Source organism: Eupeodes corollae, chromosome 1, assembly GCF_945859685.1.
Source record: "Eupeodes corollae chromosome 1, idEupCoro1.1, whole genome shotgun sequence".
Classification (NCBI taxonomy): Eukaryota; Metazoa; Arthropoda; class Insecta; order Diptera; family Syrphidae; genus Eupeodes; species Eupeodes corollae.
Genome location: NC_079147.1, coordinates 48,570,733 through 48,642,547, shown reverse-complemented (window position 1 = coordinate 48,642,547; position 71,815 = coordinate 48,570,733). Strand labels below are relative to the sequence as shown.

The 71,815-nt window shown below is 32.5% G+C and overlaps 7 protein-coding genes across 12 annotated transcripts in view; 3 read left to right on the top strand and 4 right to left on the bottom strand.

The window, feature by feature from the left end:
• LOC129953982 (serine protease easter-like) overlaps positions 1–7,400 on the top strand; it is a 20,211-nt gene extending 12,811 nt beyond the window's left edge. The window contains exons 3-4 of the mRNA XM_056067552.1: positions 5,950–6,112; positions 6,223–7,400. Of these exons, the coding sequence (XP_055923527.1) occupies positions 5,950–6,112; positions 6,223–6,956 (897 nt within the window). The 3' untranslated portion in view covers positions 6,957–7,400. The remainder of the gene's footprint in view (positions 1–5,949; positions 6,113–6,222) is intronic.
• On the bottom strand, positions 7,131–9,538 carry LOC129953981 (poly(ADP-ribose) glycohydrolase). Its single transcript, XM_056067550.1, has one exon. The coding sequence runs from the start codon at positions 9,408–9,410 to the stop codon at positions 7,410–7,412; it is 2,001 nt and encodes a 666-aa protein (XP_055923525.1). The 5' UTR covers positions 9,411–9,538; the 3' UTR covers positions 7,131–7,409.
• Positions 9,539–12,523: 2,985 nt separating this feature from the next.
• LOC129939266 (serine protease easter-like) lies at positions 12,524–27,463 on the bottom strand. Of its 4 annotated transcripts, none has more exons than XM_056047229.1 (5): positions 27,305–27,463; positions 27,118–27,201; positions 13,631–13,833; positions 13,388–13,574; positions 12,524–13,324 (listed from the first exon to the last, which is right to left on the bottom strand). In XM_056047229.1, coding segments are annotated over exons 1-5 (1,203 nt in total). In that variant the 5' UTR covers positions 27,306–27,463; the 3' UTR covers positions 12,524–12,596. The 4 variants fall into 4 exon arrangements, with proteins under 4 accessions (XP_055903204.1, XP_055903206.1, XP_055903207.1 ...); XM_056047231.1 differs by having other exon boundaries at positions 13,631–13,803; XM_056047232.1 differs by lacking the exon at positions 27,305–27,463 and having other exon boundaries at positions 13,631–13,803; positions 27,118–27,298.
• Positions 27,464–34,544: 7,081 nt separating this feature from the next.
• On the bottom strand, positions 34,545–45,318 carry LOC129942877 (phenoloxidase-activating factor 3-like). Its single transcript, XM_056051995.1, has 6 exons — positions 44,557–45,318; positions 35,675–35,777; positions 35,416–35,597; positions 35,251–35,355; positions 34,981–35,166; positions 34,545–34,907 (listed from the first exon to the last, which is right to left on the bottom strand). The coding sequence occupies exons 1-6, from the start codon at positions 45,206–45,208 to the stop codon at positions 34,735–34,737; spliced, it is 1,401 nt and encodes a 466-aa protein (XP_055907970.1). The 5' UTR covers positions 45,209–45,318; the 3' UTR covers positions 34,545–34,734.
• On the top strand, positions 43,741–44,551 carry LOC129942878 (uncharacterized). 2 transcript variants are annotated; one of them, XM_056051996.1, is made up of 2 exons: positions 43,741–43,883; positions 43,947–44,551. In XM_056051996.1, exon 2 carries the CDS (start codon positions 43,971–43,973, stop codon positions 44,529–44,531), a length of 561 nt encoding a protein of 186 aa, XP_055907971.1. In that variant the 5' UTR covers positions 43,741–43,883; positions 43,947–43,970; the 3' UTR covers positions 44,532–44,551. The 2 variants fall into 2 exon arrangements, with proteins under 2 accessions (XP_055907971.1, XP_055907972.1); XM_056051997.1 differs by having other exon boundaries at positions 43,757–43,877.
• An 11,300-nt stretch (positions 45,319–56,618) lies between the features above and the next one.
• LOC129939828 (uncharacterized) lies at positions 56,619–57,429 on the top strand. Of its 2 annotated transcripts, none has more exons than XM_056047991.1 (2): positions 56,619–56,761; positions 56,825–57,429. In XM_056047991.1, exon 2 carries the CDS (start codon positions 56,849–56,851, stop codon positions 57,407–57,409), a length of 561 nt encoding a protein of 186 aa, XP_055903966.1. In that variant the 5' UTR covers positions 56,619–56,761; positions 56,825–56,848; the 3' UTR covers positions 57,410–57,429. The 2 variants fall into 2 exon arrangements, with proteins under 2 accessions (XP_055903966.1, XP_055903967.1); XM_056047992.1 differs by having other exon boundaries at positions 56,635–56,755.
• LOC129939827 (uncharacterized) lies at positions 57,412–69,204 on the bottom strand. Its single transcript, XM_056047990.1, has 2 exons — positions 68,874–69,204; positions 57,412–58,202 (listed from the first exon to the last, which is right to left on the bottom strand). The coding sequence occupies exons 1-2, from the start codon at positions 68,941–68,943 to the stop codon at positions 57,427–57,429; spliced, it is 846 nt and encodes a 281-aa protein (XP_055903965.1). The 5' UTR covers positions 68,944–69,204; the 3' UTR covers positions 57,412–57,426.
• Positions 69,205–71,815: the final 2,611 nt, after the last annotated feature.

Genomic DNA, 71,815 nt, shown 5'->3' with positions numbered 1-71,815 from the left:
AACACCAAATTTTAAAGGTTTGTCAAACTTGTTGGCTTTCAATGGAAATGGTCATAAACCGAATTATAGAGCAGTGGGATCCCTTGTTTCATTACGTTATTTTGCTCGCATTTAAAAAAAACTTCTTCTAAGGCTTTACAAATTTTTAAATTTTTAAAAAACAAACACAATTAGTACATTTAAATATTTTGTCAATAAATCTTAAAATTATAAACGAGTTAAATAAAACATTTCAATCTGAGAGCACAATAATACACTTGATATTCGAAAGTATGACTAGGGGAACCTGGGGACACGTAATCCCCTGGAAGACTTGATCTCTGGGCATTATCTCCATTATTTTAGTTATTTTTTAAAACTTCGAACTGACAATACTCTATTTTCCTCTGAATTCAAACTTTAGACGTAATTTTCCCCGTCCCAAACAATTATGCTAAAGTAGGCGTTGAGTTTTGTGTTTTCACTTGAAAAATTGTTTTTTTAAGAATATTTTATTAGTTTTTTGTGAGTGAACAGTGAAAGTCATCAGCAAATACATTTTTATACATTGGACTGTGTTAATTTTGGTAAGTCGTTGCTGTATACTTTGAATAAAATATCCAGGTTTTTCATAAAAACGAAAAAAAATTAATAAAAATAAACAAATGGGAGATTTGATCCCAATAAAGTAGGGCCTAGATTCTACAAGCCAAAGGAGGGCGTGAAAAAACGTGACCCGGTAGATCCTAACAAACTAAGGGATGTTGTGAAGAACGTCAAAGAAGGCAATTCGATAAAAGGAACCGCAAAACTGTTTAGTGTTCCAATTATGACATTAAAAAGATATTACAGGAAACGACAGCAAGTAAATGAGAGTGACATCAGTTATAAGCCAGATTATGCACAGTCTCGAGTCTTCTCGGCAGTTAAAGAAACATTGCTCGTTGCGTACCTAGGAAAGGCAAATAAACTAAATCATGTCTTATCTTCACATTCTGTGCGAAAACTAGCTTACGAATTTGCCGTGCAAAATAATAAACCTCCGCAGAAATACAGTAAGTGGCAAAATTAAACTACAAGCCACGATTGGTTCTATGGGTTTATGAGAAGAAACTACCAGTTATCACTGCGCCTACCTGAAGCCACTAGTTTGAGCAGATTGACCAGCTTTAATAAGCACAACATTTCCCAGTTTTTCGAAAATTTGCGGCAGAATCAATATGGAATATAGATGAGACAGGGTTAACTACGGTTCACAAGCCAAAAAAAGTTGTTGCTACTAAGGGCTTGAAGCAAGTAGGCAAAGTGACTTCTGGTGAGCGCGGTGAGCGCGGTGAACTGGTAACTGCATGCTGTGCCATAAATGCAATAGGGAATTATGTTCCTCCTTTTATGGTCTTCGCACGCAAAAATTGGCAGGACCGTATGGTGAAACGTGCACCTACAGACACAGAGGGTAGCACTTTCCCTTTAGATTGGATGACTGCAATTAACTTTATACATTTTTCAAAACACTTCAAAAAATTAAGCAAATGCTCTTTGGAATCTCAGTATTTGATAATAATGGACAATCATGACCAAGGGAAAAGGAATTCATCTTCTCACACTAAAAGCCTATAGTCTAAGAGCCGGCAGCAAATTTTGGGAGTGGAGTGATAACCAAAATATATATACATATATGTGTAGATATACGCAACATTATGCCAAATTCAACCGTCTGGCAGGTTTTTTTTTCAGCCGGGGGCGGGGGTGGGGGTTCGAAAATGGTCATTTTTCCGATTTTGGGGTCGAAGTGATAACCACTTAAATGCATACATAAACAATAGGGGGTGGTGCCCTGATGTCAAAAAAGTGTGTCCAAGACGTTTTACTTTCAGCCTTCCCCTTGCCAGACGGCCGCCAAAATGCGCGAAAATCAACTTTTTGGGTCGAAGTGATAACCACTTAAATTAATATATAATCAATAGTAGATGGTCCACTGATGTCAGAAAAGTGTGTCCAAGACGTTTTACTTTCAGCCTTCCCCTTGCCAGACGGCCGCCAAAATGCGCGAAAATCAACTTTTTGGGTCGAAATGATAACCACATGAATGATACATCAAAAAATCAGAAAAATTCCCCTGATTCTAAAAATGTGTGTCCAAGACGTTTTGTTTTCAGCCTTCCCCTTGCCAGACGCATTTTAACACTTTTTAACAACATTTTTCAACTTAAATCGTTAATAACTTTTTTTCTGTTATCCATAACCAAAAGAATCATACACCAAAACATCAGAAAAATTTTACTGATTCTTAAAAAGTATGTCCAAGACGTTTTGCTTTCAGCGTTCCCCTCGCCAGACGCATTTTAAAACTTTTTAACAGAATCAACTTAAATCCTTTAATAATTTGTTTCCTATTAACCATAACCAAAACAGTCATATACCAAAATATCAGAAGATTTCCAATACGTTTTCTTTTCAGTCTTATGCTTGCCAGAAAACCCCAAAGAAAGAATGCACAAAAACCACCGTTTTCCTTCAAAGCATAACAATTGTATTTTATTTAGACAAAAATTATTGAATTACATGACATAAAATTGAATGAAATTTTGAAATAAGAAATTATAAATTATAAAAAAAACTATTCTATTTGCGAACAATTGTCTTCTTCACTATCATTTTCATCACAGTTAATTAAATGTTCAATGGTTTCTGAGGCCGCGACTCCGTTGAACCATTTCAATTTGACTATGTCATCCTCCATGGTCCAGCCGCATTGAAATGGGGAAAGTAGTATTCCTGTATTTAATATTGCACTTTTCCAAATATGGCATATGTAGTTGCAACGGTTAATTTGTTGCAGTAAGACACTTCTGTTTGGTGGCAATAAACTACCTTCAAAACCTTCAGATAAAATGGTTAAGCATATAATTGCTTAAGGTTTTAAAGAAATATTTTAATTTTAACTTACTTTTAATGTTTTTGAAATTTTTTTTCGAAGTCGGTTTACAAGTTTTGTAAAATAGTTCATATCTGGCATCATCCACTTTGAGGGCGGTTGTTTTATAAATTTTGCAAACAAATTCCTCTATTGTTAGAATATCCTCTTCACTTATATAAGAAAATTGTCCGAATTTTGAAAAAGCAAAACGTCTTGGACATACTTTTTAAGAATCAGTAAAATTTTTCTGATGTTTTGGTGTATGATTCTTTTGGTTATGGATAACAGAAAAAAAGTTATTAAGGATTTAAGTTGAAAAATGTTGTTAAAAAGTGTTAAAATGCGTCTGGCAAGGGGAAGGCTGAAAGTAAAACGTCTTGGACACACTTTTTTGACATCAGGGCACCACCCCCTATTGTTTATATATGCATTTAAGTGGTTATCACTTCGACCCCAAAATCGGAAAAATGACCATTTTCGAACCCCCACCCCCGCCCCCGGCTGAAAAAAAAACCTGCCAGACGGTTGAATTTGGCATAATGTTGCGTATATCTACACATATATGTATATATATTTTGGTTATCACTCCACTCCCAAAATTTGCTGCCGGCTCTTGGTCTACTACTACAACACCGCTTGTGACAATTGGATGCTTCAAAATGCTGGTAAGCCCTTAACTATTTATGACATTTCAGAATGTTTTGGAAATGCATTTGTACGAGCATTCACGCCGCAAAATATTCCTAGTGGCTTTCGGGTTACAGGAATTTTCCCCTTTAACTGCAACATTTTTACTGACGATGATTACCTTTCATCGTATGTATCTGATCGACCAGAACAAGTAGTAGCGACTGAAAACATAGGCGAACAAACCTCAGAAGACCAACCAGTTGCAAAATTTTTGGCAGGCTCAGATTAATCCCGATTCAAATCGCTCTGAAACAAATATATTTCACCTATCCAGAACTTAATATTTCAAAATGACATAAATGCTAAAGAAACAAATCTAGTGGTGGTATTAACCACCCAACCCTCAACACCAACGTAGCCTTCAACTTCTAAAGCATGTCTCACAACTCCAGAAGAAATTCGACCATTTCCAAAAGCAGCTCCTCGGAAACTAACTGCAAAAGGACGTAAAAAAGGATCAACAAAGATTTTAACATATACACCCGAAAAAAATAGAATTGAATAGGAAATCAAAAAAAAAAAAAAAAAAGATAAAAAACAAAGCTATTAAGGCAAAACGCAATATGGAAGCATTTGTTTCATTATCATCAGAAAATGAAGACGAATTGCCACCATTTCCGGAATCAACGTTCAATGTTTCAGAAGATTCGTTTAATTCATCTAGCTGTGAGTCTGAAACCCAAAATGAACTGGGTAGTAGTGTATATACTTTCATTAAAGAAAACGTCATGCATCGTTATATTGCACAGACATCGTCTTTAACAGAACATGGTTATATAGTGCGTTTTGCAAAAAAAAAAATAACCACGGCATCAAATCGTAAAGAAAATCAATTCTCCAACTATCAAGGCCAACACTAAACGCGTCGTTTTATTTCAATTCAAGAAATCTTTGCTGAAATTTAATTTAGACTAAAATAACTTTGCAGAAGGGGAGAGTTGATTCCCCAACAACCAACCCTATACATGGATCAAGTCTCCCACAATAGGGGATACTTGGTTACTTTGGATTCTTTTTAAAAAACGTCAAAAAATGTATTTCATATTTCATAAATTCTATGTGTAACTTTGTAATATGATAAACAATAAAATGAATTACAAACCATAACAGTTTGAAAGCAAAATATCTTTTATTATTCGAAATAATCAAAAATTTCAAAAGTGGGGATCAAGTGTCCCCAGGTTCCCCTTCATTAAAATTTAATGAAAAATTTTGTAAAACCAGAAAATATTGATGTAAACACAAATATAAAAACAGTGAAAAATATTTACCATAATCTCAAATGTATTTTGGCCTTTACTTTGAAAGGTACTTACTTGAAAATGATATTGTTGAACAAGTTGTAAAGCAACTACGAAAAGTTATGTAGAGCTATTATATTGAATTATGTGTTCGAATTGGAGAAAGGTTTAACCTTTCAAACGATGAATTAAAATTTTTCAAATATTTAAACCCGAAAAACGTCATTGATGGAACAATGCCATCAACTATAATTAACTCAGAACTAGAGTTAATTAATAATGATTTAAGAAAATGAATTGTAAAAAATCAATTACTCCAAATTTTTAAAACTGATGACATTGTTTCATAATGGCTTTTAATACAAAACTTAAAAGACGGATTGGACAATTTAATGTTTGAAAAATATCTTCTTATATGTTGGAACTTTGTTGCTTACCGCATATAGCAGGGCTTCTGCTGAACGCAACTTTTCAGATTTAAAACATATACAATTTGAAAAAAGAAATAAATTAAAAACTACAACCGTTCACAACAATTTGGCTGCAAGGGAAATTTTATTAAATTTTCAGTATTTTAATCCTCCGGAAGCATTACTGAAATATGCTTCAAAATTTAAATTTTCCGGCGGTCTATATAGCAAAAAATATTTTTAAGTTTTTCTAACTAATTTAACTATTGTGAATTGTGATATTTGAAACTGAAAGAACTGAATTATTGTTTATTTAATTTTTTGTTTTTCTTAATAAGTTCTTAAATATAAGATTTACTACATAAAAATGGATTTTAATTTCTACCACTTTTCTACCACCTTTTTGACATCATTTCACTCTTTTACTTCTTGGAGGTCCCTGTTGGGACCTGTTGTTGCATGCATATTGCATTTGGCGCTCTAAATAGGCCTACATAATAAACAATGCACTAACAAATCAGAACTTCCACATTAAGCACAATGTCTCATTTTAATTCACATGCCAAAATTACTGTATTGTTATTCCTCCCTAGAAATTTAGTAACGAGGCGTACGGATTTTTTTTTTTTTTAAATTATACTTTACATTTGCATCCTAACACTTTAAAGATAAATCTTCCATAAATCAAATAAACGTTTTTGATCCTTAGGCATGCTGCCCTGACAATGTCCCAGCTCCAATAGTGTCTCCGAAATGGTCTCTTTTGCCAAAGCCCCGATTTTGTGGTAGTATGCAAGAGAATCGTCTCTATGGTGGGCCCCAAACAGAAATTGATTCTTATAGCTGGATGGCTTTACTAGAATATAATAAAGGTAAGAGGCATCTAGAGAATCATAAATCTCTTAAACTTTTCATTTTCCAAACCATACAATTTAATTGATACTAATTTTAAACTTATTTGTATCTCTTAAACAACTTTCAGGTGAAAATAAAGCCGAGTTCCACTGTGGCGGAGCCTTAATTAGTGACCGTTACATTGTTACCGCAGCCCACTGTGTTACAGACTTGCCTAAAAATTGGTCCCTTAAAGGTGTTCGGCTAGGTGAATGGGACATAACCTCCACCTTAGACTGCTCAACATTTAATGACTTCATAGATTGCTCAGATCCCCCAATAAATGTTACCATCGATGAAATAATCCCCCATAAGGATTATTCGCCAACATCCATCAACAAACTCCATGACATCGCTCTCCTTCGTTTATCAATGCCAGTAAACACAACCGACTTCATTCAACCAATCTGTCTACCACAACTCGATGAAGATAACTTACATGCGTTCGATGATCAAAGTTTAGACATGGTCGGCTGGGGAGCTACATTCGACGGAGCATTGTTTAATAATATCAAACAAAAAGCAACTGGTCAAGTTATACAATTGAATAAGTGCCGTAGTAAATATGCAGAGAATAATATAACTCTGGAGCAGTCGCAGTTTTGTGTTGAGGGACGATTGAAGAACGATACATGTCGCATTGACTCTGGTGGACCGGTGATAAGCTTTGATACATCCAATCGGGGAATTGGAAATTACTATTTAGCTGGAATTCAATCGTTTGGACTGTCTTCGTGTTGGACCGGTGGCGAAGGATTGCCTGTAGTCTATACTAGAGTTGGAGAGTATTTGGACTGGATTTTAGACAATATTCGAGCTTAACTTAATTAATTATTAATTTTAATTACATGAATAAACTTTTTTAAACCTTACCAATTTTTTCTCGAGAAACAGTTTTTGAAACTTTAAGATTTTAGTCTTACGCCAACCTTGAGTTTCTGACCTTCGATAAAGTAATTAACTTATTACTTATCCTTTAAATAAAAAAACATAAAATTCAATTTTGAAATATAACTAAAAAATTATGTTTGTTTTATTGTTCTAGCAACATTGATTAACAAATTAAAAGTAAAAACAATCACACAGAACTTCAACTTCTGGGTTGGTCTGTTTTGGTTGCATTAGAGAGAACCACAGAGAGTACAGTAAATAGCTTAGTAAGTGTTCCCAATAAGTAACTTACTAATTTTGTTTTTAAAACTATTATTGACCGAACACAAGTAACTAAGTGTTTTTTTAGCTTGTTTTTGTTTTGAAGTTTTTTTTTTTAATTAATTAAAAATTTTCCGCTTCTCCACGACGTCTTTTAAGAGGACTATCTCCGGTATAGCACCTGTCTAACATCTCCAACAGAGAAGTTTGTTTGAGTTTGGATTTCTTTTCGCTACTTTTTGGTAGCAACGTTTTGGGGGAGGCTGCTTCCTTAGCTTTGCTGCTGCTGTTTTTGCTGGTTTCTTCGTCTGAGTTTGTGTCAATTGCCACCAGTTCTGCTTCGAGTTTCTCTGCAACAGCCGCCAGCATATCGTCCTCACTGTGCTCGTCGAAGAGATCTGGAGACAATACTGACGGTGTACTGCCGCTACTACTAGCTGCATCTTTGTCCTTTGTACGTTGTTGATTCGATTTTGAGCTGGATACTGGTTCGGTTTGTTCTTTAGTTGGGGTTTTGACGAATGTGCCACGTTGTTTGCGGCTACTGCTCGGTCCTTGGTTGCTAGAGTGGCGATCTGTGTGACAGGTGCAGATGAAATCATACAGGGCACTCGGTGCCAATTTCTGCTCTTGGAACTTCTTCAAATACCGCCATAACTCTTTGACGGTTACATTGTTTTCGATGAAGAACGTATGAATTTGGTGGACTGAGTCTCGGAGCTTTTCGTCGCCGAATGTGAAGTATACCAGCGGTCTCTTGGCCACAGTGCAGGCCATCAATTGCAATAAAGCTTTGAGAGTCGCCTCTCCTCCAAATGCACCACAACCCCAGTTCCCAGACGCGACTCCGGGTGCAATTGTGTCAAGTGGGTGAATAAAGCCCACATAGGCTTTGTTCAGTTCTCTCAACATGAGATCCTCTCGATACTGGTGGGAGGTTTTTGCAAAGGGCAGGGCGTCGATTGCCACAATATGAATACTTTTTCGACGACTACTATCGAGAGGTGTGTCGTCTTCAAAGTCCCCATCCCACACAAACGAGTTGGAGTAGCCCTTGTAGTTGCTGTATCTCTCACAGCCGACCATTATCAACGCTTCTGTTGGCCTCAAGCACTCTGTGAATAGTTTGCTTATAAGCAGCTCTGGACAGATGCTAAAGCGGATCTCCTCCTGGACGCAACCATGGCCAAGAACTCCGCCCCCTAGAAATTTATTTGCAAAATCAACTTGCAACAAACCACGACCCTGATCTTCTATCGTTCCGCAGGACGTGATGTGTAGTGGGGTCACTGCCAAAGGGGCTTCGATGTAGGACCAGTTGGGTAGATCGGCGGTTGGAATGCTGCGTCTTATGAATGTCACCACTCCTGTGGGAGTACGATTGCAGACTCTCTTGAAATAGTGACATATGCATTTAATTTTCTCGATGACCGACTGTCCCCTCGACTGGAAGAGCCGGTTGAAGTTTATGTCAGGAAATGTGCTGTACTCCGACTTGCGTTTGGTTGTGTTCCGCCTGGGAAACGTGCACAAGAACGCGTTTGCCAGCAAACAGGCTACTTGCAGTTGGGTTAGCGATAGCGACCTATTTTGTCCCTGCTTGAGCAACGGTATCCCACAAGGAACAATCGAAGGCAGACGCAAAGCTAGACGAATAATCTTCGGCAGGATATTATCGAAAAACTCTTTCGATTCAGATTCATCGAGTTCTTCCTCGAAAAGTTGATGCAGAGATTGGAAGTTCCAAAGGTCACTGTACTTGGAGTTATACGATAAGACGGCATCTTCGAGTTCTTGGCTGGTTTTAATGGGTCGAAGTAAAGCCTGCTCTACCATCTTCCAGCGGCGTTCGATGGTAACATTGCCCTCATCGCCAACAATTGGATATTGACTTCGTGAAGAACATGGCAAGCGGACGTGATTTGCATCCCATTTATCTTGTCCTTTGAGAGGGCGTGGAGCTTCGGTGGTATCACAACGTATGGGGAAGTGATACAGAACTGAATCATGGTCGGAAGGGCGAACTGGTGGGACATGCTCCAGTTCGAATTCGTTGAGATAGCGATGGATTTCATCCATAGAACAGCCACGCCACGAAACGTTGTCATCGATAGAAGAGTCCATTATTTTTTGCAAAGCTCTCAATAATTTGAATGTTTTAATATTAAAATTGCGCAAATTCCTTAACAAATAAATTTTTCTTTTATGCCAGCTTTGTGTTTTGTGAAAATTTAAAGTACGGCTGTCAGCTGTCAGACGTCAGAGTAAACTTCAGCTGTTAATTTTTTTGGAACCTGACAATTAAAATTTTCTTATTGGTTAGCACAAAGATATGATAACAGATACAGCCAATACAATTTTTATAGGTCAATTTTCATTTATTGCACAATACTTTTTTTTGCTGGGAGATATATATAAATTATTTTTGAAATTTTAGACTCTCTCAAAAATCCTCTGATTACTTTTTGTCTAGACAATGTTTTTTTTTTTATACAAATACAATTAAAATTGAATCGAAAACCTCTTTAAGAAAATGCAAAGTTAGTGCAACTTGAAAATAAATGTGTTTAAGGGCCACTTAAAGCAATTAATCCAGAAAAATTAGTTTGATAAGACATCTTTAATGACAGAAATGTTCAATGATCGCTATAAGCAAACTTTAAAGAAAATTCCAATAATGAAAACCAATGATTACTCTAACTGGGCCCTTAATTTATAGCACGAAATAAGAATCAAAAGTCTTTGAAAAGATAAGATGTGAAAGGGTGTTTTTTAGAGCAATAGGTCACTATCATAACTTCTTTCTGAGGCCATGAAATTCTGATCAATCACCAGTTGAAGAAATATATGAAAGAAAGAAAACTACTTAGCATAGGTCCGGCGGAGATTTCATTGCTTATCAAACCCAACAGCTGCATAAATTTGTACACCGTCTTTGCAAAATTAAAAGCATTTGATAGAGTTTGACATAAATCACGCTTGAATAAGAAGTCTGGAGTTTAGAAAATTAATGCTGGTTTTCACCATAAACTCCATCATTATGTTCATAAACGATTTCTTTTCGACTTCTAATCCTCTGAAAAGTTTCGCATATGACATTACCCTTAGCTTTTCGTATTAATTTCTTAATTCACACTGTTTTCCTTCGGATGTGAGTAAATTCTGATATTTTTAATATTTGTATCACAGATCACTTCTTATGGGACGATCACATATATGACATGGTATTTTGAACGGAATTAAAAAAAAGAGCTATAAAAATGGAAGGCAGCAGAACTATGTGTAACCAAAAGTCTTAAAAACAAACTATAATAGACTTAACCGAAAGTAAGCTAATGTCAAAACCGAACGAAAAGTTATCAATGGTTATCGTCTAAATAAAAAGGGACCATAATGGATTTAAGTAACTTAAGCAAATTTTGTGTTGAAATGCGTTTCAAATTTGACATTTGGTTAAGCTCGAGCCATTTAAATGGCTCTTGCCTAATTGTCCGAAAGTTAGCGAAATACGAAACTGAGCAGAACGTCCATTATTGTTATTGACATATAAGGCTGTATATTGGTTCGTTCCCTTAAGCTGGCTTAAGCTCGGTTAAGTCTATTATAGTTGGGCCTTTAAGGAACATTTCCATGAGAGCGACCAATGACCGACATATGTATGAAAAATTGTGACTTTAACCAGAATGTATAAATCTAATTTTAAATTTAGGTTAATCTTCAAGTAGTAAAATTAGATTTTTAATTGCGAAATTGAGTGATGTTTAGGAAAACAAATTGTTCGAATTGCGAACTGATTGAACATTCAAACTCATTTTGCGTTCCACATACAATCCACATTTCAACAGATTAAATATTCGCACGCATCTTAACATACAAATTTCACTCTAGTCTTTGTTATGAAAGAGATGGCATTATGAACCAATATTCGTTCATTCGTTGGTCGCTATCATGTGAAAAGTTCTTTACATTGGTTCAAAACTGACGCAATGTTTCATGTTTTTCGTTGTGTTTACCATATTTTTATAAGCTTTTTTCTGTCGAAATAGCCAGTTGCATTCCACCTCTCAATAAAATCATGATACTCGAATTTCAAGGAATGTCCATCAGTTTTGCCCTGATCTTAATTTTGGATGTACTGTCAAGTAAAGGTATTCTTTTTTCTGCCTTACATCAGGAATGTGGAAAGCTTTAACCAACTCCATTTTTAGTTCATGTTTTGATATTAGGACGCTAGGACTGCTAAAGATCAATCTAAGAAAATTCTATTTAAATATCTTATTTTTTAAGTTAAGCTTTGATTCCAGCCATTTTCTGTATCTTTTGTTTTAACTACAATTCAAACTACCTTACCATTTGTTACAAAATAGCCACCTACTCCTCAAAATAAATACTTTTGTTCTGGAAATTACCCAGCAACACATCATTGTCTTTTTTTATAAAAGTTATAGTACTTTCATCGGGAGTATCTACGGAAGCGGCACCTAGTTTCTACAACGACATTAGCTTATGCATTTGATTTTGACTTAGTCTTTTTCATATGACTTCCAGCGCCACATTGCAATTACGGCGAACAAAAACTGCTTAGTAATAATACCATAGATTTTATCGCGAGTAGATTTTGGCGCCCCCTGGCGGCCATTTGATTTTGGTGACATCTGTCAAATCTTTTATTATTATTCAGTTGTTTATGCCAAATCATCATCGCAAGTACCAAGATTAAACAGCACGTTGAAATGATAAAACTTTATTATCACAATGAGTGGTCGTTAAAGCAAATGATGCGCGCATTTTACGGTAGACGTGGTGGCCTTTCACAGTGAACTCTTCAACGTTTGGGTCTTGGGCCTACACCCGTACAAGATTCAACTGACTCAAGAGCTTAAAGTTCATGACCATAGACAACTTTGTTTGTTCGCTGACTGGGCCTATAATCGTTAGGAAGAGGACCCCAATTTTGCCCCAAAAATCATCTAGACGATGTGGTTCCAGCAGGACGGTGCGGTGGCGCTACGTGCCACACAGTAAACGGCACGATTGACATTTTCATCACCTACTTGTCCCTTATTGAAGACTCCTATATTAAATAAATCAAGCCTATTTTACGTATTCCATTGTGCAAAAATATTGATTTATTTAATATATATTTTCAATAAAATTTGCCAATTAAAAATTCCAAACTGAATTCTGAATTTCTTAATTAAATTTAAAAACATAAATAAGTCATCAACCAAAACACATATTGGTATATCCAAAAATTTTATTTTATATTTTTTTCTCAAAAACATTTATCGTTGAGATTCCAAAACAAACTTAAGGTTCGATATTTTGCTGAATCCAATCAACATAATCACTGACTTTTGTATAAACGCCTGGCCAACCTTGCAAACCGCATGGAGTTGGTCCAAATGACACAACTCCAGCTAAGAAATAGTAAACTCTCATTTTGTTCGAGGAATCCAATCCAATAAGTGGTCCACCCGAATCTCCACGACACGAGTCGATACCTTGTTGGCCGCCAGCGCACATTTGTGAGCTTTGTAAATCAACGCTACGTTGGCTATAAACCCGTTGACAGTCATTCAAAGGCACAATTGGAACTTCAGCTTTCAGTTTGAGGTTACTTGATGTCCCTTGTTCAGTTTTACCCCAACCAGAAACATCCATAACGCTACCTTCGAAAGTAGAACGCTTGAGGATATCCTTAAGGGGCAGGCAAATAGGCTGAATGAATTCGGTGTATGGTATGCTACGTGATAATCGTATTAAGGCAATATCGTAAGGTTGACTTTTTGATGAAGACACGTATTTTTCGTGAGGAATCACTTTCTCGATCGTAACATCAACATGAGGATCAGCACAATCTTTGTAGCCACGAACATCTACCTCGCAATCGACGTCTGTCTGGGTATCCCATTCACCTAGACGAACTTGGTACGGCGTCCATGTTTCAGGTATGGCACTTATGCAATGAGCGGCTGTCAAAACGTAACGGTCATTGATCAAACTACCACCGCAATGATGTCCGTTTCCATTTTCACCTTCAAATGTTCAAAAAATCAAGTGTTAATTCAAGTTTTGATGGTTTCTGAGAAAATCGTTACCTTTTTTGTACTCAATCAGTGCCATCCATGGATATTCATCGATTTTCGTTACGTTACCACCGTAGATTCGATTTGAAATTACGTTACCACAAGTACCAGGTTCAGGGAGGCTTGCTCGAATTCGTGTGTCTGTAGAGTCTGGTTCTGCTGGCATTTGAGCTCCGATTTGTCGTTCGGGACAACAGATCTAAAAATAAATTTCATCAACTTTTGTCAATTTTAAATATTTGTCAATGACCTTACCAAAACTTTTCCATTATTGGAACCACATTGACTACGTTGCAAGAACATTTTATCAGCATCTAATAGTGGTTTTGTCAGGAGCTTGTTGTACAGGTATGTACATTGTTCCAAGTGTATGCATAAAGCACGCTCTGAATTGGGCGTCAGACATCGTCCATAGTTAACAACGTTCTCTGAGGGTTTATCGGGCGGATAGTAAATTTCTTTGATTTTTGATTTTCATAAATATGATGAAAAGCAAAATGCAAAATATGAAGCAAAAATATAAATTAATTAGTAATTGTAATTGAAGATTCTTAAAGTAAGACACAAGAGTACATTATCAACTAGCTTCACACCTCCGGGAGTTATTTACAAACATAAACTGAAATAAAGAATTGTTAAACCAATATAACAGCCAAAGATCGATGTAAGGAAGTCTGAAAATCCAAAAAAATTTTAGTTCGCATTTTTCGGCACTACCTCGAAAGCTTCTACAGAGGAAGTAACGTGGAATTAAAAAACTTGCCGTGATTGAATTGAGTTGATATTAAAGTTTGTTAACCTCAAAAAAGAAATCAATTTAAAACAAAAATGATCAATAATAACTCATAATATTTATTGGCCTTATTTTTGTTTGTCAATTTCCTCCTAAACAAATACACGAATGTAAAAATTACTCTTCCAATTTTATTTTTGTTTGTAAAAGTGAATATTTGCTTTAAAACAAGATCAAAATTCTCATAAGACTCGAGCTATTTTTTTAAAGTACGAGCTTTGGTATATGTACAGTCAGTCACAAAAGTCAACTTACAGCTATGAAAAATGGTATATCAATGGTTTTATCCAAAATTCAAATATATTTGTTTGACTAAATAATGGAGTGTTATTTAAAAGATATGAATTGAGACATTAACGGTATTTTGTTCATAATATTCCAAAGAGATCAGAAAACGGTTAAAATTGTAAGTCACGAAAGTGCACATATGTATAAAACTTTGTTCTGATACACTGTACATTCAATCTATTTTTTAATTAAAAAATTTGATTTTATCACCATTGGTGATCAGTTATCTTTCATAATCTTGTTTATTTCATGTGTGATATTTGAATAATATTGTTGAAAATGTAAAAAAGGAGTGAAACCTCAATTGAAATAAAAATTTTATTATAAAGCATAGAAACGAAGTGAAAAGTTATGGTGCTATTGGAAAAAACGTGGGTAAAAGTTCCTCAATTGTACAAACAATAATACAAAATTATAATGAAAGGGGACATTTAGCAAATAAGCCCCGTTCTGGTCGTCCTAAAAAATTAAGTACTAGCGATATCCGAAGCATTATTCGGAATGTTAACCACAATCCTCGAATAAGTGCAAATAAATTGGCGGAAGACATTGCAAATACGTCGGGAAAAGAAGTCCACCCAGAAGCCGTGCGAGTTTGAAGATGTGAAGGGTTTAATGGGAAAAAAACCATTAATCAGCAACACTAATCGAGAAAACGCCTAGAGTTCAAGAACCGGTACATTTCGGAGGACCACGGTTTTTGGAAAAGGGTACTGATAAAAGTAAATTCAACATTTTTAGATCCGATTGCAGGGGAAAAATATGACAAAGGTGAACCAAGCCATGGGTATGAAAAATCTTGTTGCTACAGTGAAGCACGGAGGAGGACATGTGATAGTTTCGGAGGCTGTAGCAGCCTCTGGTGTAGAGAGGCTAGTTTTTATTGAGGGGAGTATGGATCGCTTTCAATATCTGGACATTTTGCGTAATAATTTGCACGCCTCTGCTGGGTTCGGAAGCAGCTGGATCCTGCACCAAGACAACGACCCCAAGCATACGGCGAAGATAAAAAGGAGTGGCTGGTGTTTAGGGTCCCAAAACAGCTTCGTCCACAACTGCAGTCTCCAGATCTCAATATCATAGATCACATCTGGGATGAACTGGAACGGAAAGTTCCCAAATTTGGGATAACAAATAAAAATTCACTGAGAACGGCTCTTACGAATACTTCGTCTTCAATAGCCCCTGAGTTCACTGAAAATTTAGTTCAGTCTATGCCTCGAAGACTCAAAGCTGTCCGGGGCTCACAAGGTGGTCCATCAAAATATTAAATTAAATTCAGTTAATTTATTTTGATCATACATATGAAGACTATCCTGTATGTTTTTTTTTTACTTTTCTCGTTTTTTCTTTTATTTGTGTAATAAAATGACTAATTTTGTTCAATAATACATTCTCCTTTTTAAATTAATACAATTAATTAATTTTGACTACAAGCTTTTTAGCACTATATGTGGACTTTTGTGACTGACTGTATGTAATCGATAAGAACCCTTCCCCTAGAATTGAGGGAAATTTGAGAAAATGTTTGTATGGTTCGCAGCTTTCGGGTTTGAGTTGTTTTTGTAAAGAAATTCTTTTAACGGTATATAAAAGAAGCATTTATGATCTTCAATTTATGTGCTTTGCTTTTTTTTTCAAATCGACTATAAGCAATAAAATTATACTTTTCCAAAGATTTTTGATAGCCTTAAGGTGGGTGTCCATTTGAAAGTAAACATGCAGCGAGTCGCTCTCAAGCTGGAAAGTCATTCGCAAGTGGACACATGTGTTTACCACTATCCGAGATAAGCGCGGGGAATACCAACACAGTTCGTATTTTTATGGGTCCAATTTGTGAAATTGAAAATGTTAACATTTCCCGACTTTTCAAGATCCCTAGATTTTTAGAAAGATACACGTTCGTACGTCTGTAAGTCTGTACGCTCGCGACGTTTTTTCGTCATCTACAGCTCAAGAACTATTAAACTATTTTTGTTACCATAGCAGTTTAAAAAAAGGTGAAAATGTTGGTTAACCCCAAATATCCCACGAACCAAAAACGAGAGACTTGAATTAAATTTTGTTTTTTTTGTATTTATTTTATGAAAAAAAGTCCAATTAACGGTTTTTTTGAAAAAAAAAAAAAAAACAATGAAAAAAAAAAATATTTGTCAGTTTGAAAATTGGAAGAATCCAACACAATTTGGTGCAACGAAGAATAACGTTTTTAACAGCTTTTTTTAAACAAATTTTGAGAAAAATCGGATTGACAGTTTTTATTTTATAAAAAATAAAATCTAAAAAAACATTATTCAAAGTTGTTAAAAATTGAATTTTGACTCTTCAAACATTTTTATTATAGCTTCCAACTTATTTTATCTTATAAGAAATATTGTTTTCAACATTCAGCAAAATTTTGAACAAAATCTAATTGAGTTTTTTTTACCAAAAATAAAAACCTAAAAAAAACAATACTAAAACTTGGTAACAAATTACTTTCGACTCAAATATTATTACTTTCAAAAATTAAAAATATTGTCTTCACATTTTTTTTCACAGAAAATATTGCGTCCGATATTCCATAAAAATCCATAGATAAAAATCCATATCTTCATAAAAAAATAAAATCTACAAAAAATAGTACGCAAATTTTGTAAAAATTGATGTGCGGTTCTCTATATCTCATAAACAAAAGAAAAAAATGACTTAAATTAGATTCATTCATCCAATTTTTTATTTATTTATTTAAGAAATAAAATCTTTTAACAAAAGTAAAAATTAGTAAAAATTGTTTTTCGGCTAAAAATCTCGTTTACAAAAAAAGATTTTGAAATCAAACTATTTCATCAAATTCATATTGTTGGTAATTTTTAAATCTTTTAAAATAATTCAACTGACAACTTTTTTAACAAAACACGAAAAACTACAAACCTTTTAAGCAAGGCATATGGACAGACGGGATGGGAAGTTATCAGTGTGGAACGTGGATAATTAACCCTTCGTTGCACTGAGTTGCAGATCTGCAACATTCCCCATTTCACTGTATAAAAAATTTAGGAATAGTTTTTTTCTAAATCCGAGCAATGTTGCTGATCTGAAACATTCCTCTTCCAAGCACGATCTTTATTCGAGCCCTCTACATAACATGTGCTCTTTACTCTCATCTGTCAAAGTTTATTTTTTGTCTAAAGTCGAAGTTTGTGTTTGATCTGATTTCATTTATTGTAAAAAATTATCAAAAAAATAGTTTTTTGCTAAAAAAGTTATTTTGTTTTCAAGGTGAGTTTACATTCTTCTGAATTTTTGTGATTTTAGTTTGTTTTACAACATAAATAGATTGTAGTGAGTAAAATCTGCAACATTGCTCGTCCAGTTACCCAAAATCCATATATGTGTAATACAATGTAAAAGACATAACCTCAAATTGTTTACGACTTGTAGAATGCGTCCACGGCGAAATAACCATCTAAATGACCAACAGCTTGAGCGGTTAGCCAGTTCATGGTATGAAAGTGAAAATGAACTTGATTTTTCTGCCGATGAATGTGAGCAGGATCCAACATTTGCCCCTCCGGTGGACAGCTCATCAGAAAACGATTCTGACAATCTACCGCCAGAGCATTTTATACAGCCAAAACATACTGTCCATCATTCTCCTCCACCGCCACCTCAACCATCAACTTCTCGTGGAATAACAAATAGTTCGGAAGCCAAGCCAGCAAAAGTAAATGTCATATGGAAAAAAAAACACCTTGAGCTCATTCAAGAGCAGCTTAGTTTTCTTGGGGACGATGATCTTCCAAATGACTTTCTACAATTAGAAACGCCATATCAGTTTTTTTCGTATTTCTTTACTGATGAAATTGTAGATCATATTCGCGATCAAACAAATATTTATAGCGTGCAAAAAGATCCAAATAAGCCCATAAACATCGAAGCCATAGACGTTCGGCAATTTGTTGGCGTTGTTTTGTACACGTCAGTTGTACGTATATTGAACGTAAGAAATTACTGGTCCGATAAAATGGGCATAACTATAATAAAAGAAACTATGCCATTGAAAAAATTTGAACGTTTGCGGCAAACTTTCCATTTCAATGACAACTCTAAGATGTTGCCTTATACCCAGCCAGGAAGTGATAGGCTTTATAAAGTTAGACCGCTTATTGAAAAGCTCAATAAGCGCTTTTCGACGGTGGTACTAGAGAGGTACTTGGCTGTTGATGAGCAGATGTGCTCAACTAAGGCCAGGAGCATTTTGAAGCAATATATGCCAGCCAAGCCTCATAAATGGGGCTTCAAGTTGTTTATTTTGTGTGGCGTTAGTGGTTTTGGCTACAACTTTGAAATTTACAGTGGCCAAGAAAATATTTTAGAAGAAGGCGAGCCGCAATTGGGTGCTTCCTCAAATATAGTAATGCGTTTAGCGAGGAAAATACCAAATAATAGCAATTACAGGCTGTATTTCGACAACTATTATACCTCCTTACCTCTTATCGAACATTTGGCGAGAAGAGGTATTCACAGTCTTGGTACAGTGAGAAAAAATAGAATCCCCAATTGTAAGCTACCGGATGAGTCTTTTTTTAGAAAACAACCAAGGGGTACTTCAGTGGAGTTTGTTGGCGACCACAATGGGATTCAGATTTCAACAACCGCTTGGAAAGACAATAAAATCGTTTCCCTTGCGTCAAATTTCGCAGGTAAGAACCCTACATCTAATGTCCAGCGATATGACAGAGTGAATAAAGTCCATATATCAGTTGAACGACCATTTGTTGTAGCCGAGTACAACCGCCACATGGGCGGGGTGGATCTGATGGACAGCATTATTGCAAGGCACAAGATATTACTAAGAAGTAAATTTTGGTATATGCGTCTGTTTTACGACCTTCTGGACATGGTTATGGCAAATGCTTGGCTACTTTATCGCCGTGTCAACAAACAAGCTGGCCGGTCTGAAAATTTGAGCGCCGCCGACTTTCAAATGGAAGTAGCTGAATCACTGTGTAAGGTGGGCATGAAACAAAGGGCGAGTAAAAGGACATCTGATGTTGAACAAGGTCTTCAAGCTAAAAAAAAGAAAGGCCCTGCTCAACACGCACCGCCGAAAGAGGTTCGACTTGATCAAACAAGTCATTGGCCAATATGGGGAGAAAAAAGAATACGCTGTAAAATGCCAAATTGTACTGGATTTACACAAACATTATGCGAAAAATGTGGAGGAGGCTTATGCAACAATAAAACGAATAATTGTTTCAAAGATTTCCATTGCAAGTAATTTGTTAAAAAGGGGAATTGAAAGTGCAATGTTGCATACCTGCAACATTTGAATTTTGTTAATAAACATAAAAAAATTAAAGTTTTTTTTTTTTAATTATTTTTCCTCGTATTATAACTATTTTGTACGTCTTTTGTGAAAATTTTAACAAAAACTGAGTCATTGCGCTACGAAGGGTTAAAGCTTGTAAGAATACATGGCCAACTGATAATATGCTAGCAGAAGAAATCTATCAAGTGGACACGATTATGAGAGTACCCTCAGCAAGAAATCTCTCGAAATTCTAGAAGAGAGTTCGCGATAGCAAAATTTCGAAAATTTGGCTCTCAAAAGGACAGTCTCAAGAGAGTTGCTCTCGAGAAGTACTCTACACGCACCTCAAGTTAGTACGACTTTAAAATCAATCAGACAGGTTTTCGAGATATATAACTTAGTTCCCGGAGTCTAGTGAAATGAAATCAAGATCTTAATTGAAAATCGAGTGAAATTGTTTTCAGCGTTCTACATACATATATTTGATCGATTGTTTTAACTTCTAATACTTTTCGAAATTACTTCAAGTGAAATTGATGCAGATGAAATACCACATAAATCAATAAAAGAATGTAAAAATGTGCGTTTCTTTGCTAAAAGGGTTTAGAATATGAAAGTTCAAAAAAGTATGGGTTGCTATGGATTGAAGCACAGTTAAGTAATGCCTTGAATGTTCTTAACGAACATTGTTTTGCTTTTAATGTTATATAGGGAAGATGTGTTTCGTTCTAAAAATCGTTTTAATTGTTTTGTCTTTTTCTTTACAGATGAAGAAGCTGTAACTTTTCGCGAGCTTAGTCTATAAGCTAGGTTCTACATTTCACTTTCACTCAAAATGAAATTGAAAACGATTCAAAATTTTATTTGGAGTTCCGAAATTAATAATTATTGATATCGATTTCATTTTTTTCGAATTCGAATCGAAGTTGATTCTTATATTTTACATTTCGATATTTGCGTTTTCGAAGTGATTTGATTTCGCCAGAGTAATTTGGTGCGATTTGAATTCGAAATTCTTTAAAACAGTAGTATTTTCACTTAAGGGAAATAAACCTTAACTTCTTTATGTAATGCGCTTGCTTTGTGAGAAGTTGCTGTTTCTACCTACGTTGTAGTTGAGGTTTTTTCCATAACATTTCGAGTAAAACAAAGAGCAGTTTCAGACGACATAAGTGACTTGACAGTAAGCGAAGTTTCTAATACCTGATTGGCCAGCTGCCAAAAACTTAACTTCCAATTAAGGCAACTTTAATGGAAAGTTGACTGGAAAGAAAGTGAACAAAATTCTCCCTAAAAGCACTTTTAACATGAGCACGACCAACGAATTAACTAATATTCATCGATTTTGACATTTCTTCCACATGAGTTTTTAATTCGTCGCGAATAAAGTTTTAAAAGGAGCCACTGCCAAAAACCATTCACCAACGAAACCAAAACAAGAATGATTTTTTAGGTTACGTACGCCCGATTATTTTATTCGTGGATAATGTGGAACGTGAATAAAGTTTGACAGTTCGTATCAACTACAATTTTTTTCACGAAGAATAAATTTGTTTTCTTTAATTTATTAATATATGATATTGAAAAGTAAAATTATGCATCATAAATCAAATAGAAACTATACTGCTATCGTTTTGTTAAGAATTTGTGTGGAATTATGTCTTCAAACGTATATAAACTCACATTTTGTAATTCATTCGTCGTTCGTTGGTCGTGCTCATGTGAATACTACTTAAAGACCCTTGCACATGAGAGCGAACAACGAATGAACGAATGGGCGAACAAACGTGATTTTACACATTTCAAAAAGTCAATTTCAAACAAAAACACAATTAAATTATAAGAAACCAATTGACACTTATGTTAGGATAATAAAATTTGCATTTTGTTCTCTAAAACAAGACAATTTTGTAAAAACAATTTGTTAGCAACGAATCGCAATGTGGTTGCTACGAACTGTCAAACTCTATTCGCGTTCCACATACAATCCACACTGCAACGGATAAATTGTTCGCGCTCAACTTAACCTCAAAATTATATCTCTCTCATTTTGTTTGTTGAAAAGGGTAATTATAAATTGACAGTTCGTCGCTGTCTGCGAATAGAAACAAAGATCATGTGAAAGAAAAGTCGAACATCCACAGTTCGCAGTTCGTAGCTCATGTGCAAGATACTTAATTATCAAAGCAAGTGTACTTCTGTCAAAATGATAGTTGATCATGTTTTTTTCATTCAACTGAAAGCTGAACTTTATTACTCTATGATTTATGTATTATCTGCACAGCTTTGTTTAAAAGGGTTCATTGACAATTTGTAACAGAAATAAGTAATATTTCTTACAATAAAAAATACAAATCGCGTTGGAATTGAAGCATGCCCGAGAAATGTTTTTAAACACAAAATGGTACTTTTTGTTCTATGAACGAAAGGTGTAGGTTTCTGAAGTAAAGTTCTGAATTTGAAATTCATGACACTTGAAAAACTAACTAGTTGACTTGGTAAAAATTCACGTTCAAAGTATGCAGTTGACTGCAAATGAAGTCCCTTATGTTGTCTGAACTTGCCCATTGTAGGGCATTAAAGAGTCATTTTATAGCTAGACTTAAGGTTGTTTGATACCCACCGGCATGCGTTCTCTTTTGCAAAGCTTTTGAGTTTGTCTATCGAGTCGGTTTTCGATAAAAAATATAAACAATTAACTTATTCTAAGATTAAACAAAGTTAGTAAAACATATTCACATACAAGCTGGTATATAAAAGATCTATAATACTCAACAATTAAAAGCTTCGACTCATTCACAATAATATAGCTTCAACATAAACACTCCCTTTACAATTTAAATGCCTACGACTGTAAACTCTTCAACAGTCAACAATATTTTAAGATAATTATTTATGAAAAAATAAATCTTAAGAAAACCAGTTTACAAATTAAACAATTGAAATGTTGCGAGAAACAAAATCATTATTGAGGAATCAAACAGTAATCAAATAATTAATAAAATGCTCACGTTCCCGGTTAAATAAAATGTTAAATTTCAATTTGATTGCGATTACATATAAATAAATAATTTTATAATATAGTGGTATTTTTTTCTCAAAAAAAAACTAAAAATTTAAAATTTTTTAACGGGTTTTGATTAAAATAAATATAATTTAAAATACAAATACAGTGTTGGAAAAAATAATAGAAACAAGTGTCTTCATCATTTTCAATACATACAATTTTTTTTAGCAATAAAGTCTTGTGTTGTTAGGTTTTCTATATTTTTTTTAATAGTATAATACTATAAAGTTGTAAAATTGTTTTGTGAAAACAACTTTTAATAGAAACTTTTACTATTATTTTAACGTAAGGATGAAGAAATTTTTGTATGCAAATAGGCGTTTTAATTTTGGTTATTAGTTTGTCGGATGTTTTATATTCGATATAAACAAAATATTTAAAAGTCATCTATAAGTTTAAAAAGAGGCTGCGATGCGACCCACACTGATAACTTCCCACCCCGTCTGTCGATTTGTCTTGCTTAAAAGTTTGTCTATATGTACTCGTGTCAATTTTTACCGAATTTCCGTACTATTTTGTATAGATTTTATTTTGTATGAAAAAATGGACTGTTGGATTTTTATATAAAAATTACTGAATATTGAAAACAATATTTTCTGTGAAATAAAATAAGTTTGAAGCCAATATTTTTAATTTTTGAAAAGCTATTTGAGCCGAAAGTAAATTTTTACCAAGTTTTAGTATTGTTTTTTTTTTTTAGAGTTTAATTTTTGTAAAAAAAACTGTCAATTCGATTTTTTTCAAAATTTTACCAAATGTTGAAAATAATATTTCTTATAAGATAATATTAGTTTGAAGCCAATATTTAATATTTTTGTAGAGATATTTAAGTCGAAAATCAATTTTTACCAACTTTTATACATTTTTCTTTTAGGTTTTTATTTTTTGTAAAAAAAACTGTCAATTCGATTTTTCTCAACATTTGTCCTAATGTTGAAAACAATATTTCTTGTAAGTAACAATTAGTTAGAAACTATTATCTCAAAGTTTTTAAAAGATATTTGAGTCGAAAATCATTTTTTACCAACTTTTGTTAATTTTTTGTTCGGTTTTTAATTGTTTGTAAAAAAATGTCAATTCGTTTTTTTTTTCAAAATTTAAGTGAATGTTGACAACAAGATTTTTTGAAAGATAAAAGTAAATTAAGGCCAATATCTCAAAGTTTTGAAAAGATATTTGAGTCGAAAATCAATATTTACCAACTTTTATACATTTTTTTTAGGTTTTTATATTTGTAAAAAAAACTGTCAATTCGATTTTTCTCAACATTTTTCAAAATGTTGAAAACAATATTTCTTATAAGATAAATAAGCTTGAAGCCTAAATTTCAAGTTTTTGAAAAGATATTTGAATCGATATTCAATTTTTACGAACTTTGGGTAATGTTTTTTTTAGATTTTTATTTTTTATAAAAAATTGTCAATTAGATTTTTCTCAAAATTTTTCAGATGTAAAAAACATTATTCTTCATTGCACAAAATTGTTTTAGCGATGAAATCATATTTCAGCCGTAAAATTTTGGAGGTGCCAATTTTTTTTTCCGTTTTATTGATTTATAAAAAACCGTTATATTGATTTTTTTCAAAAAATGTACTTGTTTGGTATCACGCTACAATATATTATATAAAATTTAATTCAAGTCTCTAGCGTTTTTGGTTCGTAAGATATTAAGGGTTAACCAAATTTTCACCTTTTTTTCAAACTGCTATGGTAAAAAAACCACCAACGCAATTTTCTTGAGAGCCCTTTCTGTATCTTTCTGCTTTATTATCTGCATAACAAAATTTATTTGAAGTTGATATCTCTTCTGGTTCTTGAGCTATGGAGGACGAAAAAAACGTCGCGAACGTACGTACACACGCACGCACAGATACCTTTCTAAAAATCTTTTATTTCGACTCAAGGGACCTTGAAACGTCGAGAAATGTCAAAATTTTCAATTTGACAAATTGGACCCACTACAATAACTTCCTAAGGGAAGTTAATAAATATCGTCTTTTTAAAAAGTGCTCACTTTTTTACAGTGTCAAAACGATTTTTATTTTTTAGCCTCATTTACAGCATTTTGAAATAAAGAATTTTGATATACAGAATTTTGAAATACTGAATTTTGAGATACAGCATTTTGATAGTGCAGTATTTATGTACGTAAAGTATTTTGAAATACAGTATTTTGATCCCTACAGTATTTCGACCTCTACCCGCTGATTTATTTTTTGTTGCACAAAATTGTTTTTCATTAATTTTTTATTCGTACAGTTTTCGAGGTGGTTGTTATTTCAATTTTTTTTTGTTTATTAAAAAAACCGTTAGTTGGATTTTTTCCCAAAAATATATTGGTTTTATTTGACTTTAGGATTAAGTTGAATAAGTTTGGCTAGACAATTTCTCGACCCTTGCGTGTCACGAGAGAACTTTTATAATAAAATCTCCCACTAAATTTTCTTGAATTTTCTGCATCTCCCTGCATTATTATCTGTAAAATAACATTTATTTCAAGTCGATATCTCTATTGGTTCTTCAGATATTTACGAATCTACGTAGACACACACGCACAGACATCTCTCTAAAAATAGGGACCTTGAAACGTCGAGAAATGTCAAAATTTTCAATTCGACAAATCGGGCCGATTGTGAAACACGGTGTTGGGATTATAATGATTTGAGGATACTTTTCAGTACCTGGTGTAGGTCTTATATTTTGAATCAATGATAAGATGTACGCAGTGGATAATATTCACATCTTAAATTCAGTCATTCTACCATTAACTGAAGAGGAGGTGCCAATTAAATGGCAGCTCATGCGGATAAAGACCCCCAGCACCCATCCACATTGACTAAAAAATACTTACAACAAAATAAAATGAATGTTATGGAATAGCCATTACAATTCCCCGACCTAAGCCCAACTGAGCACTATGCTAAAGCGAAGGATCAGAGATTGTAAATCCAAAATTCCATACTCGTGGAATTAGTGAATTCGATGGAACGAACAGTGGAAGCAGTTATCAAAAACAGAGGAGCCTCTTCAAAATACTCAAAGAATTTGAAATGCTTTTACCGTTAAATACAAGAGTAGGACCATCACAATTTTGTTTCTATTATTTTTCAAGGATAAACCTCATTTCTCATTATTATATTAAAAAAAAATTGTTGCATTCAAGCAATTAATTATTAAAAATTTATCAGTGTAGCTTTTAATTGTTCAACTCTTCACTAATACCTTTTTATGCGTTAAAAAAGAATTAAGGCGATGCTTGTTTCTATTATTTATTCCATCACTGTAAACAGAAACTTAAAATAATCGTTGCTGGAAAAAACCTTTTCTCCAAAATAAATGTTCAAAAACATTAAAACAAAAATAGTTTTAGGCATTTGAGATATCAAAGGGAAAAGCCTTAGTGAAATAAAAATAGTAAAGAGCTGTAAATTATAAAATAAATAAAAACCATGACGAAACGCCTTAACAGAAATTCAAAAACCGGCTTTCATTTATAAATCGGATATTCTTGTCTTCATATTAAATCTACATACATCAAGCACCGCATATCTCTTGATTATGATCTTTTCGTTTTGTTTGCAATTATTTCTGTTTTCTTAAGTTATTCCGTCAGTTAAATTATTCAATATAAAAGATTGTGCGAATAAAATTAATAAATGTTGTATTTCTGGTAGTTTCACATTTGAATTCATCTTTTCTCAGGTTATTTTTAATACCAGACGAAAAAATCCCCTTTTGCATAAGACAAAAAGAAACAAAATAAGAAAAAGAACCCCGTCACACTTGACAACCTTGCCTTGACTTGGCTTAGCTTAAGCTTAAGAAAAGAAAAGAATCTCGTTTTGCCATTTGTCACTTTATTTGAACTGTCCATCTTTTGGGGTACTTGGTTTTGGTTTGTTTACATTTACAACACGAACAATAACATTCTAAGCTACTCTTGATGTGCTCTTAATTTCCTTCAATATTTTGTCTGGTTTTCACTGAAAAACCTCTTGAAAAACCCTTCAAGACAGGTTTTTGGCCCATTAAACCTAAGTACCTACATACAGAATACAATTAACAAATTCCCAATGACTAACAATCATAGTTTATTAACAATTATTTATATTTAAATGTACATGAAAGTTAGTTATTAATGGGAATTCAGAGATTCAATTATTACATTATCATTGATGATGTGATGATCTTGATAGGACCTATAAACTTGATCATGTGAGATATTAAAAGATATGAAACATAAATAAGTTAGGTTTTTGCATTTCACCAAAAAGACTTAAAAGGTTTGGTTAACTTACGTGCACTAGTCGCTGATATGATACTGACAAGTATGACAGCTCCTATGCTAAGGGAAGATTTGCTTATCATCTTGCAATGCAGCACTGGTCAGGGTTCAAATATAATTAAAAAATCAAAATAAAAACAAAATCGAATGAATCTTATTTATAAACTTCGTCGATTAAAATTTAAATATGTGTATATTACTTTATTAATATTTTGTTTCTTTTTTTTGTTTTTTCTTTTCTCCCACAATGAGATAATGTCAAGTCAAGAACACCAGTTTATTTTCTCGCGAACCGATCAAGACTAATCGAAATGATTCTCTGATGGTTGAAGCTAGGTAACTGACTTGACTTGACAGACTTGATAGACCACCTTCCTTGTTCAACAATCGTTTGCTCATCGTTGTCATTTTTGTTGTTAATAAATGAGAATCAGAACCGGTAGTATTGTTTATGGGCAGATTTGAGAGATTTAAGGGAACAGAGATTAATTGAAGGAAGCTTTAAAGAGAAATATGGTGGGAATAATGAGAACTAACTTAAAAACAAAGCTTATTCGTGATGAACTTCATCTTCACGAGATCTTTTTTTTGAAATAAAAATAACAGCTATTGTCTTAGATTGAATTTATGCATTTTGATAAGAAACTTCTATTCAAAAATTTTACATAATCAAAGGTCTTAATAGTGCACAGTGGGACATTTTGGTCTTTTGAATAAAACAAATCTAAAGCTAAAACTTGGATTTTTTTAGTCAAAGCTAGGTTTTGTGTGATCTTTAGCTAGAAATTTAAAGATATCTTCCAGTAATAGCTATTTTAAAATAGCTGAAGCTAGATTCATGTGCTTTTAGCTAGATTTTCCAGCTTGACCTTAAAATTGGGTGATTAACGAAATCTTCAGTTAGAATATTACACTTAAAGCTTCAAAAATATCAAGATTTTTAGAAAGTTTTGATTAGTTATAATTTATAGATTATTCTTAAGTTAAAGGGCGAATATGATTGAGCTTGTACGCAGTAGACAGTCCAAGTTTTTTAGAAAACGGCCGGAAATTATTTAATAATAATTTTCACGGTTTATTTCGATTTTCAAAAGAAAATTTGCAGTGTTTGCTGATTAGTTTAAAGGGGAATGAATAGAACGTAGCAAAAGCTGCACAGAACTCTATGAAGATGATGCGGATATTTTTGAGATATCTGATTGAGCTTGGATTTTAGTGAGTAAAAAAATAGGAAATTGCCTAACAAAATCGACCAGCCAAATCATTTTAAACAAAAACCAACCCGATAACACATGGGATCAATTTTCTTTATTTGCCAAAGTGTTCAACTTAGAAATATAGGCAACTGTAGGTTATTCCAAAGCTAGGGTTATGGTAAAGCCTAGGTTATGGAAAAGCAACCCTATGCTATTAGACACATAGTTTAATAACGAAAAATCGACTGAATAACACATGAGCAAAATTTTCTACTCTTACCAAAGGCTTAACACTTCAAATAGGGTACTAAAAAATCTTGTCATTCACAAATCCGCTAGCGCGTATAGTATCCCCGCTATTGTTATGAAGAGGTGTTCTTCAACGCTAGCAAAACCACTGTGTAAGCTTTTCTATCTGTCCTATTCTACAGGTCTCTTTCCGAGTGGATGGAAAACTGCATTTGTCCAGCCTGCCGCTTAAAAAGGTGAATCCCCCTCCCACTCTAACCAATCGTCCAAACGCACGTACATACGTCCCTTCTTTCCAACGTCGTGGAAACGCTGATCAATTTTCAGCTTAAGAAATACCTAGAAGAACGGAAGCTTCTTAATGAACAGCAGTATGGCTCTCGTTGCAATAGGTCCACTGGTGATCTTATGGTTTATCTTACCGAACATTGGAAAAAATCTTTACATCGCTTTGGAGAAAGTACGAGTATTGCACTTGATATTTCAAAGACATTTGATAGAGTTTGGCATCAAGCTCTCTTATCGAAAATTCGTGCTTTTGCTATTAATGAATCTCTTCTTTGTTGGGTAAGAAATTACCTTTCGGACTGTTCAATTCAAGTATTTTTGGACGGGTTTAAATCTGATGTCCACCAAATAAACGCTGGTGTGCCCCAGGGCTCTGTTTTGTATCCGACTCTCTTCCATATAGGTATTCATAATTGATCTTTTGTCTTAAACTTCTAACCCACTACATTGTTTTGCTGATGACAGTACCCTTTGCTTTTCAAATTCGTTTTTAGATTCTTATCCTTGTTCCTTAGGTGTGGACTACCAACGGCAGCGTATGATAGCTCATTAAATTGTGATCTTGACAGCAGTGTTCAATGGGGATTCGAAAACCGTGTAGAATTTAATGCTTCGAAAACTTAATACTGTCTACTGTCACAAAAGCGTTACCCTCCCCAATGCCACTATCCATTAGTGGTACTTGCTTCGAGCAGATTGAACAACTATCAGTCCAAGGTATGAGCATCACAAACCAATTGTTGTGGAGTGATCACATATTTGACATCGCCAAAAATAATGCTAAGTGTTTAGGTTTTTTTCCGGCGATGCAAGAAGTTTTTTAAACCCTCTGATCTGGCTATAATTTACAAAGCTTTTATTCATCCTAAACTCGAGTATATCACTCAAATTTAGGGTGAAGCCCCAATAACGTTCTTCAATCTTCTGGATAGAATTAAAAAAAGATGTCTAAAAATTATAGAAGATCACCGCTGCAAGGTCATTGTTTTATGGCCCAATTTTAGACGTACTGTTAAGTACAGAGATTCTTTCTTTAGCCGCACTACTAGAATGTGGAATGCTTTTTCTGACTCAATAATTCCCACTCATTACAATATGCAGACATTTTATACCAATGTGCATCGGTTTCTTCTTTCTAATCCTATCCTCATTTCTTAATTGCTCGCACTGTGTTTAATCATTATAAGGGTATTCATAACCCCTTTAGTGCGCGCAAAATATAAACAAAACCATGGTTCTAACGAAAGTTAAATTACTTTTCATTTAACACGAAAATCAGATTAACAAAAATGGGTATATTTACTCAGCAGACCCACCTCTTTAAGCCAGGAATACTTCTAATAGGGCCAGGATATAAGTAGGCAACATTTGTTTTTTTTTTTCATCTTTGGGTCATGAACTTTCATTATATATCCGATGTTAGTAAATAACAGATAACTGTAATAGAACACAAGAATGCACTTTTATTTTGCAATATTTAACGTCTAAGGCCAGGTTATAGCTAGGCAACCCGAGTGCAAATTGTTATTCCAATTGATATCTTTTATAAAATACTGGTCATTATTAAAAATAGATGAGGTAGAAATTCCTTCTACGACTGTAAAGTTTAAGAAGAATAATAGGACAGTAGAAGCTACCGATTGTATCAGTCGGTAAGGTTCCTTATGTCTTAATGTATAAGCAACATGCAAATAGCGTTAAGAACTTATAAATGTGGACCTTCAGTGACTGAAGGTCACAAAAATAAATATACACAATTAATAAGCCAAAAATAAATCAATATTTTGAAGAAAAAAAACCTTTAAAGCATTTTGGGATTTCTTTGACAAAAGTTTTAGAAGTAGTCTTTCTAGAATTGTTCTTCAGACATTCAGTTAACTGAGTACTGACAGAATTTAAATTATCAAAACCGTTGTATTGGAACTACATGCACTAGAAAAGCTGGCTGCCACAACAGAAAACTCAAGAATAAAAAAAAAACATTACAATGCTATGTACCACTACCAAATTTAAAGTTTAACGGTCCTCCGATAGACTTTTTCTCGAGGAACTGAAGAACAATATAATAAAAAAATCTTCGGAATTATACAGCAATTATTGGTTAAGTTGGGTTTACAATTGGAAATGTTCTTTTTAGAAAAAAGCAAATATTTAACATACACAGTAACTTGATTGATGAAAGGATAGTTTAAGTTTAAGCTTCTAAGATAAAAAAGGTTACTAAACCAACGAAAGCTCGAAATATTAAGATTAAGCTAGAATTGTCTACCTAAAGCTATTAATCTTTTTCTCATTGACATAAGCCAGAACTGTCTAGTTTTGGCTTCTAGTAATATCTATAACTAGTTAGCTTTATCCTTTGTCCAAGAATAAGTGTAGCCTTTTTTTTTATTAAACAGGCTAAAAGTTTGTTATCTTCAATATTTGTATGACTTGCCCTACCTTGTTATAAATAAGACATTACAGCAGCCAACTCTGCAATGAAATCAGAAGTTCATTGGATAGGAACGATACGGCAAGTATTGCTTTCTTAAAAAATGTCGAACTCAAGATTTTAATCAAATATGTATGACATTACGATGGAAGGGATGTGGAAAAAGTGGGTCATCTGATTCCGTCCGTCTATCTGTCTTTCCTCTCGTCTACAACCCAAACCATTAGGTGGTTTGAATTAAAACCAAGAAATTAGGGTTTTAAGCCCAATCGCTTTTGCCATTTGTTTTTAAATTTTGTTTTGTAGAACGAAAAATAACAACAGCCCCCTTACAAATTTATTGGCCAAAAATCGATAGTTCAAACTTTCTCAAAAACGAACCGATAGATTTTTACTAAGTTTTCGTCTTTTTTTTCTTGACTTTGCTTCTTTCGACAAAACAAAGAAAAATTATATCGGTTCAACCGTAGAACCTTAATTTTTCTTTTAAGTAAATATCATTTGTATTTAGTATTAATTTAAAAGGGCGCGGACCTGGGGCTCAACCAATATGCGTCTCCAGCCAGCTCGGTCCCTAGCTAGTTGTCTCCAGTTTCGCATGCCGAGTTTGTTAAGGTCTTCACCCACCTGAGTGCACCACTTGAGTCGCGGTCTTCCTCTACTGCACCGTCCCTCGGGATTGGATTCGAAGACCTTCCGGGCTGGAGCGTTGTTGTCCATTCGCTCTACATGACCAAGCCGTTGGACTTTAATTCTCATAACTAGGTCAGTGTACCACTTGAGTCGCTGTACAGCCCGTACAATTCGATGTTAAATATTCTCCTCCATTCTCCATCTATGCGTACGGCACCAAAAATCACCCGACGAAATTTTCTCTCGAAGCATCCTAAGACGCTCTCATCTTTCTTTGATAGGATCCAGGCCTCAGCGTCATAAATGAGAACCGGGATGATGAGTGTATTATAGATGGTAATTTTAGATGCTAGAGAGTGGACTTTACTTCTCAATTGCCTTCTAAGTCCAAAGAAGCAGCGATTTGCAAAAGTTATTCTTCATTTGATTTCAGCGCTGGTGTCCTTGTCTGAGTTTATAGCGGTGCCTAGGTAGACAAAGTCCTTAACTACCTCAATGTTATAGCTGTCCATGGTGACGTTTTGTCCAAGACGTCGTCGTGCAGTGTCCTTTTTTGATGACAGCATATACTTGGTCTTGCCCTCATTGACCACTAAACCCATCTTCTTCGCTTCCGTCGCAATGCTCAAAAACGCTCCACTGACATCACGCTTTGATCTTTCAATTATGTCAATATCATCTGCGTATCCGAGTAATTGGATGGATCTTTTGAAGATTGTGCCTCTAGTGTTGACGGTTGAGTTTTGCACAATTCTTTCCAGAATGATATTAAAGAAGTCGTATACAGTGCATCGTATTGTCTAAAACCTTTTTGGGCATCAAATGCATCAGTGAGATCTTTTCCGACTTTGATAGAGCAGCGTGCATTCTCTATCGTCATTCTGTACAAACGGATAAGTTTTATAGGAATGCCAATACTAGACATTGCTCTTTAGAGCTCTTCCCTATGGATGATGTCATACGCTGCTTTAAAATCGATAAAAAGATGCTGGACATTGATTTGAAATTCCTGAGTCTTTTCCAAGACTTTCCTGGTCTGAACTCACACTGAAAATATCAGTTTGTTGATGAACGGCTTCAGACGTTCACATAAAACGGATCTTATACGTAATGTTAAGGAGACTGATGCCTCTGTAGTTGGGAAAATTTAGACGGTCTCCTTTTTTATGTATCGGGAAAACTATGTTGATATTCCACTCATCGGACATGCTTTCTTCCGGACAAATTTTGCAGATGAGTTGGTGCATTCTCCCTACCAAGTCATCTCCTGCTGCTTTAAATAGTTCGGCAGCGATGCCGTCAGCTCCAGCAGCTTTGTTTGACGGAATTGTTAATCTGCTTCGCCTAGGTTGAGTGATTCTATCTCCCTTACAGCGGAATTCGGTTCGTCATCGCCGTTATATAATTTGGAGAAGTGGTCTTTCCATATTCTCAACATAGATTGCGGTTCTACTACGATGTTCGTGTCACCTCATTCCGGTTCGTGGCACCTCATTCCTGTAGTGACATCCCTCTATCTCCTCACACGTGCGCTTCTCGTGCTCTGTTTTTGTTCATTTAAGAAGCCGGTGTTTCTATCTCTTCTTCTGCTCGTAGAGCTCGCGAGCAGCTCATATTAGGCTTAAATTGGCGAATTTAGCCTTGATGCGGATTGTCGTGATGCGCTCGCTCACACTGTTGAAACTCAAGACTTTTTGCCTGAGCCTAGTTCCAACAACAAATCCACACCCAAATAGACGCTGTCTTTGTTCTCCGTACCAGTCGCCGTAGTTTGCGTTTGCTTGATCCATCCCATCGCACTTCTTGGATGGCGGTAATATCTGCCTTGCAGCAGTTTAGGGCTTCCGCCAATTGTTCAGCTGCACGTGGTCTATTAAGGGACCTAACATTCCACGTACATATCCGAAGTTCGTTGTCATTATTTCGTTTGCTTGGGTTGTCAACAGTGAATCGGTCCGTATCCAAGGCTTGTTGGTGCTTCACAACTATATTGTACGTGGCCAGGAAGTCACCCCGACGGCACAACCCCCCAAGCTGGAGGAGAGATAATTAGCTCACACTTTTTTAAAAGAATTTTTTAATTAAAAAATTTACGGAAGAATTTTACTCGAAATAAAGTTGAAATCGATTCAAACTATAAATTGGAGTTCTGAAATTCACTTTTATCGGTAGATACCGATTCTTTTTAGAACTCAAAATGAAGTGAATTTTCGTGTTCTGCATTTCGCTATAGGCGATTCTCAATTGATTTAAATTCGACCACAGTAAGTTAGCGTGATTTGAACTCGGCAAGAGGAAATCAGTAGTATTTTCTTAACTTCTTCTCTGTGGTTAAGGGAATGGACAAAGCATTTAAAATAATTTTTCAGCAGACCAAGTGTCTTTTCGATAACATTTCGAGGTTGACAATGGTTTTTAAAAAAATTTACACATTTAAAAACAAAGCTTCGACACCAGAGTTTTCTTAAAATATATTTTTGGAAATTTCTTAAGATAGGTATGGCTCACGAAAAAAAGATATCGTAAATGTACGTGTCTATCTAAATAACCATGTACTTATGCACAAATATATTGTAGGGACCTTGAAATATCAAGAGATACTAAAAATTTTCAATTCGAAAAATTCAAAAACAAAAACACTTTTCACAAAATAATTAATTTCTATATTGAGTAAACAATTACTTAAACTTAAACTAAATTTGTACTTACAAAATTTTAAATCATTTTTGCTTATAACTAAAATTTAAAATTATAAATTCGGAATATTTTTAAATACATATTATGCATATTTACATTAATTTAAATTGAAATAAAAATAAAATCACAATAATTATAATTGAATGTTGGAAGTTATCCAATCGAGAAACGATGCAACTCGTGTGTATACTCCAGGAAAATTAGATACTCCACAAGTCCTTGGACCAAATGAAACCAAACCAAGAAGTGTATAACGAAATCGGTTATCTGAAGATCCATCGTCCATTAAAGGACCTCCACTATCACCTATAAAGATTAAATTTTATAGAATTGCCAAAACTTTTTCTTTTTATACTTTAAAATGGTAATATGAAAATACCTTGACATGCATCCATATTTTCTCTTCCCTGGACACAAATCTGTGAAGGTTGAATAAAAATAGGTGTCCAAGAATTTGCACTAAATTGGGCATAGGTCAAGGCACATTTGCTACGATTAACAATCGGTAGCCGAACATACTGTAGAGACGGTTTTTTGTTCACAAGTAATTCTGATTGATGAGTACCTGAGTTGATTTAAAATTAATTTAAAAAACAAAAAGTTCATTGTATGTTTATAGACATTAAAAAAAGTGAATAATAATAATAACCTGCAATATTTGAACTCCAGCCAGCAACAATTGCCAAACTTCCCGTAAGTTCAATATCCCGTAGTGCAAGATTGTTAAAAGGTAAGCAAATGGGTGTGAGGGGAACTATGCAATAAATGTACATTAATACTAAATAATTAATAAAACAAAAATATATTGACGTACCTCCTTCGTCTGGCCTTGAAATACGAATTAAGGCAATGTCATTTGCATATTTTGGTGAGTCGTAGTTGGGATGAGGAATGATCTGTTCAATTTCGTAATCCTGATGTACTCGACACAAAACTGGATTTTTACTGCAGTCTATTTTACGTTTACCACGCACTTCTCCAATTCGAATGTGAGACCTTTAGTTTAAATCATAATTTTATTATTGAAGGTGAATTAAACAAAAAAAAAAAAAAACAATAAAATGAACACTTACAATTCAAGAGAATCGATTAAATTTGTAACACAATGGGCAGCAGTTATGACATATCGGTCGCTGATGAGGGATCCAGCACAGCGGTAGCTGACTTTTTGAGAAGCTGAATAAAAATGGTTACATTAAATTTGATTTTAAAATCACATACAAATTTGGTTAAATTATATTTATTTGTTTTATAAATTCTAGTTAAACATGTTAGTAAGTAACACCTTAATAACATGACACAACAATCTACTATCCATGTAACATTAACTCGAATATTATGTTAACCAGGGCATTATTGATATCGAGATTGGGTTTTCTTCTGTTTGGGGCTTCTCCTTTTTTTATAATAAGCCAACACTCAAAGGGTTTTGTGTACCTTTATTATGCCAAAGACGTAATGTTCATAAGAATTAGGAAGAGAGGGAGAGGTTGAAAGGATGTATCGATGTACACTGCTTTTTAATTCTTGAACATTACATTGACAGAGAAGGATTAGGCGGTGCAAGGCATTTTACATTCGCGTAGTACGGCTAAAGAACAAATTGACAGTACGGCCAAAGTTGTGCTCGAGGCTAGGGTGTAAGTTAAAGTGGCTGTAGGACACACTTATTCCAGTTTAATGTCCCATTGTAATACCACATGCATTTTGAGGCTTCTTCCTTAGCTCCATGAAACCAGTTTGAGCCCCTCATAAAATGTGAGAGGCTGATTAGGCTAATATGATTTAGATCGCTTGTATCGTTATAGAACGATTCTCTTAGGTAATTTTTGTGTTTTTTAGCTTGAGCCATGCATGTATAGAGAAGGTGAAGAACTGTTTCCTATGCTCTTCCTAAACCATACAGCTTTTGCAAAAGTGATTTGAGAATACGCCTAGCCGAGTAGCGTGCTTTCTTATTAGACAGTGTCTGGTTATAGCACCTATTATCGAGCTTATACGCGATCTGCTTAGAGATAGCAAGCACCATGATCGGTTTAAATCTAGTGTTGCTCAGATGCTTTTTGTGACCTACTCGAGGGTAAAGTGATGGGCATTCCTGGAAGCGCTAGTGTTAAGGTTAAATTGTTAAAGGAGAGGAATGCTACTAAAGCATAGTCCGTTAAAATAAAAATAAAATGAGGCTGTGATGCGACCCACACTGATAACTTTCTATCCCATCTAGGGATTTGTCTCGCTTAAAAGTTTGTAGATTTCGTGTTTTGTTAAAAAAGTCGTCAGTAAAATTATTCTTAAACATTTTTAATTTACCAACAATATTTTGCAAATAATGAAATAGTTTGTTTTCGAAATCTTTTTTTGTAAATTGTAAACGAGATTTTTAGTTGTTTACTACATTTAGTTGCATTTCTTAAAAGTTTTGATTTCTTATCTAAATAAACAAAGGGTGTTCGTAAATTAACGCAAGATTTGAATTTGCCGCCATTTGTGCAGTGAAGTGTTGGCAACCCTGAAAAAAAAGCAATTTGACAGCTAACAGTACAGGGTTATTAAAAATGGAGCGTTACACGATAGAACAAGGTGTCTTCATTATTAAAGAATATTTTTAAAAATAGTGAAAAAAGTTCGAAAATTTCATACAAAATATGGTCGGAATAGTGTTTTAACTTCGTCAACTGTGAAGAGATTAATTAAAAAATTCATGGAGACTGGATCCGTTGGAGACGCCAAACACACTGGTCGTCCAAAAACAAGCCGTTCAAATGTGAATGTCGAAGCAGTGCGTGAGAGTGTTGCTGACAATCCAGGAACCTCAATTCGACGTCGTGGACAAGAATTGCAAATTTCAAGAACCTCTCTACAGCGTATACTCACCAAAGATCTGTGTCTTCATGCTTACAAAATTCAACAATTGAAGCCTAATGACCATGGACAGGGAAGAGAGTTCGTTGAATGGATTATTGAACATCAACAAATGGACCCTGATTTTTCGAGCAAAATCATCCTAAGCGATGAAGCACATTTTCATCTTGATGGCTTTGTCAATCGCCAAAATTGCCGCATTTGGGGTTCCGAGAACCCACATGTGATTGTCGAAAAACAAATCCATCCACAACGCGTGACTGTATGGTGTGGATTTTGGGCTTCAGGCATAATTGGGCCATATTTTTTTGAAATATGTGACTGTTACTGCTGCTCGATATCGCGACATGATTACACAGTTCTTTCTGCCAAAATTGGATGATATTGATGTGTCCAATATGTTATTTCAACAAGACGGTTACAAGATGTTATTCCATAGATAACACTATCCTATGTACTTTACGAGTCAGTAAAAATATAACTATCAAAAGACTAAAAATGGCGTTTTCTATTTAATTCAAATCTTGCGTTAATTTTGGGACACCCTTTACAAATTGGATAAATGAAATTAATTTGAAAATAATAAATTCTATTGTTCATGAGATATCGAGAACTGCACATCAATTTTTACCAAATTTGCGTACTATTTTTTTTAGATTTTATTTTTGTATGAAAAAACGGACTGTTGAATTTTTATAAAAAATTTACTGAAAATCGAAAACAATATTTTCTGTGAGAAAAAATAATTTTGAAGCCAATATTTTAAATTTTTGAAAAGATATTTAAGTCGAAATTGAATTTTTACCAACTTTTAGTATTTTTTTTTGTAAGAAAACTGTCAATTCGATTTGTCTCAAAATGTTATCGAATGTTGAAAACAATATTTCTTATAAGATAAGATTAGTTTCAAGTTTTTATTTTTTGTAATTTTTACCAACATTTTACTGAATGTTTAAAACAAAATCCTTTAAAAGATTAAATAATTTTAAGGCCACATCTCAGAGTTTTAAAAGATATTTGAATCGAAAATCAATTTTTACCAACTTTTATTAGTTTTTTTAGGTTTTTATTTTTATAAAAAAAAACTATCAATTCGATTTTCCTGAAAATTTTTCCGAATGTTAAAACAATATTTCTTATAAGAAAAAAATAGTTAAAAGCCATAATCTCAAATTTTTAAAAAACATATTTAAGTCGAAAGTGAATTTTTACTAACTTTGAGTAATTTTTTTTTTATCTTTTTATTTTGTATAAAAAACTGTCAATTCGATTTTTCTCAAAATTGGATCAGTTGTTAAAAACGCTATTCTTCATTGCACAAAATTGTTTTTTGTTCGTAAAATTTTCGATGTGAAAAACATTTTTTTTAGTTTTTTTTTTATTTATAAAAGAAACCCCTTGACTGAAATGTTTTCCAAAAGTATAGTAGTTTAGTATTACGTTACAATATATAATTTAAAATTTATTTCAAGTTACCGTCGTTATTGGTTCGTGAAATATTTAGGGTTGAAAGTCCTTTCTGGATCGTTCTGTATTTTTATCTGTATAACAACATTTATTTGAAGTCGATATCTTCGCTGGGTTTTGAGATATGGACGACAAAAAATCACAAGCGCACGACGTACGAACGTACGTACACAGGCAAGCACAGACATCTCTCTAAAAATCATTTATTTCTACTCTGGTAACCTTAAAACGTCGAGAAATGTCAAAACTTTCAATTCGACGAATCGGACCGATTACAATTACTTCCTATGGGAAGTTAAAAGAAGAGAGATGGTATGAGACAATACGGAGCTCCAGGGCACTTCAGAATCTGTCTAAAGCCACTTATATTGAAAACTCCTAATCGAACAAAGAAGGGGTTCGTCCATACCTAAGGAACGCGATTTCGATAAAGGAGCAAGATTTCAGGCCTTATCAAATGCCTTTGAAATATCTAGTTCAATAATTTTACTTTCTCCAAAACGATGTAAAGATTTGTTGTACTGTTCGATGAGATGAACCAAAGCTGGTCTTTAAAAAGCTTTGGAAGTTGGACGTTGTTAGGGACGATAATGTGAAGAAGGAGGCTCTTTTTTTCGGGATTGGCTGAACAAACACTATTTTCGAACTACTCGGAATAAGCCCAACAAAATAGTATAAATGGAAAAGCTTACGGAAGCTTAGTCCCATAGAATCATAAACGCATGGTTTATAGTAGTTTCCACCATTGTTTTTTTGTATTGAAAGCCATTCATTGGATCTCACGAACTTCCTACTGTATTCAAAGATTCTGTTTAAAAATAGTAGATACCTATTTCTTAATATTTAAAAATATATGTTCACTTGAAAAATAAGTATACGTAAAATGATGCACTCAATTTCTTTAATCAAAAATTTAAATAAATAAGGAACCACACCGAAATGAAAAGAAAACCACGCGTTATGTTATTTATTAAGTTTATTTAATTGGTGGTTCTAAAAAAAAATAAAGTGTTTTTATTTCATTTTTTTGTTTAGCTAAAATGATGCAATGTGTTAAGTTAAGTGGAAAAAACCCGTACAATTTTCTTAGTATTTCGTCGGATACTCTTTTTGCCTAAGCACTGTCTCCAGCGTCTTTGACATTGATTTAACAAGCTTTGCGGTGCATTTCGAGGATATGGTGCCCTATTCTTCCAAAAGTGCCTTTTTAAATCTTCCTTGGATGAATTCGCATGTTTTCGAATTTCGCGCTCCAGCTTCGACCATAAATTTTCGATGGCATTTAGGTCTGGCGACTAGGTAGGCGGTTGCATGACATGAGGGCAGATCCAGATTAACCAAGTTTGCACAATGCCAGACTTGTGTTTGGGGTCGTTATCTTGACATAGTCGAAAGTTGTTCTTTATGTTTAGTTTTTCAGCACTTTGCAACAAGTTTTGCTTCAAAATATCTAGATACATGTTTTTGTTCATATAACCTTCGATAAAAACCAGGTTTCCTTCACCAGCTGAAGACATACAGCCCCACACCATAACATGCCCTGCACCGTGTTTCACTGTATCACGTAAATTCTCGGCTGGATCTCCGTATTTAGTTGCCTTCAAACGTACCCCTCACCATCCGATCCGTGAAGATTAAATTTACTTTCATCAGCAAACATTACGGTGTTCCAAAAAAAAAAATTCGTCCATGTTAAGATGCTCACGAGCAAATTTGATGAAGGGCTTTTTTCGGACACTCCTTCCATTAAAATCGGCATCTCTTAAAATACGGCGTATTGTCTCAGCCCCGCACTTTTTATGTAAATATTTGTCTGCATCTTGGGCTAATTTTAGTGCACTTGAGGTAGGATCTTCCTTCACTTTTCTTACAATCCATCGGCAATCACTATCGGAAAATATTTTATTTGGAGCTTCTTTTGCCTAACTGACCACTTGATTTTCACGGACATAACGTTCAATTATATGTTGCACTGTTGAAAAACTAATTTTTACCATTTCTGCAATTTTACGTTGGGTTTTTCCATCTCTAAAATGTTTAATTATTAATTCTCTGGTTTCAATACTCGTATGGCGTCCCATTTAGATATGAAATCGAAAACGAGCTGCTACTTCAATTTCGTTATACAACAAAGTCATCATCATTTTAGCTGAGACATTGTTTCTAAACAAGATAATTATTATGACTGGTTAAGCTATTAAAAATTTATAAATTCTTCATTTTTCGTTAAAACCATCATAAGAATAAACTTAATAAATTATATAAAGTATGGTTTTCTTTTCATTTTCAAGTGGTTCCCTTGTTATTTAAATTTTTCAGCAAAGAAATTGAGTGCATCATTTTGGCTGGGAGCCACGTCTTTAAAAATGTATATGCCATTTAAATTTTCAAAGCCCTTTAATTTATAAACAAAATTTCTAAAGGGTGGTTGTATTTTAAGGGCCGTTATTGAATGTAAACCACACTTAAGCGTAGAGTTTTCTCTGCAATTCATTTGACGTTTCTCAATTTCAGACTATCTCATGAGGAATGGAAAGATTCAAAATCGAGCAACGCGTTTACGCTATTCAGGCTTATTTTAAAATAGTACTGCATAATTTATTGCTGCTTTTCGTGATAGTGTGACTTAAGAACAGTTCACCTCAAATCGTAGTCGTGTCCAAAAATTGCACCTATCACGATCGTTGTTGATGAAAATTAAGCATTATGTCTTGCATTTACTCGCTTACAAGTTACAATTGACCCAAGAACTAAAGCTTCTTGACCATTTTAGCGTCGGGTCGTCAAGGGTCAAAATGGTAGCAAGAAATAGAAACAATTTTCGAAGAAAATCATCTTCAATGATGAGGTAGATATGTGGTTTCAACACGATGATGCCACTTGTCATACAGCTAACGAAACAATGGTTTTTTTGCGCTACAAAATCAAGATCATGTGATTTGACACCGTTGGACCTTTTGCTTTGGAATTATTTAAAGGAAAAGGTTAACGTGAATAGCCAATTCAAGAGTTACAGAGTGAGTTTACAAAATTCCAAAATATTGTAAGATCCTCTTTCAAAGAGGTGCCCATATCAGTAACAATACAAGCACATACAAAATTAGAGAGAGACTTAAATTGGTTAAAGAGTTCAACATAAAAAGAGAAGTTGATTGGAGACAGAGTTTTGAGATACGTTTTCCATGTCTTATTTTTTTTACGCAGTAAACTCAATTTTTTCGTGTACCAGAACGACTAAAGTTTGTATTTCTTGATTTCTTTAAGGGTACATTTTTTTCCAAACAATAATTAAGGATCTTATAAAAAGTTGAAACTGCTTCGTCAATGTTAGAAAATGCTAATGCATCAGCAATTCCAAAAATGGTTAATTCTTCAGGCAACTGCTAGAAATTAGCTTTTCTTAAATCAAAATTATAAAAGTAATTAAAAGAATTACTGTGTTCAGTAAGGTTAATCACCTTTTGTTAAAAAAAATTTCCAAATCGGGGTGATATTTATCAATATTAGTAATTCCTGATCTAGTTTCTAAAACAAGAGTACTAATAGCGTCACAAGAAAAGACTAAATCGAGAATTAGATTTTTTGAGTTTTTAATACAGCTTGTTTTCTGTAAGTCAGTAAGAAGGACGAGAAGAGATAGTTAAAATTGTGAAGAATAAGGAGAGGCTTTAAGGCGGGATTCGTCTTCGAATAGAATCAAGTCAATGAGTGGTAAATTAAAATCACCTAAGAGTAAAATAGTGATTAGAGGAAAACTATACTTATACTACCACTAATCACAATTATTGACAAATTGGTCTACAAATAAACTTAATCAAAGAAGTAAAATATTGGGGTCGAAGCTGGAAAAATTTATAAGATAGTCTAATGCCAAGGAGAGATCGTTATAAACAGACTCCAAACTTTTTTGAGGAATGTAGACGTTTAAAATGAAAATGGTATTAGTATGTATCATTATCTGTACACATACCAGTTCAATTGATAATTCAAATGGAAAAGATACAGAAGAAGAGAAATATGTATTTTTTACCGCTATGAGAACACCTCCACCTAAATCCTTTGCATTATCAACAACATCTGTAAACTTCGAACTCTTGACTAAAAAGTTCAGTGTCGGCGGAAAATCTTGAATTATGCCTCGTTTCTGTAAAAACTAATACGTCGTGTGGAAATAATTGGGAGTTTAGAAAAATGTAAGCAGACTTTTTACGAAGTCCCCTTACGTTTTGGTAAAAGAGCGCAAAACTGTTAAGTTTTTTGAATTGGTTTTCAAAGAAACATCTTATTTTTGTTTTTTTTGTTCACAATTTAGTTTTATTCACCACGCTACTGTCAAAATATATCCAATATTTAGACGTAATTCGCATACAGCCTAAAAACTTACCTTACGATCAAGTCTTGATTTCAAAACAACTGATAACAATTATCTGTAAGCCGTGTACAGCTTTTAAATAGTTTTTAATAATTCTAGCTCAAGGTTTGATTAGATACTACTACTACAAATATTATGCTCAAATGTCCAATGCCGAAAAATTGTATAGCCTTAAAAGAAAAAGAATACGTTTGGTGTGACCCAGTAGTGTATTTTATTAATTAAAAGATACTCTCAGTAAATCTTTCAATTTTCCAATTTCCTATACCGTAAATAATAATCTATTACACAAGTTAAATTGACGTTCTGCAAGCTGCAACATATGCATGCATTTTTATTTCAAAATAACAATTTTCCGTACTTCGATATTAATTTAAGGCCTGCAAGATGCGATGCCTCTTCATCATTAATATGAAAACATCGTGTAAGACGCTTTGAATACTTTTCATAAACCTAACAATTTTATACAATACAAGTCACATAAAATAATGTAAATCTAAACACGCTGCGAACAATAAATCGAAATCATAAACAATATTCAGAAATTGAAATCGGATATTTCCATTGTTTCTTCGGTACAAGTATTGCACTCAATTATAAAAAAATAAAATTGAAGTCAAAATTAATCTTTTTTGCTTTTGCAGATCAAGAAAATTAAAGAGGGTACTATGAGCATTACGAGCAAATCTAACCATTTAAAGTGTGACCCATGTCAGCCAAGACCACCATGTATAACAAGTCTATCAAACCTCAAATCAAAACCAATATCAGATCTTAAGCGCTCAGAATTACAGTCATCATCATCGATATGTTCACAGAAAAGTGAATCTAGACCAAACACAACATCCAAATCACAAAGCAAGTTAGATGCTTTGATTCCTGAGCCAGAGGCACAGCAGTCAACAGCACCATATCCATCAAACGTTAACTCAGAAACAAAACCAGATCTTAAGCGCATTAAATCAAAGCCATCAACATTGATACAATCCCAAGATTATGAATCTAAACCAAGCACAACATCAAAATCACCCAGAAATCATCAACCAGTTCCACTAGCTTCAGCTCCGTCATCATTAAGCTTGCAAAGCGTTTCAAGCCAACTTGATAGCCTAATGCATATGGACAAATCGACAAAGTCATTGCTAAAGAGTGCTTTGCTGTTTGTTATTGGTGTTTCACTAGCCAGAAATATGCGATTTATTGTTGATAGTTTGAATATTATGAAATAAAAAGACGTTTCTTCAATTTACTTACTCTTGTTTTTATATCCAACTCGGGCTATCCATGGAAATTGGCCAGGTCCGCTATCTTTTCCACCAACGATTCGTGTGTTCACTGAGAGTCCACAGTACTCCGAGTTCAATTGCTTAGATTTGTAATCAATTTCGATTCGTTTCGTTACTGGTGGCTCAACTGTTGGATCTAGTTTTGAAAACTTAAACCCACTGGGAGCTGGATAACCGTAGAGAGCATCAAAACTGTCATAACCATGTGGATCAATAATAGGTTTAAATTGCTTCCTTCTCGAATTGATGTTGATTTCGTCCTCAAATCCATCCTCGAAAGATGGGGGGCAATTCTTTCTTGTGTGAGGATCTTCAAAATCCACTAGATTTTGTTCATAGCCCGGGAATTCTTCGAAACCGTAATTAAATTTTGGAATAATTTTCTTTTTTTTGCTATTTTCCAAGAAATATTTATTGTTGTTTAATTTGGTGGTATCCCATATCCAGGGCTTTTCATCTTCGTCTTCTTCTTCGAATTCATGAGGGGAATAGTTATTCTCGTCGGATGATGGACAACAAACGAGTGGGTGATTATCATCAAAACCACACGAAGCCTTTCGTATTTTATCGTAAATATAAACTTTTTCAGATGATTGAGATTTTATTGCAAGTGTAATCATAGTCTTACAGTCTCTTAGTTTCACGCATTCACAGTCTTTTTCAAAGAAATAGTTTATTTCTGGATTTGGACTTGAGTCCAAATGTGAGAATCTATATTCTGGTAAGGCATTGGCTACTGGAATTACAAAAAAAGAAAAAATATATTTAATATTAATGGAACCTTGAGACATTATAAAGTCTGTTATTAATGAATATAATATAAAAAAAACTATAAGAATGATCTGCCAAAAGCTTTTTTCGCTTTCCATTGGGCAAAATAAATTAATTTATTTTTTATTTTTAAATCAAAATTGTGAGTTTAAATAATTTCTTTCGAAGGATTCACTTATTCTGCCTTGCACCAGTGAATTCAATATAATTTGTTTTTGTCATCCTGACAGAAGTATTTTATGATTTTTGTATTCTTAAAATTATTTTAGAAATAATTTTTCCTTTCTTATTCCAAAGCAACATATTCCTCTAGCGATGATCTTGACCTAAAAACAAACACCGGAAAGAGCTGAGCGCTACAAAAGGTAGTGCTCACATAGGATTATTTTAAGGTTACTTAGTTTGACAGCTATTTGATAGGTAAAAAGAGACAGGAAAATAAAGCTGCCTTATTTAATAATAAAATGTCAAAAAGAGTCGCTTTAAAAGAGTTGAATCTGTCAAAGTTATATAAATTTTCAAGGATTTTTAATAAACTTATAGATCGATTGTTCTAATTTTTAACTCGTTGTAATCTGACATTAAACAATGACACAAAATATCTAGGGTTAATTGCAAGCCATATTTAAAATGGCTTCGATACGAAGGATGTGAATACATACGATTGTCAAATCTCACAAACTTTTTAGAAAAGTCAATTTAAAAAGAAGATCGCGGCTTGTGCTCTTTTAAATGAAATTGCCATTTAAGAAACTTCGAAAAATAGGCAATCAAGGATTTAAATTAAACTATATTTCTTTCATTTACTAATGGTGTAGTACCCTTGGTATGATGGTTAGTGCGTTGGACTGGATCCCTGCTTATGCCATCTAAAGTTTTTTTCACGGGTACTGCCTCTTGGAATTGGCAAAATTTCCAAGAGTAATTCTTGTCATAAAAAGTGCTTTCTCAAATTAGCCGTTCTGATTCTGATTCTGCTCTGTTTTTGCATTCCATTGGTCAAAATAAATTGATTTATTTTGGAGTTAATATCAAATCTTCCGATCTAGACTTTTCTGCAGATTCAGCTCTCCTCGCATTAATACTATTACAATTTAAAAAAAAAATTTAATGGGAATTTGGCAGCTGCACCGCACTCGTTGTTATCCATTCTCAAAATACTTTCAAAACAATTATTTGTTACTATTTAAAACATCTGACAAATTAAAAATTGTTTGGATTTGAATTTGACGGCTATGAAAAGAGTCAAACAATCAAAAAACAACACAACAACACAACAACAGAAAATCAAAAGTTAGCTTTAAACATTATCAACTGATGTTTTGCGGCTAGTTTAAGATTTTTGTTTTTGACACAAACCTATCCAGATAGCATTGGATTGATCGCCGAACGCGACCAATGGCTACTAATGAATATAAGATGTAAGGAAAAAGAGGCTGGGATGCGACCCACACTGATAACTTCCCATTCCGTCTGTCGATTTGTCTTGCTTCAAAGTTTGTCTATATGTACTCGTACCAATTTTTACCAAATTCACGTACTATTTTTTGTATATTTTTTTTAATGAAAAAACGGACTGTTGGATTTTTATATACAAACTACTGAATATCGAAAACAATATTTTCTGTGAAATAAAATAAATTTGAAGCCAATATTTTTAATTTTTGAAAAGCTATTTGAGCCGAAAGTAAATTTTTACCAAGTTTTAGTATTGTTTTTTTTAGAGTTTTTTTTGTAAAAAAAACTGTCAATTCGATTTTTTTCAAAATTTTATCGAATATTGAAAACAATATTTGTTATAAGATAAAATTAGTTTGAAGAAAATATTTCAAGTTTTTGAAAAGATATTTGAGTCAAAAATCAATTTTCACCAACTTTTTATAAATTTTTATTAGGTTTTTAATTTTTTGCACAAAAACTGTCAATTCGATTTTTTTCAAAATTTTATTGAATGTTGACAGCAATATTTACAATTTTTGGAAAAATATTTGAGTCGAAAATCAATTTTTACCAACTTTTATACATTTTGTTTTAATGTTTTTATTTTTTGTAAAAAAAATTGTCAATTCGATTTTTCTCAAAATTTGTCCTAATGTTCAAAACAATATTTCTTATAAGAAAAAATTAATTAGAAGCTATTATCTCAAAGTTTTGAAAAGATATTTGAGTCGAAAATCAATTTTTATCAACTTTTATAAATTTTTTTTTAGGTTTTTATTTTTTTGTTAAAAAACTGTTAATTCAATTTTTTTCAAACTTTAACTGAATGTTGACAACAATATTTTTTGAAAGATTAAAGTAAATTAAAGCCAATATCTCAAAGTTTTGAAAAGATATTTGAGTCGAAAATCAATTTTTACCAACTTTTATTATTTTTTTTTAGGTTTTTTTTTTGTAAAAAAACTGTCAATTCGATTTTTCTCAAAATTTTTCAAAATGTTGAAAACAATATTCCTCATAAGATAAAATAAGTTTTTTTAGATTTTAATTTTTTATAAAAAAAAACTGTCAATTAGATTTTTCTCAAAATTTTATCAGATATCAAAAACATTATTATTCGTTGCACAAAATTGTTTTAGAGATGAAATCATATTTCAGTCGTAAAATGTTGGAGGTACCAAATGTTTTTTTTTTTCAGTTTTATTGATATATAAAAAAACCGTTATATTGATGTTTTTCAAAAAATATACTTGTTTGGTATCACGTTACAATATATTATATAAAATTTAATTCAAGTCTCTAGCGTTTTTGGTTCGTAAGATATTTAGGGTTAACCAAAATTTTCACCTTTTTTTTCAAACTGCTATGGTAAAAAAACACACACGCAATTTTCTTGAGAGCCCTTTCTGCATCTTTCTGCCTTATCATCTGTATAACAAAATTTATTTGAAATCGATATCTCTTCTGGTTCTTGAGCTATGGAGGACGAAAAAAACGTCGCGAACGTACGGACGTATGAACGTACGTACACACGCACGCACAGACATCTTTCTAAAAATCTTTTATTTCAACTTTAGTAACCTTGAAACGTCGAGAAATGTCAAAATTTTCAATTTGACAAATCGGACCCATTACAATATCTTCCTATGGGAAGTTAAAAATATTTTACAAGGAGTTTTCAAAATTCTTCTTCATAGCTTAAAAACATTAAGTGATGAAATGAGACTTAAAACAAAATAAACAATTAAAATATAAGCAAAATCAAGAGCGTAACGGTAAACCCACACTCTTGTTTTGCTAACATCTCCATATAAATATCAAAAGTCTATACTTCTTTAAAATTATCTAAAAATGCAAATTTTTATAAACAACTCACAAGTAAATAATCAAATGAAATCCCGTATTTAAAGTTTTAAGAAAAATAGAATATTTTTGCTACTTATTCAGCGCGTTCATTAGTCATTTAATTTGCGGCTTTTGTTCTGTAAGTCGTATTAACAATTAAAAGAGATCTATGTTTGTAATTTAAAAAGCATGATTAATGTTATATTAATAATTTGTTTTTATTATGGGTGCACTAAGGGAAATATGATCATAAAAACACATTTGACGCAAATCATTGACCCCATGAGGTGTCGAATTGAAATTTTACAAAAGTTTAGTTTAAGATAGTATGCACCGCTCTTTAGGTTGTTTTTTCTTATTATTTTTAATCTCGAAAAACACAAAAATGCATTTTCATTTTTAACTATTTTTTCAAGCCAATCATTTTAATTCAACAAATATTCAAAATGCAAATTATTTAATTTGAAATTAAAAAAAAAGGTCAAAAATTTAATTCGTATTAAAAATGCCTAATTAATTTATCTAAAAAGAAGTCGATAACAATACAAATAATAGATACATATATTTAATCTAATTGATTTTATATTTGAATATTTATGCCCTTACAGTAGGTCACGCTTACAATTAATATAAAAAAGTATCTATTGTTACTCAAATGAGTATTATATACAAAAATTAAAATATTTATTATTAGTTGTGAAGTTCAAACATCCAAAGTGGGTTTATTGATTTATTCTTGAAAAATTGAGCAAGCTTTAATCCTATAAAGCTTTTAAGAAAACTAAATTATCAAAGACCAATTGTTTCTTTTAATAAAATAAACTTAAATGTACATAATTTTTGTATATTTTATTAATTAAATATTATAAGATTATAAGATTTGTGACATTGAATAGCATTTAGATAATTCTTGACCATATCCAAGTTAACTGGTTAAACGTTTTGTTATGGCTTATTGTCGGTTTTTCAAGATTGAAATTCTTAAAATTTCTTGCATCTTATATTACTAAAATATTTCTTGTATAAGCGGAAAAATACTTTACGATCAACCACAAAATTCTACTTTTGTCAGATTATTTAAATAAAAGTCACATTTGAGTCTGATGAAAGCCGTACTAATGGAAGAATTGTTTTTATTTGTTCTTTTTCTTCAAACGAATTATTAAATGTAATTAAGAGTGCTGTCAAATCAGGTGTAGTTTATGATTAAGAGAAAGTGCTAATACATTTCCTTGATACTTATAATTTTGTTAGAACCATTAACAAGCAATTTGTAAAGGGTGTCCCAAAATTAACGCAAGATTTGAATTTGCCGCCATTTGTGCAGTGAAGTGTTGGCAACCCTGAAAAAAAAAGCAATTTGACAGCTAACAGTACAGGATTATAAAAAATGGAGCGTTACACGATAGAACAACGTGTCTTCATTATAAAAGAATATTTTTAAAAATAGTGAAAAAAGTTCGAAAATTTCATACAAAATATGGTCGGAATAGTGTTTTAACTTCGTCAACTGTGAAGAGATTAATTAAAAAATTCATGGAGACTGGATCCGTTGGAGAGGCCAAACACACTGGTCGTCCAAAAACAAGCCGTTCAAATGTGAATGTCGAAGCAGTGCGTGAGAGTGTTGCTGACAATCCAGGAACCTCAATTCGACGTCGTGGACAAGAATTGCAAATTTCAAGAACCTCTCTACAGCGTATACTCACCAAAGATCTGTGTCTTCATGCTTACAAAATTCAACAATTGAAGCCTAATGACCATGGACAGGGAAGAGAGTTCGTTGAATGGATTATTGAACATCAACAAATGGACCCTGATTTTTCGAGCAAAATCATCCTAAGCGATGAAGCACATTTTCATCTTGATGGCTTTGTCAATCGCCAAAATTGCCGCATTTGGGGTTCCGAGAACCCACATGTGATTGTCGAAAAACAAATCCATCCACAACGCGTGACTGTATGGTGTGGATTTTGGGCTTCAGGCATAATTGGGCCATATTTTTTTGAAATATGTGACTGTTACTGCTGCTCGATATCGCGACATGATTACACAGTTCTTTCTGCCAAAATTGGATGATATTGATGTGTCCAATATGTTATTTCAACAAGACGGTTACAAGATGTTATTCCATAGATAACACTATCCTATGTACTTTACGAGTCAGTAAAAATATAACTATCAAAAGACTAAAAATGGCGTTTTCTATTTAATTCAAATCTTGCGTTAATTTTGGGACACCCTTTACAAATTGGATAAATGAAATTAATTTGAAAATAATAAATTCTATTGTTCATGAGATATCGAGAACTGCACATCAATTTTTACCAAATTTGCGTACTATTTTTTTTAGATTTTATTTTTGTATGAAAAAACGGACTGTTGAATTTTTATAAAAAATTTACTGAAAATCGAAAACAATATTTTCTGTGAGAAAAAATAATTTTGAAGCCAATATTTTAAATTTTTGAAAAGATATTTAAGTCGAAATTGAATTTTTACCAACTTTTAGTATTTTTTTTTGTAAGAAAACTGTCAATTCGATTTGTCTCAAAATGTTATCGAATGTTGAAAACAATATTTCTTATAAGATAAGATTAGTTTCAAGTTTTTATTTTTTGTAATTTTTACCAACATTTTACTGAATGTTTAAAACAAAATCCTTTAAAAGATTAAATAATTTTAAGGCCACATCTCAGAGTTTTAAAAGATATTTGAATCGAAAATCAATTTTTACCAACTTTTATTAGTTTTTTTAGGTTTTTATTTTTATAAAAAAAAACTATCAATTCGATTTTCCTGAAAATTTTTCCGAATGTTAAAACAATATTTCTTATAAGAAAAAAATAGTTAAAAGCCATAATCTCAAATTTTTAAAAAACATATTTAAGTCGAAAGTGAATTTTTACTAACTTTGAGTAATTTTTTTTTTATCTTTTTATTTTGTATAAAAAACTGTCAATTCGATTTTTCTCAAAATTGGATCAGTTGTTAAAAACGCTATTCTTCATTGCACAAAATTGTTTTTTGTTCGTAAAATTTTCGATGTGAAAAACATTTTTTTTAGTTTTTTTTTTATTTATAAAAGAAACCCCTTGACTGAAATGTTTTCCAAAAGTATAGTAGTTTAGTATTACGTTACAATATATAATTTAAAATTTATTTCAAGTTACCGTCGTTATTGGTTCGTGAAATATTTAGGGTTGAAAGTCCTTTCTGGATCGTTCTGTATTTTTATCTGTATAACAACATTTATTTGAAGTCGATATCTTCGCTGGGTTTTGAGATATGGACGACAAAAAATCACAAGCGCACGACGTACGAACGTACGTACACAGGCAAGCACAGACATCTCTCTAAAAATCATTTATTTCTACTCTGGTAACCTTAAAACGTCGAGAAATGTCAAAACTTTCAATTCGACGAATCGGACCGATTACAATTACTTCCTATGGGAAGTTAAAAGAAGAGAGATGGTATGAGACAATACGGAGCTCCAGGGCACTTCAGAATCTGTCTAAAGCCACTTATATTGAAAACTCCTAATCGAACAAAGAAGGGGTTCGTCCATACCTAAGGAACGCGATTTCGATAAAGGAGCAAGATTTCAGGCCTTATCAAATGCCTTTGAAATATCTAGTTCAATAATTTTACTTTCTCCAAAACGATGTAAAGATTTGTTGTACTGTTCGATGAGATGAACCAAAGCTGGTCTTTAAAAAGCTTTGGAAGTTGGACGTTGTTAGGGACGATAATGTGAAGAAGGAGGCTCTTTTTTTCGGGATTGGCTGAACAAACACTATTTTCGAACTACTCGGAATAAGCCCAACAAAATAGTATAAATGGAAAAGCTTACGGAAGCTTAGTCCCATAGAATCATAAACGCATGGTTTATAGTAGTTTCCACCATTGTTTTTTTGTATTGAAAGCCATTCATTGGATCTCACGAACTTCCTACTGTATTCAAAGATTCTGTTTAAAAATAGTAGATACCTATTTCTTAATATTTAAAAATATATGTTCACTTGAAAAATAAGTATACGTAAAATGATGCACTCAATTTCTTTAATCAAAAATTTAAATAAATAAGGAACCACACCGAAATGAAAAGAAAACCACGCGTTATGTTATTTATTAAGTTTATTTAATTGGTGGTTCTAAAAAAAAATAAAGTGTTTTTATTTCATTTTTTTGTTTAGCTAAAATGATGCAATGTGTTAAGTTAAGTGGAAAAAACCCGTACAATTTTCTTAGTATTTCGTCGGATACTCTTTTTGCCTAAGCACTGTCTCCAGCGTCTTTGACATTGATTTAACAAGCTTTGCGGTGCATTTCGAGGATATGGTGCCCTATTCTTCCAAAAGTGCCTTTTTAAATCTTCCTTGGATGAATTCGCATGTTTTCGAATTTCGCGCTCCAGCTTCGACCATAAATTTTCGATGGCATTTAGGTCTGGCGACTAGGTAGGCGGTTGCATGACATGAGGGCAGATCCAGATTAACCAAGTTTGCACAATGCCAGACTTGTGTTTGGGGTCGTTATCTTGACATAGTCGAAAGTTGTTCTTTATGTTTAGTTTTTCAGCACTTTGCAACAAGTTTTGCTTCAAAATATCTAGATACATGTTTTTGTTCATATAACCTTCGATAAAAACCAGGTTTCCTTCACCAGCTGAAGACATACAGCCCCACACCATAACATGCCCTGCACCGTGTTTCACTGTATCACGTAAATTCTCGGCTGGATCTCCGTATTTAGTTGCCTTCAAACGTACCCCTCACCATCCGATCCGTGAAGATTAAATTTACTTTCATCAGCAAACATTACGGTGTTCCAAAAAAAAAAATTCGTCCATGTTAAGATGCTCACGAGCAAATTTGATGAAGGGCTTTTTTCGGACACTCCTTCCATTAAAATCGGCATCTCTTAAAATACGGCGTATTGTCTCAGCCCCGCACTTTTTATGTAAATATTTGTCTGCATCTTGGGCTAATTTTAGTGCACTTGAGGTAGGATCTTCCTTCACTTTTCTTACAATCCATCGGCAATCACTATCGGAAAATATTTTATTTGGAGCTTCTTTTGCCTAACTGACCACTTGATTTTCACGGACATAACGTTCAATTATATGTTGCACTGTTGAAAAACTAATTTTTACCATTTCTGCAATTTTACGTTGGGTTTTTCCATCTCTAAAATGTTTAATTATTAATTCTCTGGTTTCAATACTCGTATGGCGTCCCATTTAGATATGAAATCGAAAACGAGCTGCTACTTCAATTTCGTTATACAACAAAGTCATCATCATTTTAGCTGAGACATTGTTTCTAAACAAGATAATTATTATGACTGGTTAAGCTATTAAAAATTTATAAATTCTTCATTTTTCGTTAAAACCATCATAAGAATAAACTTAATAAATTATATAAAGTATGGTTTTCTTTTCATTTTCAAGTGGTTCCCTTGTTATTTAAATTTTTCAGCAAAGAAATTGAGTGCATCATTTTGGCTGGGAGCCACGTCTTTAAAAATGTATATGCCATTTAAATTTTCAAAGCCCTTTAATTTATAAACAAAATTTCTAAAGGGTGGTTGTATTTTAAGGGCCGTTATTGAATGTAAACCACACTTAAGCGTAGAGTTTTCTCTGCAATTCATTTGACGTTTCTCAATTTCAGACTATCTCATGAGGAATGGAAAGATTCAAAATCGAGCAACGCGTTTACGCTATTCAGGCTTATTTTAAAATAGTACTGCATAATTTATTGCTGCTTTTCGTGATAGTGTGACTTAAGAACAGTTCACCTCAAATCGTAGTCGTGTCCAAAAATTGCACCTATCACGATCGTTGTTGATGAAAATTAAGCATTATGTCTTGCATTTACTCGCTTACAAGTTACAATTGACCCAAGAACTAAAGCTTCTTGACCATTTTAGCGTCGGGTCGTCAAGGGTCAAAATGGTAGCAAGAAATAGAAACAATTTTCGAAGAAAATCATCTTCAATGATGAGGTAGATATGTGGTTTCAACACGATGATGCCACTTGTCATACAGCTAACGAAACAATGGTTTTTTTGCGCTACAAAATCAAGATCATGTGATTTGACACCGTTGGACCTTTTGCTTTGGAATTATTTAAAGGAAAAGGTTAACGTGAATAGCCAATTCAAGAGTTACAGAGTGAGTTTACAAAATTCCAAAATATTGTAAGATCCTCTTTCAAAGAGGTGCCCATATCAGTAACAATACAAGCACATACAAAATTAGAGAGAGACTTAAATTGGTTAAAGAGTTCAACATAAAAAGAGAAGTTGATTGGAGACAGAGTTTTGAGATACGTTTTCCATGTCTTATTTTTTTTACGCAGTAAACTCAATTTTTTCGTGTACCAGAACGACTAAAGTTTGTATTTCTTGATTTCTTTAAGGGTACATTTTTTTCCAAACAATAATTAAGGATCTTATAAAAAGTTGAAACTGCTTCGTCAATGTTAGAAAATGCTAATGCATCAGCAATTCCAAAAATGGTTAATTCTTCAGGCAACTGCTAGAAATTAGCTTTTCTTAAATCAAAATTATAAAAGTAATTAAAAGAATTACTGTGTTCAGTAAGGTTAATCACCTTTTGTTAAAAAAAATTTCCAAATCGGGGTGATATTTATCAATATTAGTAATTCCTGATCTAGTTTCTAAAACAAGAGTACTAATAGCGTCACAAGAAAAGACTAAATCGAGAATTAGATTTTTTGAGTTTTTAATACAGCTTGTTTTCTGTAAGTCAGTAAGAAGGACGAGAAGAGATAGTTAAAATTGTGAAGAATAAGGAGAGGCTTTAAGGCGGGATTCGTCTTCGAATAGAATCAAGTCAATGAGTGGTAAATTAAAATCACCTAAGAGTAAAATAGTGATTAGAGGAAAACTATACTTATACTACCACTAATCACAATTATTGACAAATTGGTCTACAAATAAACTTAATCAAAGAAGTAAAATATTGGGGTCGAAGCTGGAAAAATTTATAAGATAGTCTAATGCCAAGGAGAGATCGTTATAAACAGACTCCAAACTTTTTTGAGGAATGTAGACGTTTAAAATGAAAATGGTATTAGTATGTATCATTATCTGTACACATACCAGTTCAATTGATAATTCAAATGGAAAAGATACAGAAGAAGAGAAATATGTATTTTTTACCGCTATGAGAACACCTCCACCTAAATCCTTTGCATTATCAACAACATCTGTAAACTTCGAACTCTTGACTAAAAAGTTCAGTGTCGGCGGAAAATCTTGAATTATGCCTCGTTTCTGTAAAAACTAATACGTCGTGTGGAAATAATTGGGAGTTTAGAAAAATGTAAGCAGACTTTTTACGAAGTCCCCTTACGTTTTGGTAAAAGAGCGCAAAACTGTTAAGTTTTTTGAATTGGTTTTCAAAGAAACATCTTATTTTTGTTTTTTTTGTTCACAATTTAGTTTTATTCACCACGCTACTGTCAAAATATATCCAATATTTAGACGTAATTCGCATACAGCCTAAAAACTTACCTTACGATCAAGTCTTGATTTCAAAACAACTGATAACAATTATCTGTAAGCCGTGTACAGCTTTTAAATAGTTTTTAATAATTCTAGCTCAAGGTTTGATTAGATACTACTACTACAAATATTATGCTCAAATGTCCAATGCCGAAAAATTGTATAGCCTTAAAAGAAAAAGAATACGTTTGGTGTGACCCAGTAGTGTATTTTATTAATTAAAAGATACTCTCAGTAAATCTTTCAATTTTCCAATTTCCTATACCGTAAATAATAATCTATTACACAAGTTAAATTGACGTTCTGCAAGCTGCAACATATGCATGCATTTTTATTTCAAAATAACAATTTTCCGTACTTCGATATTAATTTAAGGCCTGCAAGATGCGATGCCTCTTCATCATTAATATGAAAACATCGTGTAAGACGCTTTGAATACTTTTCATAAACCTAACAATTTTATACAATACAAGTCACATAAAATAATGTAAATCTAAACACGCTGCGAACAATAAATCGAAATCATAAACAATATTCAGAAATTGAAATCGGATATTTCCATTGTTTCTTCGGTACAAGTATTGCACTCAATTATAAAAAAATAAAATTGAAGTCAAAATTAATCTTTTTTGCTTTTGCAGATCAAGAAAATTAAAGAGGGTACTATGAGCATTACGAGCAAATCTAACCATTTAAAGTGTGACCCATGTCAGCCAAGACCACCATGTATAACAAGTCTATCAAACCTCAAATCAAAACCAATATCAGATCTTAAGCGCTCAGAATTACAGTCATCATCATCGATATGTTCACAGAAAAGTGAATCTAGACCAAACACAACATCCAAATCACAAAGCAAGTTAGATGCTTTGATTCCTGAGCCAGAGGCACAGCAGTCAACAGCACCATATCCATCAAACGTTAACTCAGAAACAAAACCAGATCTTAAGCGCATTAAATCAAAGCCATCAACATTGATACAATCCCAAGATTATGAATCTAAACCAAGCACAACATCAAAATCACCCAGAAATCATCAACCAGTTCCACTAGCTTCAGCTCCGTCATCATTAAGCTTGCAAAGCGTTTCAAGCCAACTTGATAGCCTAATGCATATGGACAAATCGACAAAGTCATTGCTAAAGAGTGCTTTGCTGTTTGTTATTGGTGTTTCACTAGCCAGAAATATGCGATTTATTGTTGATAGTTTGAATATTATGAAATAAAAAGACGTTTCTTCAATTTACTTACTCTTGTTTTTATATCCAACTCGGGCTATCCATGGAAATTGGCCAGGTCCGCTATCTTTTCCACCAACGATTCGTGTGTTCACTGAGAGTCCACAGTACTCCGAGTTCAATTGCTTAGATTTGTAATCAATTTCGATTCGTTTCGTTACTGGTGGCTCAACTGTTGGATCTAGTTTTGAAAACTTAAACCCACTGGGAGCTGGATAACCGTAGAGAGCATCAAAACTGTCATAACCATGTGGATCAATAATAGGTTTAAATTGCTTCCTTCTCGAATTGATGTTGATTTCGTCCTCAAATCCATCCTCGAAAGATGGGGGGCAATTCTTTCTTGTGTGAGGATCTTCAAAATCCACTAGATTTTGTTCATAGCCCGGGAATTCTTCGAAACCGTAATTAAATTTTGGAATAATTTTCTTTTTTTTGCTATTTTCCAAGAAATATTTATTGTTGTTTAATTTGGTGGTATCCCATATCCAGGGCTTTTCATCTTCGTCTTCTTCTTCGAATTCATGAGGGGAATAGTTATTCTCGTCGGATGATGGACAACAAACGAGTGGGTGATTATCATCAAAACCACACGAAGCCTTTCGTATTTTATCGTAAATATAAACTTTTTCAGATGATTGAGATTTTATTGCAAGTGTAATCATAGTCTTACAGTCTCTTAGTTTCACGCATTCACAGTCTTTTTCAAAGAAATAGTTTATTTCTGGATTTGGACTTGAGTCCAAATGTGAGAATCTATATTCTGGTAAGGCATTGGCTACTGGAATTACAAAAAAAGAAAAAATATATTTAATATTAATGGAACCTTGAGACATTATAAAGTCTGTTATTAATGAATATAATATAAAAAAAACTATAAGAATGATCTGCCAAAAGCTTTTTTCGCTTTCCATTGGGCAAAATAAATTAATTTATTTTTTATTTTTAAATCAAAATTGTGAGTTTAAATAATTTCTTTCGAAGGATTCACTTATTCTGCCTTGCACCAGTGAATTCAATATAATTTGTTTTTGTCATCCTGACAGAAGTATTTTATGATTTTTGTATTCTTAAAATTATTTTAGAAATAATTTTTCCTTTCTTATTCCAAAGCAACATATTCCTCTAGCGATGATCTTGACCTAAAAACAAACACCGGAAAGAGCTGAGCGCTACAAAAGGTAGTGCTCACATAGGATTATTTTAAGGTTACTTAGTTTGACAGCTATTTGATAGGTAAAAAGAGACAGGAAAATAAAGCTGCCTTATTTAATAATAAAATGTCAAAAAGAGTCGCTTTAAAAGAGTTGAATCTGTCAAAGTTATATAAATTTTCAAGGATTTTTAATAAACTTATAGATCGATTGTTCTAATTTTTAACTCGTTGTAATCTGACATTAAACAATGACACAAAATATCTAGGGTTAATTGCAAGCCATATTTAAAATGGCTTCGATACGAAGGATGTGAATACATACGATTGTCAAATCTCACAAACTTTTTAGAAAAGTCAATTTAAAAAGAAGATCGCGGCTTGTGCTCTTTTAAATGAAATTGCCATTTAAGAAACTTCGAAAAATAGGCAATCAAGGATTTAAATTAAACTATATTTCTTTCATTTACTAATGGTGTAGTACCCTTGGTATGATGGTTAGTGCGTTGGACTGGATCCCTGCTTATGCCATCTAAAGTTTTTTTCACGGGTACTGCCTCTTGGAATTGGCAAAATTTCCAAGAGTAATTCTTGTCATAAAAAGTGCTTTCTCAAATTAGCCGTTCTGATTCTGATTCTGCTCTGTTTTTGCATTCCATTGGTCAAAATAAATTGATTTATTTTGGAGTTAATATCAAATCTTCCGATCTAGACTTTTCTGCAGATTCAGCTCTCCTCGCATTAATACTATTACAATTTAAAAAAAAAATTTAATGGGAATTTGGCAGCTGCACCGCACTCGTTGTTATCCATTCTCAAAATACTTTCAAAACAATTATTTGTTACTATTTAAAACATCTGACAAATTAAAAATTGTTTGGATTTGAATTTGACGGCTATGAAAAGAGTCAAACAATCAAAAAACAACACAACAACACAACAACAGAAAATCAAAAGTTAGCTTTAAACATTATCAACTGATGTTTTGCGGCTAGTTTAAGATTTTTGTTTTTGACACAAACCTATCCAGATAGCATTGGATTGATCGCCGAACGCGACCAATGGCTACTAATGAATATAAGATGTAAGGAAAAAGAGGCTGGGATGCGACCCACACTGATAACTTCCCATTCCGTCTGTCGATTTGTCTTGCTTCAAAGTTTGTCTATATGTACTCGTACCAATTTTTACCAAATTCACGTACTATTTTTTGTATATTTTTTTTAATGAAAAAACGGACTGTTGGATTTTTATATACAAACTACTGAATATCGAAAACAATATTTTCTGTGAAATAAAATAAATTTGAAGCCAATATTTTTAATTTTTGAAAAGCTATTTGAGCCGAAAGTAAATTTTTACCAAGTTTTAGTATTGTTTTTTTTAGAGTTTTTTTTGTAAAAAAAACTGTCAATTCGATTTTTTTCAAAATTTTATCGAATATTGAAAACAATATTTGTTATAAGATAAAATTAGTTTGAAGAAAATATTTCAAGTTTTTGAAAAGATATTTGAGTCAAAAATCAATTTTCACCAACTTTTTATAAATTTTTATTAGGTTTTTAATTTTTTGCACAAAAACTGTCAATTCGATTTTTTTCAAAATTTTATTGAATGTTGACAGCAATATTTACAATTTTTGGAAAAATATTTGAGTCGAAAATCAATTTTTACCAACTTTTATACATTTTGTTTTAATGTTTTTATTTTTTGTAAAAAAAATTGTCAATTCGATTTTTCTCAAAATTTGTCCTAATGTTCAAAACAATATTTCTTATAAGAAAAAATTAATTAGAAGCTATTATCTCAAAGTTTTGAAAAGATATTTGAGTCGAAAATCAATTTTTATCAACTTTTATAAATTTTTTTTTAGGTTTTTATTTTTTTGTTAAAAAACTGTTAATTCAATTTTTTTCAAACTTTAACTGAATGTTGACAACAATATTTTTTGAAAGATTAAAGTAAATTAAAGCCAATATCTCAAAGTTTTGAAAAGATATTTGAGTCGAAAATCAATTTTTACCAACTTTTATTATTTTTTTTTAGGTTTTTTTTTTGTAAAAAAACTGTCAATTCGATTTTTCTCAAAATTTTTCAAAATGTTGAAAACAATATTCCTCATAAGATAAAATAAGTTTTTTTAGATTTTAATTTTTTATAAAAAAAAACTGTCAATTAGATTTTTCTCAAAATTTTATCAGATATCAAAAACATTATTATTCGTTGCACAAAATTGTTTTAGAGATGAAATCATATTTCAGTCGTAAAATGTTGGAGGTACCAAATGTTTTTTTTTTTCAGTTTTATTGATATATAAAAAAACCGTTATATTGATGTTTTTCAAAAAATATACTTGTTTGGTATCACGTTACAATATATTATATAAAATTTAATTCAAGTCTCTAGCGTTTTTGGTTCGTAAGATATTTAGGGTTAACCAAAATTTTCACCTTTTTTTTCAAACTGCTATGGTAAAAAAACACACACGCAATTTTCTTGAGAGCCCTTTCTGCATCTTTCTGCCTTATCATCTGTATAACAAAATTTATTTGAAATCGATATCTCTTCTGGTTCTTGAGCTATGGAGGACGAAAAAAACGTCGCGAACGTACGGACGTATGAACGTACGTACACACGCACGCACAGACATCTTTCTAAAAATCTTTTATTTCAACTTTAGTAACCTTGAAACGTCGAGAAATGTCAAAATTTTCAATTTGACAAATCGGACCCATTACAATATCTTCCTATGGGAAGTTAAAAATATTTTACAAGGAGTTTTCAAAATTCTTCTTCATAGCTTAAAAACATTAAGTGATGAAATGAGACTTAAAACAAAATAAACAATTAAAATATAAGCAAAATCAAGAGCGTAACGGTAAACCCACACTCTTGTTTTGCTAACATCTCCATATAAATATCAAAAGTCTATACTTCTTTAAAATTATCTAAAAATGCAAATTTTTATAAACAACTCACAAGTAAATAATCAAATGAAATCCCGTATTTAAAGTTTTAAGAAAAATAGAATATTTTTGCTACTTATTCAGCGCGTTCATTAGTCATTTAATTTGCGGCTTTTGTTCTGTAAGTCGTATTAACAATTAAAAGAGATCTATGTTTGTAATTTAAAAAGCATGATTAATGTTATATTAATAATTTGTTTTTATTATGGGTGCACTAAGGGAAATATGATCATAAAAACACATTTGACGCAAATCATTGACCCCATGAGGTGTCGAATTGAAATTTTACAAAAGTTTAGTTTAAGATAGTATGCACCGCTCTTTAGGTTGTTTTTTCTTATTATTTTTAATCTCGAAAAACACAAAAATGCATTTTCATTTTTAACTATTTTTTCAAGCCAATCATTTTAATTCAACAAATATTCAAAATGCAAATTATTTAATTTGAAATTAAAAAAAAAGGTCAAAAATTTAATTCGTATTAAAAATGCCTAATTAATTTATCTAAAAAGAAGTCGATAACAATACAAATAATAGATACATATATTTAATCTAATTGATTTTATATTTGAATATTTATGCCCTTACAGTAGGTCACGCTTACAATTAATATAAAAAAGTATCTATTGTTACTCAAATGAGTATTATATACAAAAATTAAAATATTTATTATTAGTTGTGAAGTTCAAACATCCAAAGTGGGTTTATTGATTTATTCTTGAAAAATTGAGCAAGCTTTAATCCTATAAAGCTTTTAAGAAAACTAAATTATCAAAGACCAATTGTTTCTTTTAATAAAATAAACTTAAATGTACATAATTTTTGTATATTTTATTAATTAAATATTATAAGATTATAAGATTTGTGACATTGAATAGCATTTAGATAATTCTTGACCATATCCAAGTTAACTGGTTAAACGTTTTGTTATGGCTTATTGTCGGTTTTTCAAGATTGAAATTCTTAAAATTTCTTGCATCTTATATTACTAAAATATTTCTTGTATAAGCGGAAAAATACTTTACGATCAACCACAAAATTCTACTTTTGTCAGATTATTTAAATAAAAGTCACATTTGAGTCTGATGAAAGCCGTACTAATGGAAGAATTGTTTTTATTTGTTCTTTTTCTTCAAACGAATTATTAAATGTAATTAAGAGTGCTGTCAAATCAGGTGTAGTTTATGATTAAGAGAAAGTGCTAATACATTTCCTTGATACTTATAATTTTGTTAGAACCATTAACAAGCAATTTGTAAAGGGTGTCCCAAAATTAACGCAAGATTTGAATTTGCCGCCATTTGTGCAGTGAAGTGTTGGCAACCCTGAAAAAAAAAGCAATTTGACAGCTAACAGTACAGGATTATAAAAAATGGAGCGTTACACGATAGAACAACGTGTCTTCATTATAAAAGAATATTTTTAAAAATAGTGAAAAAAGTTCGAAAATTTCATACAAAATATGGTCGGAATAGTGTTTTAACTTCGTCAACTGTGAAGAGATTAATTAAAAAATTCATGGAGACTGGATCCGTTGGAGAGGCCAAACACACTGGTCGTCCAAAAACAAGCCGTTCAAATGTGAATGTCGAAGCAGTGCGTGAGAGTGTTGCTGACAATCCAGGAACCTCAATTCGACGTCGTGGACAAGAATTGCAAATTTCAAGAACCTCTCTACAGCGTATACTCACCAAAGATCTGTGTCTTCATGCTTACAAAATTCAATTAACACAACAATTGAAGCCTAATGACCATGGACAGAGAAGAGAGTTCGTTGAATGGATTATTGAACATCAACAAATGGACCCTGATTTTTCGAGCAAAATCATCCTAAGCGATGAAGCACATTTTCATCTTGATGGCTTTGTCAATCGCCAAAATTGCCGCATTTGGGGTTCCGAGAACCCACATGTGATTGTCGAAAAACAAATCCATCAACAACGCGTGACTGTATGGTGTGGATTTTGGGCTTCAGGCATAATTGGGCCATATTTTTTTGAAAATGATGCTGGTCAAGCAGTGACTGTTACTGCTGCTCGATATCGCGACATGATTACACAGTTCTTTCTGCCAAAATTGGATGATATTGATGTGTCCAATATGTGGTTTCAACAAGACGGTGCCACATGTCATACAGCCCGTGAAACAATTCAATTACTGCATGAGACATTTAAAGGTCGTGTACTCTCTCGTTTCGGTGATCAAAATTGGCCTCCTAGATCATGTGATTTCACACCATTAGACTTCTTTTTATGGGGTTATTTGAAATCACAAGTCTATGTCAACAAGCCCACAACCACCCGTGCATTAAAGGAGGAGATTCAACACTGCATCAACGAAATTCAGCCACATTTATGCAGAATAGTCATGGGAAATTTCAACAAAAGAGTGCGCATGTGCATGCAAAGCCGTGGAGGCCATTTGTCCGATGTGTTATTCCATACATAACCCTATCCTATGTACTTTACGAGTCAATAAAAATATAACTATCAAAAGACTAAAAACGGCGTTTTCTATTTAATTCAAATCTTGCTTTAATTTTGGGACACCCTTTACTTATACTTCAAAATGTTGAGTACTATAAATGGGACTTGGACTTGAATGTGTGTTTGGGTACTTTAATTTATTTTCAAATAAAATGCACGACTGGGTAGCACGAACTTGCTCCTGTATGCAACGAGTCTGTTTAAAAAAGTACCATTATATCTTCAAAGATATAAATGCCATTTGATTTGTCAAAAAAACCGCGCCATTCATCCAAAGACACAACTCATCCTAGGAAAACTCATCCCGGAAATGAAAAATACTTGTGCATTCAATTAGTTCGTTCAAAGCTTTTTAACGAAAACAATTGTTTGTGCATTCAATTAGTTCGTTCAAAGCTTTTTCCTTTGGATAGCTTTATTTTAATTTCATATTGCAAGAACAAGGATGGAAAATACATTATCTGAAGATAAGAAAGAGGAAGAACATGTATGTTTAAATTGTAAAGTGATCGCCTACTGGTTGAGAAGTTAGGCAGCTGTCTAAGACGAATAAAGAATAGTTCATTGGTGTGCTCAGCCATGTTTATGATGATAATGAATAAATGTTATTAGTAAGTAGAAGGTGCTTACTAAATTCACATTCCTTCTTTTCTACAAGTTTTCAGCGCAATCATGGAAATATTAGGTTCAGTTTATTTTGTTCGTTAAATTTTAAAAGAAACAAGCATTCGAATAAGTACAAGAAATTGCTATTCATGTGTTGTTTACAGTCAGGCTCTTATGTGTTTTGGATTTTAGTTATGAAGTGACACGTAAGCAGTAGTTGTAGAGGTTGTACGTTTCTTTAACTAGTACTAAGTATTTAATCTTTTATATAAGCGAAGCAAGTAAAACATGTGTGAAACAATCTTATTCGTAAAGAATAATATTTTAAAATTATATTTGTAAACAAAGGTACCAAGATAATACTTCTTGATAGACACTTTAAAATAGATTGTTGATTAAATATATCATATTCTTTAATCTGATAGAGTAGCGCTAGACGGCCCTCGTTGGTATTTACAATAGTTTTTGTTATAAAAATACATAAATATTTTACAAAATGCATTAATTTGGATAAAAGATAGGAATGTAATTACAATTTTGTCATATATATAATACGCTCTTTCGGGCTCATGCACTGTTAAAATAATTTTAAAAAAAAATATTTTAAGATTCAAAATTTTAACTGAAAAATAAGTTTGTCTTCAAAAATTAAAATGCCATTTTATAAAACAAAAAACCCTTGATTTTTCAATTTTTTTTTTTTTTTAAAAGCGCGGTTTTTTTTTAATTAATTTTGTATATATATGAAATTTTCCAATTTTGTTATAAAAATATATACGCCCTAAATTTGAATTTCGTAAAAAATGGTGACCCGTTTTTGAGATATAGAATTTTGAAAAAAAAATTCAATATTTTTTTAAAAATCCAAACAACAAAAAATTGCACTTTTGATAATCAAATGTTGTTAAGGCAATATAAGAGCATATTCGTAAAAAATTATTGAAATCAGTTCATAAGTTGCTGATAAAAATTAAAAACAGTTTTTTTTTTCTTTACAAAAGAAGCCAAGTTAAAAAATAAAATTTTAGAGAAAATTAAAAAAAAATCTATCGGTTTGTTGTTGAGAAAATTCGAATTTTTGTTTTTTGACCAAAAAAAATTGTATGGGGGCCACTGTTTGTTTTTCTTTAAAAAAATGAAAAAACTCCTAACGCGAATCTGCTCAAAACCTTAGCTTCAAAGTTTAAACTCAATCGACCCAATGGTTTAGGCTGTATAGGAGCGTGGTCAGACAGACAGAACAGACCGCACGGAATCGTGGGACCCATTTTTTTCGACTTATCTACCATCGTAATATCATGTTTGATTAAAATCAAAATTTTGCACGAATGCAAAACTTGCCATATAGTTCCTATATGTTCCAAGTAAAAAGTGATTGAATAGAAGCTTAAGTACAATGTTCATTAAAAATAAATGCTAGCAAGCATGGAACTTAAAGTACTTAAGCAATTGAAAAGTTTACAGTTTGACAGTTGAAAATTTTACTGCCATTTATGTTGACGTTTCTCTTCAGTGAAGCTTAGAAATTAAAAAAATCACTTAACGTAAAAACAACACTTCCCAACTTGTGAAATTTAACTTTAAACAAAGTTAAGAAGTTCATCGTCCATCTTACGATGTTTAATGATGAAACTCATTTCTAGTTGATTAGCTGCGTCAATGATGAGCAAAATTGTCTTTAACCATTGCATTAGAATTTACTGTTTCGTGCGGCATCATCGGGCTTTATTTCTTTTAAAATAAGGAAGGAGCGCCGAATGCGTTCCCGTGAATGCTGAGTGCTATTAATCAACTTGTAATTCAGCACTATCAACCATCAACTTATTGCAAAACCAATTTGGTAATAACTTTAACTCTAGAAGTAATCCTGTAAACCGGATTCGTCGTTCTTTTGTCTTAAAGCCTTTCGAATACTTTTTGTGAGGCTTTGATAAGTCGTTAGATAATGCCGACAAACCAACAACTCTTAAAACATGTAAGGCCAATACCCAATATTTTTTTTGAAACGATTATTTACTTTTAAGAGGCAAATAACTTCTGAAAGGGATAATTGTCAAACCAGCTGTCAGCTGTCAATAAACTTTTACACTTTACCAAACAGACCAATTAAAAGTCGTGGTTATTTATTTTAACAATTCGTGATCTGTTCACCAAACTAGTAAAGCACTTTAAACATTTTCATTAATAAGGCTAAAAGTTGCCTTTGTTGCCAAATCAACTTAAGAACCTGTGAATTGATCAGCTCATTCTTATTTGGCATCCTTGGCCTACGTTTTCTACAAAATCTTCGAATTTCTTATCTATGTTGATAAATAAGTAAGGATTTACTCATTGGAAGAAATAATTCAACGCACCATTGAACCAATAGGATGCATTCATAAAACTCAGACGCGGGTGACATATGTCAGAATTTATATTTAAATATTAAAGGTCATGAAACTTGTGATAAAAATAATGATTTTTTGTTATGGTTCTGATCTCTGGATTATTTATCATAGTTAGATTAATTTTAAAAAAGTAGCAGTTTTTGTTCTTTATTGTATTTTTAAAATCGCGTAAAGTTATTGAATACTTGATATACAAATTTTGTGAAGACTTTTTTTGAATTCCATTGGTCTCTTCCTGGGAAAAAAATTTGCTGGCGAATAACGAGTTTTTTTTCGTTTTGATTCTCTTATAACATTCTTTAACGTTATAAAGCAAATTTTCCAATATTCCAGCTCTTATGAAATGACAGATGCAGTCTTAAATTTTGAAATTCATTGGCGTACAATTTTTGAATAATTCAGTAAAATTTTAAAGCCATTCTTAGCAATTCACTAAGCTTAAAAGATGATTTACCTAATTTTAAACTATATTTTACTATCTCTTTTCAATTTGCTAAAGATAAAATCTCGAAGTGACTACTTAAATTTTTAGCAATTTGCTAAATGCAGTGGATGGAACTGTCACTTTTTAGACATGTTTGGATGCTCGTTTTTTAATATAAGGCAATTAAGGCTGAAACACAAAGACGCTTCAGCTTCGGTTTCTATTGACGTTTATGAGTTCAGCATATGAATTTAATGCATGCTATGATAATGAAGCTTTAACCTCACGTTTCGTTTGACAATCGTAAGGAAAAGAACGTTATGTTACGTAATGTGACTCCAAACGGAAGCTCTAGTTAAAATTTGCTGAACATAGGCTTTGTCGACAGCTCACCAAAAATCAAAACAAACTTTTGAGAAAAATTAACAGCTGCTAATGACAGTAGTGCCATTTTAGAAATGTCATTCAAAGCAACCTCGAGACAGGCCCATCGTAACGCAGACAAAGCCGAAGCAGGGTGTTTGTGTTTCAGCCATTAGCAATTTACTAGTTAGCAAAACGAAAAGAAAGTTTTAAGACATTGGACTCCCTTAGTAAATTCCTAAATAATCAGCAAATTGTTAACTTAAAATTTTGCGCCAATTATTCGGTTTGAAAATTGATTTTGTTTTAATTTTAAAACAAATTCACAGATCCGCGGTATTTTCATATTGTTGATGAAGATTATGATCGTCATTATGAATACAAATAATGTAAAATTATAAAGCTTGCCTTTGAGTTTGATTTTGCAAATTGATTTTTCACGAACAAGAAAAAACAATTTTTATTGCTCATAACAAAAACATTGTTACAACAGAAAGTATTTTGACAGATATGAACATAAAACAAAATTGATCTTTCAATCATTGTAAAACCCCATAAAATTGCTTTGCAGATAAATTTTCCGTAAGAAATATTATAAAATATTTGGTATTTTTCACACTTATCACACTTTTTTGTTGTGATACATTCAATTCAGTTAAATGTTGTTTGTTTTATTTATTTACTAAAATTGAACGAATACAAAGGTATTCAATCAATTGTCAAATTGATCTGATTAAAATGTGTTGTTTATGGTTTACATGCGGGATATTTTATTGACGTAAGCTTAGTTTGCTGATAAGCCCCTTTCATTGAGAAAATGCATCCCTTATCATGCACAAAGTTATATCTGTAAAAGCAAAAGCCTTTTTTAAGTCAACCAAAATACAAAAATCATTGATTTGAATTTGATGCAATTTTAACTGTCAAAACTCATAACTTCTTTTTATAGATTGAATTTTTGAATGATTCATATAAATAAGTTAAAATTTCTGTCCTGAAGTTTTTTTGTTGTATTTTTATTTCAATAAAACTTGTTATTAAGAGTATTTTGTTTAATTTCAACTTACAATGCATTGATATAAAATAAATCACAAAGGAAATTACACAAAATTTATATGATACTCGTATTTTAAACATTTTGACAGCTTTTATTTAGATAAGTGTAATAATATTTATATTATTAATTTTTAAAATTTCTCAACCAAATAAATATTGTCTATTGCACTTTTGGACATGATAATTTTATATTCTGTTTTTAAAATTCACTTTAAACTAAATAAATAAACGGTGTTTTTTTTATTTGTTGCTACTTAACGCGTTAAAATTGCATTCGATGCAAGATACATTTATTCGACAACGACTGTAAACGTTGTTATTCACATTAAAGTCCGGCACAGACTAAACTAATTTTGAAGCCGAAATGCGACTCATAACTACTCTCGTAGATACTCTTGGGTAAAAGGTGTTGATTGTTTGCTTTCTATCATTATGTTGAGAAGCGCGGTGCAATCAATAACCTCATTTTTAACTTGTGATATAGAAATTACTTAGGCTAGTTTATAGTTTTGCAAAAATAATCTTTATTCATCAGACGAACTTAGGAAAATATTTGCTAAATGTAAGCACAGATGAAGTTCATACCTTTGCAATATTGTCAAATCTTTCAATAAATGTCTTAGAATCGTGTATACTTAAACAAAAAAGTCAATGGGCAGGTTCAGACGACATAAGGGACTTGAAAGTAAGGCAAGTCTCTAGCATCTGATTTGCCAGCTGTCAAAAATTGCCTTCCAATTGAGGCAACTTTATTGGAAAGTTGACTGGAAAGTTAGGCAAGAAAAATCTCCTTAACTATCAAGTTAAGTCAACTTATGTCAAAATGACAATGAACTTTATTTATCTATGATTTATTTATTTTCTGCACACCTTCATTTAATGCTTTCTGTAAAAAGCTTCCTTGTAAATTTTGGAAAAGAAATAAGTAATATTTCTTTACAATACAAAATACAAATCGTTGTGGACTTGTAGCTTGTCTGAGGTGTGTTCTTTAGGCAATAATAATGTTGGTAGTTTTTGTACTATGAACTTGAAGTAGAGGTTTGTGAAGTAAAGTTCTGAATTTGAAATTTATGACACTTAAAGAACTAACAAGTTGCCTTTTTCAATATCTACGTTCAAAGAATGAAGTTGACTGCAAATGATGCCCCTTATGTTGTCTGAACCTGCCCAATGTCAAATATTGACAGAAACGTCAATGGACAGGTTAAAATGACTAAGGGACTTAAAGTAAAGGCTGCCAACTTCGTTGCAAAGTTGGCTATTAAGTTTGTTAAGCAAAAACTCTTTAACTATAAAGTCAAGTTCACTTATATCGGATTGACACCTGATTTTTCATTTATCTAAAAGCTGAACTTTATTACTCTGTAATTTATTTATTTTGCAATTCCATTTAATCATTTACAAAATTTTTGGGATTTATCACACTTCGAAAAATAAATTTGATTAAATAAAAAAATTAGTTCATAGAATGGAGTTGACTGCTAACAAAGTCCCTTAAATTGTATGAACATTATCAAATGTCATTAAGAGGTTTAGATGACATAAGAAACTTGAATCTAATGCACCTGAAATTGTTTGAAAATAAATAAATCATCAAAGTTCAGCTCTCAGTTAAATGAAAGAACATGATCAGCTGTCATTTTGACATTTCCTTTAAATCAACTGGCAGCTTTATTGAGAATTTTACAGAAAAGTTAGTCAAGGAGAATCTAGCTTGTTTGGGGAGTTTGTTTGTGTATATAATAATGATTTGGAATTGTATGTAAGAACACCTAAAGGTTAAGGTTATCTAAGTTAAGTTGCAAATTTTAAATTAGTGACACCTTAAAAATGTGACTAAAGTTGCCATAGATTGAATTTCTGTTCAAAGAATACAGTTGACTCTAAATGAAGTAACTTATGTTCTCTGAACCTGTCCAATATTGTAAAATCAAATAAATCAAGTTGATGGGTTTTCCATTGGTAAATCTGGATAACAATTGAAAATTGATTTTTTGCTGTCAATGAAACATGATAGTTGTTGAAGGTCTTCCACGTTAAGTTAGTTTCAGCATAGCTGTTAAATTGTTATTCAAATTTGTTTTGTTTGATGCTTTTAAAAAGAAGAAATTCAGTTTTATTTAAAAATACTTACAAAATTGAGAATTAATTATTTTTAAAATGTTTTTGTTTCTATAATATTCAACCCAAAGATATTGTAAAAATAGATAATTTGGAAAATAGAAAGTTATTCAAAACACATACATTTTTACTGATGCTTTTAGTAATTGTATAAAATAAAACCTAATAAGTTTGCAATGAAATAAATAATTTTTTTTTTTGTAATTTTTTTCATTAATTATTTCCAGCAATTTTGTCAGACCACAACATGAGTTTTATATTGTTTTCAGGTACATAATCGTTTCGTGTTTTTACTTTTACAGTCAAAACAAAAACAGAGAGCCAGACAAAAGTAGTTAACATTTTGCAACATTATAGCAACATTATTCACCAAAGTATAGATACATCTTCAATTCATTCATTTATTCAGATTGGTATTGTGATGACGCACAAAACTAATCTTAGAGCTTGGGGCAATCACTTGATCAAGTCAGGTCTTTGGTGGTGGTACCTGTCTTTTAGGTAGCTAAGAGCAAAGCTAGATAGCATGAACGACCGGATTGTATGCCGGTAATTCTATAGTAGCTGTTTCGATCTTGTTAAGCTGAATTAAATAACTATACCGTATAGCCAGGTCAGACCTCCTTATGCTAATATGTATAACATTTTTCTTCATATTTTTTTTTCACTGAGTGACTCATTTTCTTTTTAATTATTAAGTATCATATGGATTTAACTGTGGTGTTGAAATTCCCAAATCCTTGAAAATTAACCGGAAGTTTATAGACAATTATTATGTCTATACTTGTTTTATGTTCTTATAAAGTTAGATTTTATTAATTGCACTGCC

What these genes read in the sequence shown, in the direction of transcription:
- LOC129953981 (XM_056067550.1), bottom strand. Translation starts at nt 9,410, where the DNA reads ATGGACTCTTCTATCGATGACAACGTTTCGTGGCGTGGCTGTTCTATG.
- LOC129939266 (XM_056047229.1), bottom strand. An exon ending in CCAATAATGGAAAAGTTTTG is followed by an intron (nt 13,575 to 13,630) that starts GTAAGGTCATTG and finishes ATTTATTTTTAG; the next exon opens with ATCTGTTGTCCCGAACGACA. An exon ending in ACTGATTGAGTACAAAAAAG is followed by an intron (nt 13,325 to 13,387) that starts GTAACGATTTTC and finishes GAACATTTGAAG; the next exon opens with GTGAAAATGGAAACGGACAT.
- LOC129942878 (XM_056051996.1), top strand. Translation starts at nt 43,971, where the DNA reads ATGAGCATTACGAGCAAATCTAACCATTTAAAGTGTGACCCATGTCAG.
- LOC129942877 (XM_056051995.1), bottom strand. Translation starts at nt 45,208, where the DNA reads ATGATTACACTTGCAATAAAATCTCAATCATCTGAAAAAGTTTATATT. An exon ending in TTAATCGATTCTCTTGAATT is followed by an intron (nt 35,598 to 35,674) that starts GTAAGTGTTCAT and finishes TTTAAACTAAAG; the next exon opens with GTCTCACATTCGAATTGGAG. An exon ending in AAATATGGATGCATGTCAAG is followed by an intron (nt 34,908 to 34,980) that starts GTATTTTCATAT and finishes TAATCTTTATAG; the next exon opens with GTGATAGTGGAGGTCCTTTA.
- LOC129939828 (XM_056047991.1), top strand. Translation starts at nt 56,849, where the DNA reads ATGAGCATTACGAGCAAATCTAACCATTTAAAGTGTGACCCATGTCAG.
- LOC129939827 (XM_056047990.1), bottom strand. Translation starts at nt 68,943, where the DNA reads ATGTTTAAAATACGAGTATCATATAAATTTTGTGTAATTTCCTTTGTG. An exon ending in TTATTTTATATCAATGCATT is followed by an intron (nt 58,203 to 68,873) that starts GTAAGTTGAAAT and finishes TTGTAATTCCAG; the next exon opens with TAGCCAATGCCTTACCAGAA.